This window comes from Macrotis lagotis, chromosome 1 (genome assembly GCF_037893015.1).
Source record: "Macrotis lagotis isolate mMagLag1 chromosome 1, bilby.v1.9.chrom.fasta, whole genome shotgun sequence".
NCBI lineage: Eukaryota > Metazoa > Chordata > Mammalia > Peramelemorphia > Peramelidae > Macrotis > Macrotis lagotis.
The window spans coordinates 336,642,210-336,714,298 of NC_133658.1; positions in this window are offsets into that span (position 1 = coordinate 336,642,210).

Genomic DNA, 72,089 nt, shown 5'->3' on the forward strand with positions numbered 1-72,089 from the left:
AATTTGGTTTTCTTCTTTCTTTTTTTAACCAATTGGTGGTGTGGCACTCACCACACCCCCAATCCCCAAAGACAGACCCTGAGGCAAATATTCTTTTCCTAGCTTCTCTTTCTGGGTTTTGTCTACAGGACCTCCATTAAAAGGTTTGTTTCATATTGTTTATGAGGGAAAATCCAGACACCTTGACATAGAGCCTGGATTCTCTTTGCCATCTTGGACAGATAGATGGAGGTATTTTTCCAGAAAAGAGGACATGAGTATAAATTGTTTAATGCATAAGGGGGCTTATGGCTCTTGGAAATTATACTTCTATCAGGACAATTTTAAGGAATATACTTTGATGTAGGGAGTAGCTACAAGATAGCCTTATAATAATTCAGATCTAGCAAAAGAAAAAGGATTCTGTTGGAACAAAAAGGAGGATTACAGGATGAATAAAACTAAATAAATAACATAAAAACCTAAAAAAAGAAGAGAGAAGTAAGGGAGGGTGTGAACACTGAGTAAAGCTTTTACCTCACAGATTAACCTCAATGAGGTAATAACATACATTCCCAATTGGATTTGAGAATTTATTATTCTAACCTACAGGGAAGTAGGAGGGAAGGGAAAAGAAAAGGGAAGAAAGGGGGTAATAAAAATGGACAGGAAAAGTAAAAGTAATGAAAAAAGGGGAAAGTGTGAAGAAAAGATAGGTGGGTTGATAAAAGGGAGGGCAGAATAAAGGAGGCAGAAGTCAAAGCAAAATACTGGTGAGGAAATAAGGGGAACAACAGTCAAAAGTACAAACTAGGGGAAGATACAATGGGGAAAAATGCAGAGTTAGTAATTAGAGATGAATTTTCCTATAATGTGTAGGCAGATAGCAGAGTGGATTAAAAAGAGTATCCTTCAGCATGTTTACAAAAAACACATTTGAAACAGAAAGTTACACACAGAATAAAGGTAAAAATCTAAAGCCGAATATATTTTGCTGAAGTTGAAGAAAAAGTAAGAGGGGTAGCAATACTAATCTCAGCCAAAACAAAACAAAATAGATCATATTAAAAGGGATAAGGAAGAAAAGTACATCTTATTTAAAGATACCATAGGCAATGAAGTAATAGTAATATTAGACATATGTGTACAAATTGGTATGGCATTGAAATTCTTAGAGGAGAAGCTAAAGGAGTTCGAGGAAGACCTAGACAATATTAGGGGGAAATCTACCCTCATTCTTATAGAAAGAGATAAATACAACCATAAAATAACCAAGAAGGAAGTTAAGAAGGTGAATAAAATTTTAGAAAAGTTAGATATGATAGTTCTTTGGAGAAAACTGAATGTGGATAGAAAAAAAAAACACGTTTCTTCAGTAGATGGTACCTATACAAAAATTGATATAATTTAGGACATAAAATCCTCACAAAAAAAGCAGAAAGGCATAAATATTAAAATGCAACATTTTAGATCATGATGTGATAAAAATTACATATAATAAAGCATCATATGAATACAAGCTAAAAACATAATTGAAAACCTAAATTTAAAGAATGAGTAACCTAAAATTAAAGAATGAGTCTTTCAACCTAAAAATCACATAAATACTCATCAATTTCATTCACAATAATGACAAGAATGAGACAACACATGAAAATTTATAGGATGTGGCCAAAGCAGTTATTAGAACAAGTTTTGCATTTATGAATGCCTTTTTGAATAAATTAGAGGAAGATGAGATTAATGAATTGGACGTGAAAGTAAAAAATCTAGAAAAATAAGAAATTAAGCCCCCAATTAAATATTAAATTTAATTTTTTTGAAAATAAAAGAATAAATCAATAAAACTGAAAAAATATTGAAATAATAAAGCCATGAGTTTGTTTTATAAAAATAACAAAAATGGATAAAACTTTGATTGATCTGATTTCAAAAAAAGATAAGAGAATATAAATTACCAGCATCAAAAATTAAAAGGGTGAACTCACCACAAATAAAAAAGAAATTAAATTCAGAATTATTTTACCAAATTGCATGAAAGAAATTTGATAATTTAAGTGAAAAAGGTAAATATTTTAAAAATATATAAATTTCTCAAATTGACAGAAAAAGAAATAAAGTATTGAATAACCCTATTTCAGACAAATCAATTGAAAAGGCCATTGGTGAACTACCTAAGAAAAAAAAAACTCCAGGACAAAATGGATTTACAAGTGAATTCTACCAAGTGTTTAATAAACATTTAAGACCAATTCTAAACTATTTAAAAAACAAACAGGTGAGGAAGGAATCTTGCCAACTTTCTTTTATGAAACCAACCAACCTAAAACAAGAAGAGGCCAATCTGAAAAAATAAAATTGTACATGAATCTCCCTATAGAATATTTATGCAAAAAATTTGAATAAATTTTTGCAAAGAGATTGTAGCAAGTTATGAGTAAGATAATATATTACAATCAAGTAGGATTTCTACGACTTATATAGCAATGGTTCAATATTAGGAAAAATTAGCATAATTAATTATATAAAGAACAAATTACCTCAATAGTTGCTGAAAAAGTGTGACAAAATATAGCCTGCATTCCCATAAAAATAAAAAAGATTATAGGACTAAATGGAATTTTCATTTAAATAATTTTCAGTATCTATCTAAAAATTATAAGCAAGCAATGGGGACCAACTAAAAGTATTTCCAGAAGGATCAGAGGTGAAATAAGAATGCCCATTATCACCACTATTATTCAATATTATATTATAAATGGAATTTATAGGAATAAGAAAAGAAAAGGAAATTCAAGGAATGAGAATAGGCAATGAGAAAACAAAACACTTATTCTTTGCAGATAATGTGATTGCATACTTAGAAGATCCAACTAAGTGAAATATTTAGCAGCATTAGAAAAGTAAGAGGATATAAAATAAATCTACATAAGCAATCAGCATTTCTAAATATTCTCAAAAAAAGCCAAAAGCAAGAGCCCATTTAAAGTAAATATAGGAAACATAAAATACTTGGGAATCTACCTCCCAAGACAAATCCAAAAACTATATGAACACAATTACCCAAATTTTTTCACACAAATAAATTCAGATATAAATAACTGGGAAATTGTCAATTGCTCATGATTAGGACAAGCTAATATAAAAATGAACATTTTACCACAATTAAATTACTAATTCAGTGTCATACCAAACAACCAAAAAATACCATTTTGCAGACCTAGAAAGAAATAGTACCAATATTCATCTGGAGGAACAAAGGCCAAGAATATCAAGGACGTTGATGAAAAAAAATTGCAAAGGAAAAATGACCTGGCCATGCAGATCTTATACTATATTATAAAGAGGTAGTCATCAAAATTATTTTGTGCCAGCTAAGGAATACAGAAGTGGATCAATGACATAGATTACCTATAAAACACAGATTTGTAAATGATTATGGTATTCTACACTTTGATTAACCCAAATACTCTAACTTCTGGGTTAAAAGCCCACTATCTCACAAAAAAAGTGAGTCAGATACCAACATCTCACTCAGTATAAAGATAAGGTTGAAAGGGGTACAGGATTTTGACATAAAGGGTGATACTGATATATTGGGACTTCAAGGCAATATGGCTGAGAGAAGCCAGGCACTGTCCTAAAGTCTCCTGTCTTTCTCTCAGAAATAATATGAATCAAGCCTCTTAACAGAATTCAGATCCACAAGATCTAGTCAAGAACAAAGGAGAATATCTATCAACAAGATCTGTCTCAGGGCAACATGAGGAATCCAGGAGCAGACAGCCAGTGAAAATATGGTAGGCTGAGACCTGAGACTAGCCTGATAAAAGCTCCAGTAGTTTTGGCTTTGTGAGTGGGCTCAAGAGCTTCAGTGAGATTGGAGGGAGACTTCCAAAAGCAGCACGTGGGGGGGGGGGGGGGCAAAGCCAAGATGGCAGCACAAAAGTAGTATTTCCCAGAGACCCTTTCCTCCCTAAAACTCCAAAAGATGTAAAATTATGACTCTAGCTAAAATTTAGTGGGGCAGTGGGGCAAAATCCACAGAGAGACTGAGTAATACATTTTACCAGACTAAGAAAACAGAAGTTCCAAGGGGAAGGTGTGTTTCTCCAGAATTGAGAGTTGGAAAAAAACTTGGCCACAGCACAGCACATCCCAGTCCAGCCCAGGAACAGCTTGGTGAGAGAAATCTGCTACATCATAATGCGTGTGGAGTGAAGAGCACTGACCACAGAACCTTCAGTAAGTGTTGGGGGGAACCAGCTTGCACCGCCAGAGCACAGCCCACAGTTGGTAAGGGGGTCAGGGGAGACTGTAGAAATTTCTCTACCCTCCCTGGGGCAGAAATCTGCTGTTTGCCCTCACTCACATCCACGTTGCAGTTTGACCTTCCATACAAAGATAGCAGGGAGCCTCTTCACAGCTCCAGGACCAAGGGGGAAACCCTGTGGTCATCTACATATCAAAGCACAGGCAAGACAGCATAGGATCTTGGAGGAATAAAAGTCCCATTGGAGTGACCCCCCCAAAACCCCCAAAGACTTGGAAGTGCTGTAAATTAGTCTTGGACTGAGAAAATGAACAAACAATAGAAAAAGAAGAATCTGACCACAGAAATTTATTTTAGTCCCATGGAAGATCAAAACACATACTCAGATGATGACAAAATCAAAACTTTGTTATCCAAAACCTCCAAGAGAAATAGAAAATAGGCTCAGACTATGGATGAGCTCAAAAAAAAACTTTGAAAAGCAATTAAGGGAGGTGGAGGAAAAATTGAGAGGAGAAATGAGAGTGACAAAGACAAATAATGAAAATCAAATAATCAGTTTGGTGAAACAAATACTAAAAAATACTGAAGAAAATAACATATTAAAAATCAGTTTAAGCCAAATTGAAGGAGAAAAACAAAAGGCAAATGAGAAGAATGCCTTAAATAGCAGAAGTGAACAGTTGGAAATGGAGATAAAAAAGCTCTCTGATGGAAATAACTCCTTCAAATACAGAATGGAACTAAAGGAAGCTGATGACTTTGTGAGAAATTAGGAAGAAATAAAACTCTTCAAAAAAGCCAAAAATTAGAATAAAATATGAAATATCTCATTGAAAAAAACAACCGCCCTTGAAAACAGATCCAGAAGAAAAAGTTTTAAAATTATTGGGCTACCTGAAAGTCATGACCAGGAAAAGAACCCAGACTTCATTTTTCAAGAAATACTACAGCCAAATTGCCCTGTGATCCTAGAAGCAGAGGACAAAATAGAAATCGAAAGAATGCACCAGTCACCTTCTGAGAGAGATCCCAAAAGAAAAACTTCCAGGAATATTATAGCTAAATTCCAAAACTCCCAAGTCAAAGACAAAATACCAAAAGCTTGCAGAAACAAATACTTCAAATACTGAGGCTCCATTGTCAAGATTACCCATGATCTGGCAGGATTCATAGGACTCATAACAATTGGAATATGATGCTCCAGAAGTCAAAGGATTTTGATTTCCAACTGAGAATCAACAACCTAGCAAAACTGAACATTCACTTTCAGGGGAAAATATGGACTTTTGATGAAACAGGGGACTTTCAGTCTTTCCTATTTAAACAACCAGAGCTGAACAAAAAATTTGATATTCAAGTACAGGACTCTGGTGAACCACAGAAGGGAAGGACAAGAAGAACTAACTGAGGAACTTAATTATTTTGAACTGTTTGTATTCCTACATGGGAAGAAGATACTGGTAACTCATATGAAAATTCTCATTTAAAAGAACTGTTAGAAGGAGCATATCTAGACAGGACATAGGAAGGAGCAGAATATAATGGTATAATATAGTAAAAAGACAGAGTCAATGGGTGATAAAGGGAAGTACTGGGAGGAAGAGAAAGGAAAGAAAGAAGAAGCTAAGTTACTTCACATAAGAGTCAAGAAAAAGCTTTTTCAATGAAATGGAATAGGGGAAGGCAAGGGGAAATGAGTGACCCTTCATTCTTATCAGAAATGGCTCAGAGAGGAAATAACATTCACACTTAATAGGATATAGAAATCTATCTTACCCTAGAGAAAAAATGAGTAAAAAGGGATGGGATTAGGGGGAATGAGGGGAGGGAAGTATGGAACAGGTGATAGAAGAGAGGGAAGATTGTGGAAGAGGGTACTCAGATACATTGCACTTTTGGACAAGGACAAGATGGAAGGAGAGAGAGAATTAGAATAAATGAGAGCTGGGAGGAATAGTGGAGGGAAATACAGCTAGTAATAGAAACTGTTGGAAAAATATTGGAGCATTTTCTGTAGTGGACTTATGATAAAGAAAGAAACTCACCCCAGACACAGAGCTATTGGAATCTGAACATCTACTGAAGTACATACTTTTTTTTCTCTCTTACTATTCTTGAGATTTCTCATTTTCTTGGGGGTAGGGTTATGTTTACTCTTATAACAAAATTATTGTAATAATATAAAAAATAAATAAACCAAAACATCTGTCAGGAGAGATCCATCATGGTGGCTAGACATCAATCTGGTATTCATGGAAACTGACTTCATGAGAAAACAAGAATCTGTTAAACAAAAACAAAAAATAAAAAAAAAATGAAGAAAGCATAAAATAACTCATTGGCAAAGCTACTGACCTAGAGAATAGATCCCAGAGAGTAAACATAAGAATCACTGGGCTTGAAAACATTGAGGGGAAAAAACATGGATTCAAAATTTCAGGATGTACTGAAGGAAAATTGTTCTAATATCATGGAACTGGAGGGCAAAATAGTTATTGAAAGAATGCATCGATTCCTTCCTGAAAGGGATCTCAAAATGAAAATACCAAGGAATATTGTGGCTAAATTCCAGAACTCAGATAACAGAGAAAATCCTGCAAACAGCCAGAAAGAAACAATTTAGATACAAACGAGCCACAGTATGGATTACACAGGACTTGGCTACATCGGCATTGAGGGATCTAAGTGCCTGGAATTCAATATTTCAAAAAACAAGGGAATTTGTAACTAAGTGAAGAAATCACCATCCTACAAAACTGAGCCTTCTCTTCAAGGGGAAAGAATGCACATCTAACAAAATAGGAGACTTCCAACTTTTCCTGGCAAAAAGACCAGAGATAAATAGAAAGAGACACATGAAAAGGTAAAAAAGGAAAAGAAAAAATGCTATCCAATAAGATGAAACTGCCTATGTCCCCACCTGGGAGAAAGATTATGATAATTCTTGAAAATTGTAACTCCATTAGAGAAAATATAGTTAGCTAGAAGTAATGGACACTTATGACTTGTCCATGACTTCAATAGAATGATTTAAAAACAATATCTCCTTAAAAAGGGGGGAATAGTAAAGAGTTGTGAGGATGGAGGACATTGAATGGGGTAAATCACATTACATGAATATGTACAAAGTAACTAATATAATAGAGGGGAAGAAGGGAGGCAGTGATACCTGCCTGAATCTTATGCTCATTAGATTTGGCTCAAAGAAGGATTAACACACACACACACACACACACACACACACACACACACAGTTAAGAAACTTATCTTACCTTTCAAATATTACAAGGGGAAAGGAGGAAAGGTGAGGAAAGAGGAACAAACAGAAGGAAGGGGATAAAGATAGGGAAGGGGGTGGAAATAAGAAGGAAAACACAAGGAGGGAGGTATTCAGAAGTAAAACACTGGGAAATATGGATAACATGAAAAAAGGGGAAATACAAACAGAGGGAAAATAACATGGAGGACAATAAAGTTAATAATTCTAATTTTGAATGCAAATGGGATGAACTCTCTCATAAAATATATGCAAATAGAAGACTGGATAAGAAACCAGAATCCTACAATATGCTGCTTAAAAGAAACAAGAAACTCATTTGAAGCATATATACATATATATATATATATATATATATATATATATATATATATATATATGTATATATATATGCACTAGGGCATAAAAAACATAATCAAATGCGGAAAAGAAGAAACAGTGAATACTTCCTTCTCAGAACATAATGAAATAAAAATCACATGCAATAATGGACCATGGAGAGACAGATCTACAACTAACAGAAAACTAAATAACCTCATCTTAAAGAAGAATGTATCAAAAATAAATTATAGATAGAGTTAGTGAATTCATCCTAGATAATGACATTAATGAGAAAATATTTAAATATTTATAGGATACAGAGAATGCAGTTATTAGGGGATAAATTATATCTTTATATTATTACATGAATAAAATACACAGGAAATCAATGAAGTAAGCATGCAAATAAAAAAATTAGAGAAAGAACAAATTAAAAAAGACAGTTAAATACTAAATTAGAAATTCTAAAAATTAAAGGGCAAATAAATAAAATTGAAAGTAAGAAAAATATTGAACTAATACATAAAACCAAGAGCTTGTTTTATGAAAAAAACAATAAAATTGATAAAACTCAGCTTAATTACATTGAAAAAAAGAAAGAATTATAACCAAATAAAAGTATCTTAAATGAAAAACCAACAAGGAAAAAATTAAATAATAATTTGGAATTATTTTTTCCAAATGTGTGCCAATAAATTTGATAATCTAAATAAATGGATGAATATTTACAAACATATTAGTTGACCAGGTTAAACGGAATGGAAATTAAATACCTAAAAAAAACTCTATCTCAGAAAAGAAATTCAACAATCTATCCTAGAACTACCTATGAAACAATCTCCAGGGCCAGATGGATTCACAAGTGAATACTCTCAAGGATTTAAGGAACAATTTATTCTAATTCTATATATATACTTTGGAAAAATAGCTGAAGACAGAACTCTACCTAATTCTTTCTATGACACCAATATGGTACTGATACCTAAACCAGGAAGTGTTAAAACAGAGAAAGAAAATTGTAGACCTATGTTCCTGATGAATATAGATGCAAAAATCTTAACTAAAATGTTAGCAAAAGAATTACAAGTCATCACTAGGATAATACAATATGTCCAAGTAGGATTTATTGGAGGATTTCATGGTTGGTTCAATAATAAGAAAACTGTGAATTAATTATATCAATAACAAACATATCAGAAATCATATGATAATACAAATAGATAATGACAAAGCTTTTGACAAAATACAGGACCAATTCCTAACAAAAAACCAATAGAGAGTGTAGGAATAAATGGATTGTTCCTTAGAATAATAAGTAGTATCTGTCTAAAACTATCAACAAACATTATATGCAATGGGGATAGGCTAGAGGCATTCCCAATAAGATTGGAGTGAAACAACATGCCCATTATGACCACTACTATTCAATATTGTATTAGAAATGTCAGCTTCAGGAAAAAGAGAAGAAAAAGAAATTGGAGGAATTAGAATTGGGAAGGAAGAGATAAAATTCTCTCTCTTTGCAGATGACATAATGGTAAACCTAGAGAATCTCAAAAAATCATCTAAAAATAATTAGCAACTTTAGCAAAGTCACAGGATATAAAATAAACTCTCATTTATTCTCAACATTTCTATGTATGACTAGGAAGATACAGCAGGAAGAGCTTGAAATAGAAATCCCATTGATAGTAACTTTAGACAATATAAAAGACTTGGGAGTCTACCTGCCAAGGCACACTCAGAAACTTTTTCAAAACAAGTTCAAAACTCTTCTTACATAAATTAAATCAGATTTAGTAACTGAACAAATATCAACTGCTCATGGATAGGATGAGCTAATGTAATAAAAATGACAATTCTACTTAAACTATTTATTTAGTGGCCTACCAATCAAAATTCCAAAAAAATACTTTAATGAATTAGAAAAAAACTTTATGCAAATTAATATAGAGAAATAAAATGTCAAGAATTTCAAGTGATTTAATGAAAAAAAATTGCAAAAAGAAGCATCTGTCATGAAAACTATCTGTTATTGGCTAAGAAATAGAGTGGTTGATCAGTGGAATAGACTAGATGAAATAGCAGGAAATGATTATAAAAATCTGCTCTTTGATAAACCCCAAAATTCCAGCTTTCAGGATAAAAACTCTGTCTTTGATAAAAACTGTTCGGAAAATTGGAAGTTGGTATGGCAGAAACTTGAATTAGACCAACACTTCACATGGTTTAGCTCGATCAGAACAAAATAGTTATAGAATTTAGAAATAAAAAGCAATATTATAAGCAAACTAGGCAATCAAGGAATAGTTTACCTGTAAGATCTATGGAAAGGGGGGCAGCTACGTGGCACAGTGGGTAGAGTATCAGCCCTGGAGTCAGGAGTACCTGAGTTCAAATCTGGCCTCAGATACTTAATAATTACCTAGCTGTGTGGCCTTGGACAAGCCACTTAACCCCATTGCTTTGCAAAATCAAAATCAAAAACACAAAAAACCCTAAAAATAATAATTGCCTTGAAAGAAAAAAACTAAAACAAAGATCTATGGAAAGGGAAGCAGTTTATGACCAAGGAAGAGATGGGGAACATCATTAAAAACAAACTGGATAATTTTGATCACATTAAATTAAAAAGCTTTTTCACAGACAAAACCACTGTAACCAAGATAAAAAGAGATGCAGTAAATTGGGAAACAATTTTACAACTAGTTCTGATGAAGGACTCATTTCTAAAATATACAGAGAACTGAGTCAAATTAAAAAAAAACCAAGCTATTCCTCACTTGACAAATGGTCAAGGGACATACAAAGGCAATTGGACATGCAATGGACATGTAAAGGCAATTGAACATGCAAAGGACATGGAAAGATGAGGAAATCAAAGTGTTCCATAGTCATATGGAAAAGTGCTCTAAATCACTCCTTATTAGAGAAAGGCAAATTAAAACATCTCTAAGTTACCATCTCACACCTATCAGATTGGTCATTATGAACAGAAAGGACAATGTTCAAAGTTGGAAGGGATTTGGATATCAGGGGCAATAATAAATTGTTGGTGCAGCTGTTGACTCATCCAACCTTTCTGGAGAGCAATTTGGAATTACACCCAAAGGGTAATAAAAATGTGTATATCCTTTGATCCAGCAATACCACTACTGGGTCCATAACCTGAAGAGATGATGAAGAAGGGTAAAAATATCACTCGTACAAAAATATTCATAGCAGCCCTGTTTGTGGTAGTAAAGAATTGGAAATCGAGTGAATATCCTTCAATTGCAGAATGTATCAAGTGGCATATGTATGTTGCAGAACACTGTTTTTCTATTAGAACCCATGAGGGATGGGATTTCAGAATAGCCTGGAAAGACTTGCATGAACTGATGCTGAGTGAGATGAGCAGAATCAGAGGAATATTGTACACCATAACAGTAACATGAGGGTGTTTATCTACCTTAATGCACTTATTCATTCCATAAATGAAATAATCAGGGACAATTTTGTGGAACCTGAGATGCACAAGACGATCTGTATCCAGAAAAAAATGTGAAGTTTAAATATACACCAAAATATATAATATTAATTTTTAAAGTGTCTTATGTACTACATAATTTTGCCATCTCTAATATTATCTTTTCTTTTAAAGGATATGGTTTCTCTCTGAACACATTCAATTTCAATCCATGTATAGCATGGAAACAATGTAAAGATTATCAGACTGTCTTCTGTGGGGAAGGGAGGGAAGGAGTATATGGGAAAATGTTTAAAATTCAAAACCTTACATGAAAATATAGGCAGAAACTGCTATTGTATATGATTGTAAAGCAAATAAAATATTTAAAAACAGCAATAATGTATGATGATCTACTATGATGAACTTAGCTGCTCTCAGAACTTCAGTGATCAATGACAATTCTGAGACTTGTGAGGGAAAATATCATCTTCATCCAGAGGAAAAACAATGGAGTCTGAATGTAGATGAAAGTATACTATTTTCATTGCTTAAAAAACATTTTATGTTTTTTTTTATTTCTCAAGGCTTTTTCACTTTTAGCTCTGATTCTTCTTTCACAACATATGAAATATGGGAATTGTTAGACCTTACTGTACATGTGTAACATATCAGATTATTCTCTGTTATGGGGAGGAGGAGGGAAGGGAGGGAAGTAGAAAAAATATGGAACTCAAAAGCTTACAAAAAGATCAATGCTGAAACCTATCTTTGCATGTAATTGGAGAAAACAAAATTTTATAAGCTACAAAAGAAAAGGGTAATACCATAAACCAAATTTGAAAACAAGGAATAGTCTGTCAGATTTATAGAAAGTAGAGAAGTTTATGACCAAAAGAGATAGAGAACATGATAAACTGCAAAATGGGTAATTTTTGTTACCTTGTTAGAAATATTTGCACAAATAAAGCCAATGCAAGCAAGATTAGAAGGAATTCAGAAAGATGGAAAATGATTTTCACATATTTTCAGATAAATCTTTCATTTCTAAAATATATAGAGCATTGGCCATGATGTCAGGAGTATTTTTCAGGAGACCTGAGTCAAATCTGGGGTCAGACAATTAATAACTGTCGAACTATGTGACCTTAGGCAAGATACTTAACCCCATTGTTTTACAAAAACTAAAAAAAAACAAATGAATATATAAATAAATGAATAAATAAAATATATAAAGAACCGAGTCTAATTTACAAAAATAGAAATTGTTTTCCAAATGATAAATGGTCTACAGACCATATGAGCAGGCTGTTTTCAGATGAAAAAATTAATGCTCTCCATTGTCAAATTAAAAATGCTTCAAATCAATATTGATTAGAGAAATGCAAATTAAGACAACTCTGATGTACTACTTCACACCTATCAGATTGATTCACATGACAGAAAAAAAATGATCAATGTAAGAGAGTATGTGGGAAAACTGGAATAATGTATTGATGGCATAGTTGTGAATTTATTCATCCTTTCTAGAGACTAATTTGAAAATATGTCCAAAGTGCAAGTAAACTGTGCATACCCTTTGATCTAGCAAAATCAGTCCCAGATCTGGATCTCAAAGAGATCATAAAACCATGAAAAGACCCTTTACAAAAATATACAAAAATATTTATAGGTACTCTTTGTGTAGTGTCAAAGAGCTCTTAATGTTTTTGTTGAATGGCATTTTTTATTTTATTTATTTTTTCAATTACATTTTAATTCATTTTCATCTATATGCACATGCATATTTTGAAGTTACAAAATTTCCTTCCACCCCCCCTTCCCATCCCCTCCCCTCAGCTGTGATCAGTCAGGATAGTATTGTATATAATATAGTTTTGATAAATATGTTTACAAATTAGTTATTTTTTGTATGAGGGAATAGAATTAAGGGAAAGATATACATAGGAAATAATATTTAAAAAGTTTTCATCAGATTCTGAAGGGTTAGTTTCTGTGTGTATGTGTGTGTGTGTGTGTGTGTGTGTGTGTGTGTGTGTGTATTTTTGTTTGTTTTTTGTTTTTCTTTCTCTGGATGGGGATAACATTGTCCATAGCTGGTCTAATACAGTTGTACTAGCTCCCTGAACTGCTGAGAAGAACTGCTTCCATCAAGGTTGTTCATCTCACAATGTTACTGTTAATGTGTACATTGCTCTCTTTTTTCTAGTCCTTTCAATCAGTATCAGATCCCATATTTCATTCCATGCTTTTCTAGAGTCTGACCATTTACGGTTTCTAATAAAACAATGATATTCCATAGTATTCATGTACCAGAACTTGGAAAAGTATAAATTGAAAGGATACCCATCACATGGGGAATGCCAGAAAAATTTAGAGTATTTGCATTTTATGGAGTACTCTTGTTCTATGAGAAATCATGGCATCAGAAAAGCCTGGATAGCCTTTCATGAACTTAGGTTGATTGAAGTGAGCAAAACACTGCACACATTAATAGCACTATTATGAGATGATCAATTATGATGTATGGAATTACTCTCAATAATTCAGTGATCAAGTACAATCTTGAGAGATCAGTTAAGGAAAATGTCATTCATATCTAGAACAAACACTATAAATTCTTAATGCAGAGCAAAGCATACAATGTTCACTTTTTAAAACCTCATTTATACTTTTTCTTTCTTTCTCATTTTTCCCTTACTTCTAATTATTCTTTCACAACATGACTAATAAGGACATATGTTAAATGGAATTTTCCATGTATAATCTATATCACATTATTGGCTGACATGGGGAGGCTCATTAGAAATAAGGGTGGTAGAAAAATGTGGAACTCAAAGCTTGCAAAAGGACAAATGTTGACAACTATATTTGCATGCAATTAGGGGGAAATGTTTGGCATCATTAAAAATTTAATAAAAATAGAAGTCTCAAAATTACTTTTGATTAGAGAAATGTAAACTAAATTAACTCAGAAGGTACCTTCTCACTTCTGAGTTTACACAAACATAAGTGTGAGGTACCCACACACTTTTCAGATTATCTAATATAACAGAAAAAGGAAAACTCGGAAATCAATGCACTGATAGTAGAATTGTGAGTTTATCCATCTATTGCATGTTAGAAAGAACTTAACAATTATCCTCAAAGGGCAACTGAACTCAGCATGTCCCACGATCCTAGCAATACCACTACTAGACCAGTATCAAAAAAATCATAAAAATGAGAAGGAGCCCCACATCTACAGTATATTTATAGCAGACCTTTTCATGGTAGCAAAATATTGGAAATTGATGGGATGCCCATTTATTAGGAAAAGACTGAAAAAACTGTCATATATGAATGTTTTTGAATACCCCTGGGTAATAAGAAATGATGAATAGACAGATTTCAGAAATACCTGGAAAGAGTTGTACAAAATGATGCAAAGTGAAATAAGCAGAACCAGGACAACATTATACATAGTGCATTGTGTGATGATCAACTGCAAATGACCTACCTCATCTCAGCAACAGAATAATCCAAGAAAATTACAAAGGACTCATGAAATAAAATACTAGCCACAGCAAAAGAAAGAACTGATGGGTTCTGAATGTATATTGAAGCATACTTTTTTCACTTATATTTTAATGTTTTATTTTGTTGTTCTCTTTATTCTTTCACAACTGTGATTTAAAAGGAAAAATGCTCTTCATGATAGCATATTATAATCTATCAAATTGTCTATCATTTTAGGAAGAAGGGAGGAGAGGGAGGGAGAAAAATTTGGAACACAAAAGTTAGTAAAAATAAATGCTAAACATTATCTTAACATGTAATTGGGAAAAAAGAAAATATCATATAGAAAACTGTAAGAATTCTTCTTTGAAAATCTCTTACTTTCCCCTCAAACACCTACTACAGACCGTATTACATTTTAAACTAAAGCATAGAAATGATGCTTCCCCTGTGAGTTGTAGTTGATCAGAGAAATTTGCTAAAGAGACAGACCTGTTAGTTTGTGTTTTCATAGGGCAGCAGACCTAGAAACTGGATAGCAGTTAAGTATTTCAGAATCTGAACTGAGCCAATCAGCTTAAAAGGCAATGTCCACTGCTGTTTTTCTCTCAATTAAAAGAACCATGTAGACTTTTCTTCCCTTGTTTGACTCCCATCTCCATGTTTGAATAATGATATTTAGGAAACAAAGAAGTCCCACCATAGCAGTGCCTTGATAGTTGAGTCTGAATGACTTAGCAATCTTAAAATCAGCTTCTCTTTTGTACTGATTTTGCAGTTCAGAGATGTTGTTTGGAAGGTATCATGTGGAGAACATCCCCAAAAGAGAAACTCACTTGATAGACAGGGAGGGACATATGATGTCTTTTAGTTTACTTTTCTAAACCTTCTCTCTACATCATCTTGGCAGCTCCTGGGGGCCTCCCCTGTTTTCTATGGGTACTAACAAGATCACAGCCCTGGGGGTAATTTACACTGCACCATAGAAAAGACCACCTAAGCAAGATGGGATGCCTTTAGGCCGGCAGACACATGCCAAAGCACCAGTGCCTGTTACCTCTCTCCTTACTGGGTGATAGATCAGTATTGTGAAGCCCATTCATTACACCTCAGATCCTCTGATAGAGGAAATAGTTTTTTGAGCACTATCACCCAGAGGAAAACTCTGTCCTTTAACTCCCTGGGCATTTCTCATTACTGGCATCCACTGAACAATATCTCTGCTATCTATATATAGGGAATAAAGGTCCATGAAAATAGTCATGCTAAAAGATTATATGTCATCCAAAAGAGCAGAGGCACTTCTGCAGCATTCATCTCTTCCTATTGTTGATTCCTGATCTGCCTATAGCATCATCTTTCTCAGCAAATAGTCTGTAAGTTAATTCTGGGGACTTTACTCTCTATGCTCAAAGCAGAGCTCTGGATTACTGTAGCTCTCCTAAATAAATATCTTAGAGTCATAGACTGTCACAGTTGGGAGTGACCACAAATCATAAAGTGGTAGAACATGCCAAGCATGAGAACATAGACTAATTAGATTTGGAAAGGGCCATCTGATTCAACTTATTCATTTGAAAAATGAAGAATGTGAGTCTTAGAGAAGAGAACTGACTTGCCCAACATCTTGAAACCACCAGAAACAAATTTGGGACCAGAATTCAGACTTCCTTACTTACCAATGTTCTTCTACGTATTTTCTCTTTGCCCTCTTCTCCAACACTTCCACTGCATTAACACAATGTATTAGCTAAATTAAGGGTTTCTTTCCATCACTATGCCATGTCCATTCACTTGAAACTTTACTATTAGACATGGAGATGACACAGTGTGAAGCCAGAAACCATTCAACAAGGAATGCTCTAAAGAGTAGGCATGGGAGAAATCAATAGCTGGACAAATGCCCTGTATGTCTAAAAGTGTTTGTTTGCTTGAGAATCATTTTCTGGTATTATAGTCATCATGACAGATATATTTATTCCTTTACCACTGATGTGGTAATGTCAGACTATGAGACTATCTAGGAGCCAGCATTTAAGGTCCCTTATAATTATGGGTGGGATTGATCTTCTTTTATACCTTTCCCCATGATCTTTTCCACTTTAGTGTGCATGCCAGCAAGGTATTATCTCAGAAAGAATTAGAGTATGGAGAGAAATTACTTACTATATATAGAGTGTTCAAGTTCGAAAACTAATATTTAAAGCTTAAAATGTAAAAAAAAACCTTAGAACATAAAATTAAAGGGTCCTAGAAGAATTTTTTGTTTCCAAACAGTTGTCAATCTACCTCGCCCTCTTTCCCAATACAGAATGGTATCTTCTCTGAATTGTTCTCAGGGGCACAATACAAACAAACACATTCTCCCTAACTTTTATCAATAATAGCCACGACCAACAAATATGTATCAAGTACCAACTCTGCAACTCTTCAACACACAGGTGTAAAGGATGCACACATACACACATGTACAAAAACCCTACCAGCAGAAAATATATTAAATGTATTCCCACTGAAGTCCTGATTATTGGTGAGTTCTCAGTGCATTTTCTTGCACACACCATTGCAAGTTAGGTTTTATTTAGCCCTAAAAGTTTAGGAGATCATTTGATTTAATCTGCTGTCTTTAGCCAGGGAAGGTATTATTATCCCAATTCTATAGTTATGAAAACTGAGGCCCAGATAAGTAAAAATACTTGTCCTTGATTACATTGCAAATTAACGATACAGCCACAACTAAAACTCAGGTCACCTGCTGTTAGAATTATATTTTCATCCACTATGACACTGTCATCCTATCTCTTTAGCTAACAAAATAGAAATCACATAATGCTATAAAAAGGAGGTCTTTCTCAAGACCCTGAAATCACTTCATGTAGGTAGATACCACTTTAGTCTATGAGTATGGTCAATGCAGAAGATGTTATCTAGGGAGAATATGACTGTCCCATTAAGTCATCAACTCACCTAATTCTTCTAAAATTCCTTAGAGAAATGCTAGCAGAATTGTTTCCAAGGTTTGAAAGGGTTATTTCCTTCATTACCCATGTACATTTTAAATTCCAGCTCACAAGGATGAGTCCACTGACCTGCATTAATCAGGATTTTTATCTCCATATTTGATCTATCTTTTCATAATACTCCAAACTTGCTATTTTTTCCTTGTCCTACATTGTAAACCTGCACTCTCTCCCCATTTAGCTCCCATTCACATATATATACACATTTGCCAACATGTATATATATATATATATATATATATATATATATATGTGTGTGTGTGTATGTACAAACATATATATGTGCATATTATATATAATATATACATGTATCTGTTTGTATATGTGTTTATATTCCCTCAAAAGAGGAAGTATTTGAAATCAATAGTAAATCAACTCTTTGTTAAAGCCCCTTTTCAATTGATATTTACATCAGATTAGGAAGCTCAGGAAAGGATTTTTGTTTTGAGTGGTACTGAAGAGGGATATTCACACAGCAACACAAATAGACAATCTACCAGCACTATCCCTTACAACAAATAGCTGCTAAATTAGAAAGAAAACTAAAGAGAAAGGCAAGGCTCTATTTCAGTAATGTTGAATGAGGGCCCCTTTATTTCTAGTGCAATAGAGTTGCAGAGAAAGAGAGAAAAATCAATGCAGAGCAACTATGTCCTGGACCAGCACATTTTAAAACAAAATGTACCTTTGTATCTAAAAATCTGAGGGCCATTAATATTTAACAGAAAGCAAAAAGAATGATTTTTATCAGTGGGTAAAACAAAGTAGTTTGGAAGCTAAAATTCACCTTCTAATAGCTTCTCAGCTTGCAAAGTAGTAAGGATAGAGGAAGAGAGGAAAGGATGTAAAGGTTGGAATGCAGGGCAAAGTACCTCAATGTTTTGGGGAAATGACCAGATACAATTTTGGGGAAGAGCTGAAAGCAATTTTCTACAACCTAGTGGTTAGGATCCCAAATGAACTTGTGAAAAAATAGCTAAAGACTGAATATGAAATGAATTTTCAAAATCTAGCCCCTATGGTGGTTAGGGAAATGGGGACAGGGTACATATGGCAGAGAGTGGAACTGGAACAATGGAAAGATCTGACAGACTTGTCTGGTCACATTTGTGTTTTTTAATCATTCACTTAAATTTTTCTGACCCTCCATTCTCATAATTAAATAAAGATTTGTCTATTCTAGCTCTCCATTCCATAGGAAAATCATGGAAAATGTGAAATCTACTTTCTGAGATCAATGATGAATATTTGAAAGTTTAAGCCTGAGACTACAGAAGGGAATATTTAAGCAGCTCACCACCCCCAGAGAGAAACATTTCTTAATGTGGCATAATTCAAGACTTTTAGCATAGTTTTTCCTCTATTATTATGACTCAGATGATACTTCCAGGAGCTCCCTTGTACCCAGAAACCAACTTCCTACAGGCTAATGATGTATTGATTCTTTTGTGTATGAAGCCTACACCAGAGAAAAAGGACAGATCCAGCAATTCAGTATATTATAAACAGATATACAGTTGAATTAAGCTACACTAATCAGCAGGATTGTCTGCTCCCCATTCCATTTTTATATCTGACTTCCTTTGGAGCTTTGACTGACATTTTCTCTGGAAATTTATAGTCTATTCTTATAATACAACATGCAGGATATAGGATTATGTGAGTGAAACAAACTTTGGTTTTAGGAGTTAAATGAATTCGGCTCTTTTCTGTTTCTGACCCTATTGGTATATTTCAATGAACCGAATGAATGAGTAAGTGAGGGGAAAATGAATGAATTAAAGAGCATTCATTAAGTAAAGAACTATGCTTAGAATTGGCACTAGGTGGTACAGGGAATAGTTCTGAGTCTGAGTCAGGAAAATTTTTCCTTGTTCAAGTCTCATCCCAGATACTTAGTAGAATTCAGCCTCAGATACTTGACTTTAAATAGCTGGGTGACCTTGGAAAAGTCCCTTAAACAAATTGCCTCACATTCAGAGCCATATTCAGTCATTCTTATTCGTATCTGGCCACTGGAAAAAGATGGTTCTGGAGAAGAAAGTGAGGCTTGTGATTTAGCACAGGGCCTCCCTCCCCCAGTCCCTCACTTAAATCCAGTGTTATGGCATCACCTCCCTAATGTCATGGTCTTCTTTGAGAATGAAGGACAAACTTTGCACGAGTGTGTGTGTGTGTGTGTGTGTGTGTGTGTGTGTGTGTGTGTGTGAAACTGAACAAATCACTTAACTCTGTTTGCCTCAGTTTCCTCATCTATAAAATGAGCTGGAGAAGGTTATGGTAAGCTACTCTAGTATTTTTACCAAGAAAAATGCATTTAGGATCATGAAGGGTCAAACATAACTAAAATCACTGAACAACAACAGCAGCAAAGAACTGAAGACATAAATAGAAAATAAGACAGTCCCAGCTCTTTTGGAGTTTCCCATTCTATAAAGAAGACAACTTTCCAAAACAGAAGGTATCACCAAAAGTCACATGGAAAAATACTCTAGTCCTTAGAGTTTTGTAGCAAAGCAGATGCTTCAGAGCATTAAAACTATTATCAGAAGCTCTGAGTTCAAATTTTTGCTTTTCCACTTTCAAGCTATATGACTTAGGGCAAGTTACTTAACCTCCTTAGATCTCAGTTTCTGAATGTAGAAACTGGGGAAATGACCAGATACAATTTGGGGGGAAAAGGTGAAAGCAGTTCTATACAAGCTAGTGATTGTGATCTCAAATGAACTTATGAAAAAATAACTAGAGACTGAATGTGAAATGTATTTTCAAAATCCAGCCCTCCTCACTCACACACAAAGCCCAAAAATGTTTTACCTAAATTCAAGGTATTCTGTGATTCCAAAACGACTCACTAAAAAAAGAAAAAAAGAGAAAAGGGGCAGAAAGAAAGAAAGAAAGAAAGAAAGAAAGAAAGAAAGAAAGAAAGAAAGGAAGGAAGGAAGGAAGGAAGGAAGGAAGGAAGGAAGGAAGGAAGGAAGGAAGGAAGGAGGGAAGGAAGAAACAAGAAAAGGAAGTAGTAGAGTTAGACAGGAAGGATAGAAGGAAGGAGGAAAGGCAAAAAAGAAGAAAAGAAGGAGAAAAACAGAGCCCACACTGATAGATTTGCTTTTAAAGTGTTTTGGGTCACTCAGAAAATGCAGTTTGTATAAAGCAAAGGTATTTAGTGAAACTGCATAGTTAAGAGAAATAGTAATTGAACATTTCCCTAGGAAACATTCTCTCAGAAATATAGACACTATCAATGTGAAAAGTAGACATAGCCAGAACACAAATGTGGAGAGGTATGAAAGGAACTCATGTGACCAGGGTACATACACATTGATTAATATTTAAATACAGAGTAAAAATTTCCAAGTCAACAATCTATAAACATTTAGTAAGTGATTATTCTTTGCCAGACATTGTACAAGACAAAAGAGGTAAAATATAGTTTCTATGCTCTTCAATGAGATTACAATCTAATGGGGGAGACAACATAAAAACAGATATATGCAAAGTAAGCTAGATATAAAATAAATAGGAAATAATTACCATAATTAAAGTTTAGGTGTGGAGGGATATCTGGTTTATAGAAACTCTGTTGGTTTCTTGCAGAAGCTGTTTGATGGTCCTCACCTAGGCTTCGGACTTTGCTAGCTGCTATTGATTACTGCCAGACATGGATCTGCTGGGCAGGAGGCTGAGGGGCTTTCAGTTTCTGTAATTAATCTGAAATCCTCCTCACAGGTGTTACTCATTACTATAAAAGACATAGTAAACCCTGCAATATTTTTTTAATTCAAAGCACTTTAGTTTATGTATATTCATTGAACTAGAAGAAAATCCTTAGTCACTTTTTTTCCTCCCCCATTAGAAAAATATTTTGATCCCTAGAGATTTGATTGTGATTAACTTTTCTTCTGCAAAAGCAAGATCCTAAACTCAAGGATTAAGTTCATCTAGATTGGGAAGGCAACTATAGACAGAACTAGAAATTCTCTAAATCTGGCAGCTTTTTAGGGGTGAATTAATTAAATGTTTGACCAAATGTAGCCCATGAATGATGTTATAACTATGCAAATGATCTTTGCAAAAAAATGTTCCCCATCCCTGATCTAGAACATAGATCTATAGAGTACCCACAGGCAGTGTTTGTGCTTTAAACACAATTTCCTCTTTACCAAGAGCAGCACCTATGCCCCAATATGAAAAAACTCTGAATGTATTGGTGTGTAAAAGTATGAGAGTGTGCATGTGTCTGTGTGTGTGTGTGTGTGTGTGTGTGTGTGTGTGTTGTCTTTCCATTCAACACCAAGGATTATAACTAAACCTATCTTATTCAAAATACTGAGATAATTTTTGGTCTCCCATGTAATGTAAATGAAGGACTAAAAAACAGTAAAATAACAATATCTAGGTAGAATTACTTCAGAGGATCACAGCCCACCTCATTTGCCAATAATATTTTAATTTTGCCCTTTTTTATTGAGGAGTTGATGCCCTGACAAGCAGATTTGTGTGAGGGGGGGGTGCTGCTCTAAGTCACCAGATTCTTTTTCTCTTCCAGAGTCAACTGGATCCAGTTCCAGATATGAATCAAGATGACTACAGATAGTCCTGGATGTGAGGCAGTAAAGGCTAAGTGACTTGTCCAAGGCCACACAGCTAGTAAGAGTCAAGTGTCTATGAACTCCCATCTTTCTGATCCCAAGACCAGTACTCTATTCATTGCAGTTACCTAACTTTCCCAATGTTGCAGTCTTCTTTTTCCAAAAAATGAAGAATAAACATTTATAAAGGATGAAACATAACATTTGAAAAGTTAAATGACTTACCCAGAGATTTTATATACTTCTAAGGACAAAGGTTTAACTCCAAATTCAATTAACAAGACCATCTTGCTTTTACCTCTTACATGCAATCAGCCACCATGGCATAGAATGTTTAAGTTTATACAAAATACTTTTTTTATAAAACCCAGGAAGTTTACTGGACAGGAATTAGATTGGTTGGATAGAAAGTAGGTGATCTTGACTTCTGGCCAGATGGAAGACAGAAGCCAACCCCTGTGTTAAGGTCTCCTGATCTTCCCTCATTAAACAATATGAAATGAACCTCTTAATGGAAGTCCTTTCAACAAAACCCACAGAGAGAAGCTAGGAAAAGAACACTTACCTCAAGGTCTGTCTTTGGGGATCGGGGGTGTGGCAGAGATAGAGCAAACACAGCCAGTGGGGGAGGGGTGATAGCTGAATTAATCTAAGATGGGGGGGTAACCACTTCCTTTGAGAAACAATCAGAGAGTGGAGGCATAACCATGGGATTGACAGTCTGGGAGTTACAGGAAGGGCTCGAGGGTAGGTCCCAGACTCTAGTACTCTAATATCCTCTATTGCCCCAGAGGAGAAATATTTCCTTTCTTACATTCAGTGAGAAAAGCCTCCAACACCCCCTACTGACCGACTGGAGATATTACACTCAGTGAGTAAAGCCTCTTGGAATCTTTATAACAAACCTCTGTGAACCAGCCCTTCCCGAACACAAAATCTTACAGAATTGAAGAAAGGCCAGCAGAAAGGGGGGGCATAGAAAAATTTCTAGAAAGAAAAGACCCTAATTCAGAGAAACATAGAAAACCTGAGGAGAATATGATTTGATTTCTAGGACAGAAAGATTTTCCTGAAGAAATCAGAAAGGAGTTTAAAATCAAATGGAAAATTTGGGAAGAGAAACCCAAGAGAAGATTAACAACATGCACCAAGAAAACAAATCATTGGAAAATACAATTGGACAAATGCAAAAAATAATAATTCTCTCAAAATCCCAAATGATCAAAGGGAAAACTCTTACAGAACAGAATCAACCAATTGGAAAAGGAGCTGCAAAAGATTAATAAAGGAAACTCTTCCCTAAAAAAAAAGAATGGAGTCTATTGAAACCAAGGACTTCTTGAGACAGCAAGAATTTGTTAAAAAAAACCAAAACATTGAAAAAATAGAAGGAAAACGTGAAATAACTCATCAGAAAAACCACTGACTTTGAGAAGAGATCAAGAAAGATAACCTAAAAATCATTGGTCTTCCTGAAAACATTGAAGAGAAAAAACACCTGGACTCAATGTTACAAGATTTAGTGGTGGAAAACTTCCCCGGTATCATGGAACCAGAGGGCAAAATATGTATTGAAAAAATCCAATGAACCCCTGTGAGAAGGGATAGCAAAATGAAAACACCAAAGAATATTGTAGCCAAGTTCCAGAACTGTCAGATAAAAGAGAAAATCCTGGAAGCAGCCAGAAAGAAAAAATTTAATACCAAGTAGCCACAATAAGGCTTACACAGGACCTGGAAGCATCAATATTAAGGGGTCAAAGAGCCTGGAATGGAATATTCCACAAAGTGAGGGACCTTGAAATGCAGCCAACAATCCATTATCCAGCAAAACTGAGCCTTCTCTTCCAGGGCAGCAGATGGGCATTTATTGAAATAGGAGACTATCAACTTTTCCTGATGAAAAGACCATAGCTTAATAGTTAATTTGGACTTCAAGCAAGAGACTCAAGAGACACAGAAAAAGGTATTTTTATAAAGGGGGGAGGGGAAAAAAGCTGTTATTAAATTAGATGAAACTGATAATAACCCTAATTGGAAGAAAGACTTTAACAGCTCTCAACAATTGTAACACTATTAGAGAGAATTTACTTGACCAGAAGAAATGGATGCAAATGAGAAACTTGAGAAACTTTTATCAAATAAGATGAAACTAGATGTATCCTTACCTGGGATAAGGACTCTAACAACTCTCAACAATTGCAATTCTATTAGAGAGAATGGCCAGAAGTGATGGATACTCATGATCTTTCTGTGACTCAGATAGAATGGTTTTAAACAATGCCTCCTTAAAATGGAGGACAGTAAAGGGATTTATAAAGGACTTTTTTGAAAATAGAGTGGAGCAGGTGAGAACCTCCTGAGTCTTACTCTCATCAGATTGGCTTAAAATTAACATACACAAACTCAGTTTAGTTAAGGAACTTATTACATTTAAAGTGTTAAAAGGGGAAAAGAGGAGGGGGAGAAAAGAGGGAATCAACAGAAGGAAGGAAAGGAAGAATGGACAAAGCAAAAGGGGAAAAAGGGGAGGGGGATTGGATATAGGAGGCCAAACATACTGAAGATGGAGATTTTCAGAAACAAACCACTAGGGAATATAGATAAAGGGAAAACGGGAAAAATACAAACAGAGGGAAGATAACAGGTAGGGAAATAAAAAGTTAGTAATTATAACTTTGAATATGAATTTGATGAACTCTCCCTTAAAATGTGATCAGAAAGCAGATTGGATCCTATAATTGTTCTGATTACAAGAAACTCGTCTGAAGTAGAGAGATACATATAGAGTAAAGCTAAAAGGATGGAGCAAAATATATTTTGCTTCAGCTAAAATGAAAAAAAGCAGGGGTAGCAATCCTTGTCTCAGTCAAAGCAGCTGCAAAAATAGATAATGTTAAAAGAGATGCAGAAGGAAACTATATCCTCCTAAAAGTTATCATAGACAATAAAGGTACCATAGACAATATGAAATATGTATGCACCCAATGGCATAGCCTCCAAATTCTTAGAAAAATTAAAAGAGTTACATGAAAACATAGACAACAAAAATCTACAAATAGGAGACCTCAACCTTCCACTCTCAGATTTAGATAAATCTGACTGTAAAATAAACAAGAAGGAAGTTAAGGAGGTAAATAGATTGTTAGAAAACCTAGACATGATAGACTAATGGAGGAAACTGAATGAGGATAGAAAGGAATATAGTTTTTTTTTTTCTGCAGCACATGGCACATAAGCAAAAATTGACCATATACTAGGGCATAAAAACCTAATCATCAATTGCAAAAAGGCAGAAATAGTGAACACAACTTTCTCAGATAATAATGCAATGAAAATAATAAATAATATTGGGGATATATATATATATATATATATATATATATATATATATATATATATATATATATATATATATTTAACCAAAAGTAATTGGAAATTGAATAACCTCATTTTAAAGCATGAGTGAATCAAATAACAAATTATAGAAAGAATTACTTACTTTATCCTAGATAATGACAATAATGAAATAACATACTAAAACCTATGGGATACACTCCAGGTGGCTGTCAGGGGATATATCAAATCTTTAAACGCTTACATGAATGATTTAGAGAAAGAGGAAATCAATGAAGTAAATAGGCAACTAAAAAGTTAGAGAAAGAACAAATTAACCCCCCCCAGGTAAACACCAAATTAGAACTTCTAAAAATTAAAGGACAAATTAGTAAAATCAAAAGCAAGTAAACTATTGAAATAATAAATTAAAGAGCTGGTTTTATGAAAAATAAACAAAAAAATGATAAAACTCTGATGAATTTAATTAAAAAAGAAACAATATAACAATATAACAATATAACCAAATTGCAAGTATCATAAATGAAAAGGTGAAGTCCTCACCACCATTGAGAAGGAAATTAAAGAAATAAATCAGAAATATTTTATCCAACTCTATGCCAATAAATTCGATAATCTAAATGAAATGGGCGCATATTTACAAATATATAATTTGCCTAGATTAAATGAAGAGGAAATTAAATATCTGAATAACCCTTTCTCAGTAATAGAAATTCAACAAGCCATTATTGAACTCCCTAAGAAACAATTTACATGGCCAGATGAATTCACAAATGAATTCTATAAAGCATTTAAGGAAAAATTCATTCCCATTATACATAAACTCTTTGGAAAATGGGTGAAGACAGAACTCTGCCTAACTCTTTCTAAGATACCAATTGGTGCTGATACCTAAACCAGAAAGAGTTAAAAAAAGAGAAAGAAAGTCATAGACCCCCTGATGGATATAGATGCAAAAAATCTTAAATAAACCCTTAGCCAAATTACTACAAGTTATCACTAGGATAATACATTATGACCAAGTAGGATTTATCCAAGGAATGCAGGGTTGGTTCAATATTAGGAAAAGTTTGAGTATAATCAATTATATCAATGAAAAACTATCAGAAATCATATGATTATATGAATATATGCTGAAAAAGCTTTTGACAAAATACCGAACCCATTCCTACTAAAAACACTAGAGTATAGGCATAAATGAATTGTTTCTTAGAATAATAAATAGCATCTATCTGAAACCATCAACAAGCATCATATGCAATGGGGATAGGCTAGAATCATTCCCAATAAAATCAGGGGTGAAAAAAGGATGCCCACTATCACCAGTACTACTAAATATCATATTAGAAATGTTAGCTTCAGCAGTAAGAGAAGAAAAAGAAAATGAAGGAATTAGAACAGGTAAGGAAGAGGCAAAACCCTTACTCTTTGCAGATGACATGATGGTATACCTAGAGAATCCCCAAAAGTCATCTAAAATACTACTAGAAATAATGAGTATTAGCAAAGTTGCAGGTCATAAAATAAATTATCATAAATCCTCAACATTTCTATATATGACTAGCAAGATGCAGCAGAAAGAGGTAGAAAGAGAAAAATCCCATTCAAAGTAATTTTAGACAATATAAAATATCTGGGAGTCTACCTGTCAAGGCCAACTCAGAAACTTTTTGAAAACAATTACAAACCACTTCTCACACAAATATAATCAAACTTAATTAACTGTGCAAATATCAACTGCTCATGGATAGGACCATCTAATATAATATAAATGCATTTTTTTTCTAAAATTGAACTACTTGTTTAGTGCCCTACTAATTAAATTCCAAAACAGCACTTTAATGAGTTAGAAGAAATTGTATGTAAATTCATATGAAGAAATAAAAAGTCAAGAATCTCCAGGGATTCAATGAAAAAAGTGCAGAAGAAGGTGGCTTAGCCATACCAAATCTAAAATTATATTCTAAATCATCAGTCATCAAAACTGTCTGGTATTTGCAAAGAAATAGATTGGTGGATCAATGGAATAGACTAGGTGCAAAAGGAGGCAATTATTATAGTAATCTCCTGTGTGAGAAACTCAAAAAGTCCAGCTTTGGGGATAAAAACTCTCTCTTTGATAAAAGCTATTGGGAAAATGGAAAGTTAGAATGGAAGACACTTGTATTAAACCAACACCTCACACCCTGTACAAAGATAAGATCAAAATGGAAATTGTACCTAGATATAATAAACAATGTTATAAGCAAACTAGGATAGCAAGCAATAGTTCTCTTCCTCTCTTCCTTGGTCAAAAATTGCTTCCCTTTCCATACATGCATACCTGTCAGATATATGGAAAGGGAAGCAATTTATGACCAAGGAAGAGAGGAAGAGAACTATTTAAAAATTTAGATAATTTTGATTACATCAAATCAAAAATCTTTTTTCACAGATAAAACCACTGTAAGCAAGATCAAAAGAAATGTAGTAAATTAGGAAACAAATTTTTATGACTAGTGTTTCTGACAATGAACTGATCTCTAAAATATACAGAGAACTGAGTCAAATTAAAAAAAAACCAAGTCATTTCCAAATTACAAATGGTCAATGTATATGCAAAGGTAAATTACAGATGAGGAAATCAAAGCAATCCATAGTCATATGAAAAATTTCTCTTAATCACTAATTTTAGAAAAATGTCAATTAAAACATATCTGAGATAGCACTTCACACCTCTCAGACTGGCCGATATTGACCAGAAAGAACAATGATCAATGTTAAAAGGGATGTGTGAAATCTGGGACACTAATACATTGTTGGTGGAGCTGTGAACTCATCCAACATTTCTGGAGAGCAATTTGAAATTATGTCCAAAAGGCAACAAAAATGTGATGATCAAACTTAATGAAATTGCTCATTTGAAGTGGGCAACAATCAGGCACAATTTTGGGATATCTGCGATGGAGAATGCCATATGTTTGCTGAGAAAGAATTGTAGAGTTTGAACAAAGACCAAAGACTATTTCCTTTAATTTTTTTTAAATGTTGTCTTATTATGTAATTCTGCTTTATCTCATAGTATATGTTTCTTCCTTAAGGATATTATTTCTCTCTCATCACCTTCAACTTACATCAATGCATGCTATGGGAATGATGTAAAGACTAACAAATGGCCTGTGGGTAGTGGAGGGGAGGGAAGTAAGATGGGGGGGGTTGTAAAACTCAAAATAAATAGAACCTTTCTAAAATTTAAAAATAAATTAGGTGAGCTCTCTCCCTCCATAAATTTTAAAAAACTTAATTTTTATTTCTCCATTTAAGGTTATTTACTTTTTAGAGACATCTGTGATATGACTGAAAAGGCTTTGGATAAGATTTCATAAAAAGTTGTGTTCAAATTTAGCCTTGTAATGTTGAGTTAATTCATCTCTTTAAGTCTCCATTTCCATACCTGTAAAATTGCATTAATAGTCCTTACATTGTTCAACAACCATTAATCAAACAACTTCTACCTTTGTGAACAGTATATACCTGTCAGCTCTACAACTTGTTTGTTGTGATTTCATGTTTTTTTTTAATCTTAGATAGTAAGGTCATTGAGAGAAGAAAATTACACATCTATTTCCAGCCCCTACATAATGATGAGAACATTTATGTACAATATAAATTCTTTTTTTCTGAATTATTTCTGGTAAGAAAACTTCCAAATTTTAAGAGAAATGATGACTGTTTCTTCTCTGGTCCATTCTCCACTATTCTGTTAAAATGATCTTCCTAAATTACAGGTCTGACCAAATCACCCCTAATTCCTTACTAATAAGTTCTAGTCATTTTCTATCATCTTCAGAATCAAATATAAAATTATTTATTTGGCATTCAAACTCCTTCATAATTTCAACGTTTTCCAAGGCTTCTGATCCAAAATTTAGCCTACAGTCCAGTGTCTCTGGCTTTGCTGTTTCTTGAATGAGAAACTCTATCTGTTGACTCCTATTAATGTTTGTATTGTCTGTTCCACTATGCCTTTATGTTGCAATGCTCTTTTACCTCATTTTTGCTTCCTGGCTTCCTTCAAGGGGCATCTAAAATCCCTCCTTCTACAAGAATTCAATTTTGATGTCCACTTAAATCTAAAGGTTTTCCTCTACTGTCTATTTCCAATATAACCTGTCTATATCTTTTGCATATAATTGTTTGCTCTTTGTCGTATATTTCTACATTTACTACAGTTCCTCACAGAAATAAGAAGTACAAAGGAATGGAGGGAATTTTAGATGCTATTTTAATGCTCAAAATCTGTGATTTTGTTGGTTCTAGTTCTTCTTTTATGAAACATTATTATGTAACTTCAGTATAAACACTATCAATAGTGATTAATAAACAAGCACATTTTAATTCGTTGCTGTCTTCCTGGCAATTGATTAAGATTTAGAGATACAAAGAGAATTAAAAAACTAGGAGATTCTGTCCTCAAAGTGCTTTCATTCTAATGGGGAAAACAGCAGGCATATAAATAGGTCCATAAAAGAAGCAAATTGATGATGGCATGTAGCCTTAGATGGAAGCATCTAATTTCTATGACCTCTGAATCATCATCCTGTAACCAACTCCTATTTAGTTTGCCGCTCTGAATTTAATTAGTCTGATTGAAATATTGCCTTCTTATCCTTTTTACCTGTGAGGACTTGCTTTCAAACTTTCATAATGGCATAGCCATTGAAAAACTATGATCATCTCTAGGTCAAAATGATATGTCGACAACCATGTAAGTCAGATTTAGTAGTAGTAGTCAGATCTAATCTTAGTAGTAGAAGGTGGACAATATGACCTCCAAAAGTCCTTACTAGGCCTGTAATTTTTTATGTCTTTAGCTGAGAGGGTAGATGTTACGAACTATCTTTATTACAGGATAATATCCTGTCCTTTCCTATCTACCTAGCATTTCCTTCCTTCGCTCTCTTAGTATATAGTCTGTATTTAAAGGCTCCCTATGCTACTAGCTTTGCTGGAAGGTAATGCTAACATGAACCAAAGATTAACTAATTAAAAGGTATCAAGGCTATTAAAAAAAGAAAACAAAACCAAACAAAACACTAGTTTGAGAATGTATAAGACCTGTAAATACAAATTCCTCACTCCAAGGCAAGAATCAGATGTGTGCTCAGATGACCCTAGAAAAATATAGAATTTTCATTAAACTTCACTAACCCTGAGGCCATCAGGGCCCTTGACTAACCTGGAGTATAATGCAGGTATTTGGAAAAAGTGAAGAAATATTTGGGCTCTCTCCAAAAGTATTGTATTCTACCCTTAGGAAACAGGAGGAGAATCTAAGGCAGTTTTATAAATGGACACTTGACACCCATCAATTATCCACCTAAGCCAACTAATTCTTCTTTATGGCTTCTAGGAGGTCCAGCTACAGCAAAGGTACTATCAATGTGAAGTTCGGCTTTGTATCAGTTGAAATATGAGAGCAATCCAGGAACCAAAGAATAATGGAGACAGAAGATTTCTCTTTAGTAAAGGTGGTGATACAGAGCCCAGCATCTTTTATTTATTTAGATGGAGTTAGACTCTGTGAGCATCCTAAGGAAATGGTTTGAACGAATGATCACGTTTTACACTTTAAAATACTCATATCAGTCAGGATACAAATCCTAATATAATTTTTCTATTTAAAGGTAGTCAGTGGCTACTGAACAAAGTTTGAATTTCTTTGCTAATCAAGAACATCATAATCTGATGACACCTACCTTTCTAGCCCTAACCCATAGTGCTTCTTTCTCAAGGGTAATGCTCTAGCCTCTTTGGACTACACTCTGTCATCAAATCTGTCTTATATTTTTCACTTTCAATGCCTTTATTCATACTATTTCTTACACCAGGAATGCACTTTTCTCCCCCCATGTAGCCTTTTGGATTACTAACTGTCCTTTAAATTTCCACTCAAATCCTTTGTCTTTTGGAGAGCTTACCTTGATCACTTGAGTGGATAATAACCTTGTCCTTCAGACCTCAGTACTTTGTTTCTCTTTTATATAATTTGCTTATTAGAGAAGTAAAAGCATTGTTTCAGTCATATCAGACTCTTCATACACAATTTGGCATTTTTTTGACAAAGATACCATAGTGGTTTGCCATTTCCTTCTTCAGTTTATTTTACAGATTTGTGACTTTTTCAGGATTACTTACTTTCCCACCAAATAAGTGTATGAGGTAAGATTTGATCAAGGAAGATGAGCTTTCCTGACTCCAGACTCAACATTCTAGCCACTATGTGTCACCCCAAGTCAGAATACTTAAGTTTAAATTCCTGCCGTGTTTTCTTTCCTTATCTCTGCCTCCTATAATTGCTAAAATCTAAGGGAAACCCATTCTTAAATTTAGTACCTTCTCTCATTTGGTTATTCATATATATCCTGCCTAGGGTTTTCTGCATATATTTGTTTGTTTCTTTTCTCTTTAGTTACATAGTGGTTTCTTTGTTTGTAGAACATTTTTTCCATATTTTTTAAATTTTGTATCCTCAGCATATAATCCTTTAATAAGTGTTTATTGAACATTGAAAGTGCTTATAACTTGTTTCGTCCAGATGAGAAATTTAAATGGCACACTGAAGAGAGTAAATAGGCCAATTATCATAATAGAGATTGATCACTCAGGAAGATGAGTTCAAAGCCAGCCTCAGTCACATATTAGTTGTGTGAGACTTAGGAAAGTCAATCAACTTCGGTCTGTTTTAGTTGCCTGAGATATAAATTAGGGATAATAGCACCTAAAGTCCAGGTTTGTTGCAAGGATCAAATGAGATGCTATTTATAAAATATGGGGGTGGGCAGCTAGATGTCCCAGTGGACAGAGCACTGTTCCTGGACTCAGGAGGACCTGATTTCAATTCTGGGCTCAGACACTTAATAATTATCTAGCTATGTGACCTTGGACAAGTCATTTGATCCCATTGCCTTGCAAAAAGCAAAAAAAAAAATGAAAGTATTTGATACAAAGAATGTGGTTAATAATTACTTATTTCCTTCCTATGAGGCTTAGTTTTGTTAAAAAATCTATAAAATGATAATTAGACTAAATGAGCCCTTAGTTCTCTTTTAATTTGAAATATTATTGAGAATATGATATTATGCCTGCTAAACTGTGAACCCTTCTAGGGCAGGGATCATCTTTTGGTTTTCTATATATTTTCAGAGGTAGCAAGATATCTGGATTATATTAGTCATTCAATAAACACTAATTAACTGATTGACTATGATTTTATTATTTCATCTTTGTATTTTAACATCCTGTTAGATAAGTTCAAGAGGGCCAAAAGTATTGTATAATCTAAATCTTATGATTTCCTAGCAAATCAATAGAGAATAGGGTTCTAGAATAAAACGCTAGGTTTGAAGTGGAGAACATTTAAATTAAAATTTGATATCAAATACTTATCAACTTTGCGATCATAGGCAAATCACTTAGTCTTTATCTGCCTCAATTTCTTTTGCTGTAAAATTATAAAAGTAGTATCTACTACTAAGGGCTTTTATGAGAATTAAATGTGAAAATTTTCTTATAAGACATTATCCTAGCTCAGACTCTGGTCATCTTTGGACTATTAAAGTAGCCTCCTAATTGTTATATTTATCTCCAGTCTCCTCTCTTCTGTCTATCCTCTAGTTACCTCCCAAATTGATATTCCTAAAGTGCAGGTCTAACTATATCACAACTTTATTTTAGAAGCTTCAATGGCCCCTATTTGCCACTATAAAAAAAGGAAATTACTTTGACATTTTAACCCTTTCACAATATGGTTCCAACCTATCCAATTACTCTGTTTCCCACCAAAATTGATGTTTTTCATGTAAAACATTCCATTTTCCTTACCTGTTCATACTAAGTCCCTATCTGTAATTCTTTTCCTGTTCTGCTCCATCTCCTAAAATCTACATTTTTTTTTAACAACTCAAATGACACCTTTTACTAAGGTCCTTTTTTAATCCCTTTCCCTTTCACCCAAATATATTAGTACTCTGGTAACTTACTTTTAAGATTATGCTTGCCATTTCTCTCCTTCCCCAGTACACTACAAATTCCTTGAGTACTTAAGCTTGATGAATATTTGTTAAATTGAATTGAATCCTTGGACTGAAGCTTCCAGTTTCAAGTAAAAAGGTACAATCTCTCCTTTATAAATAGGCAACTGAAATCTACTATTGCTCCTTTAACTTCAAGTACATGTTGTTATTTATTGTTGATGTTTTGCCTCCTATAATTCTTTTAGAAAGGCAAAAAACATAATACACTTACCTATTAGATTAGGGGAGAAAAAAATTCTTCACCACTTATTTCTTCATCCTGATCTTTATAATCCTCAGAGATTTGTATGTATGAGATTGTCCTACCCAGCAATCTTTGTCTTAGTAGCCAAGTTTTCTGCAAAACAGGGCAGAGCCTTCCAGTTAGCTGGTGGCTTAATTGTTTCATTTTGCTTTGCTTTTGTTTGTTTGTTTATTTGGTTTCTGGTTTGCTGGTTATTGTTGGGTTTTCTGTTGTTTTTTTTTTGTTTCGTGTTCACTGAGGTCTCTGACCAAGACTGATCTTTAAATTGGGTCAAAAAGTCAATTTATGGCAACTGAATTACATCTGGTCATTATTTATATTTGGGACCCTGGGTTTAGAGATTTATGTTATTAATATCAAAAACCATCTTTTCTTTCAAGGATTGAGAAGGGAAAAGGTACTAGAACAAAAGTCTCAGGCATAGCCTCATCCCTCTTCTTATTATTATCTGTACCTTTTAAGACCTTTCACACTTTGTGATTATGTTCCACTTACTGGGTATCAGGTCTATTGCTAAGTTCTGAGACAGATGCAAAAACCAAAGTAAGAAATATGCATCGTGTGCCTTCAAAGGACTTGCCAAAAAATGATGAGAAAAAAACAAGAATATGCAAAATGTAATTAAATATTCATTTAATATAATTGGATATGACATGTACAGTCTAGTTCTGATATCCACTGACTATGAACAAATAGTTTTTTTCCCTTTTCAGAGCTCAGTTTTCTCATCTGTTGAGTGGGAATAATAACACTTAACAGTTTCTACATCACAAGGTTCTTGAGGCAAGTGCTTTGACAAATGTAAGGCACTGCCTGAATGTGATCAGTTATTCTAAGAACATAAGATAAGTACAAAGTATATAACATGCCAGAGCTAGAAGGGACATTGAACACCATTTAGCTCAACTTTTTCAATTTATACACTTGAAAATTGAGATCTAAAGAAGGAAAATGATTTGCCTAAAGTCAAACAAGTAACAAAACTAGGATTCCATTGCAGATTTTCTGATTACAAATTTAGTTCTCTTTTTACTTCCCCATAGTGTACTTTAAGATTGGGGGGGGGTGGGGGTGGGGTGGGGAAGATACCATCCTTTCCAAATGAAAAAATCTGGGGAGTCTTTATGGAGGAAATATTTGATCTTCCTCACCTTGAATGATAACTCATGAGCATTCAGAACTGGTACTAGACTTAGGAGGGAGTTTATTTCAGATCCAGGGAAGGTTGGGTAAAAACATCATGGAATTGGGGAAGTGTTAAGTAGATATATGTGGTATATATTTCTGAGAATTACCCAAGAAATAGGTTTATTTGAAACTTGCCTGCTCTTAGGACCATATATTGTTGTTGCTGTTCATTAATTTCAGTTGTGTCCAACTTTTTTTTACTCCACTTGGGCTTTTCATCACAAAGATACTAGATAATTTGCCATTTCCTTCTGCTGCTAATTTTACAGATGAAGGAACTGAGGCAAGCAAAGTCACAAAGGGTGCTCAGGGTCACAAAGCTGGTAAGGGATTTAGATCAGATCTGAACTCATGTCCTTCTGACTCCAGGCATGGTGGGTTGAGCCACTTACATGTCCAGGATCATATATTAATTTAAAGCAAATGAATAACTTTTTAAGATATGAAGCTACTGTGATGAGACTGATACCTGCCTACAAGGATAAGACATTTTATTTTATTCCAGAGTCATCTAAGGATAAGAATTGAGGGTATGATTAGCACAGTCAAATGCTTTCACTTAATCAAAACTCACCTTATAAATCAGTTATTGCATCTTTTCCCTGTCCCAATAATGGCTTAATGTAGCTGGAATTATTAACTTCAGTTCTCCCTCAAAGTGCACAATTTGCTCCATTGTAATTAGTCTGGCCCTGGAGCGAGAGGATGATTAAGGGGTGTTTTTGTCAGGATTTTATCTTCTGAGATTTAAAAGATGACTAGGCCTTTATATTTTGTCTGGTAACATGGAAAATTTTCAATGGGCAATTCAACTAGAGAAGACTCTATGGCAGCTATTTTAAATAGGAACAATTTATTCAGGATTCCCAAAGACTTTGTAATAACAATCATCATTTTGAAAAATGCAAAACATTAATAAAATTGAGTCTGTATTTCCTGAGAGCTCAATTCAAAAAAATAAGTGAAGATATGAGAGCTTTCTCCATGAAGCCTTCCTTGAATACAATCTCCCATAGGAATGCCTAGGCTGCCTATTCTATCTTCATTGTATGAATCACTGTCTGGACACTTACCTGCAAGGAATTTGATTAATTCTGCTCTCCTGCAACTAAGTTTCTGCACTCTTTTTAAAGATGAGAAAATTGAGACATATATATATATATATATATATATATATATATATATATATATATATATATATATATAGATATATAGATATATATATGTCTGATGTGAAGAGCACAAATTGGAATATGATTCTTCTGAGAGTATTCAGTGACACCTAAGAATCTCAGAGGATAGATCACTGATCCTGCAAGCAGGAAGACCTTAGTTCAAGTCAAGCCTCAAAGACATGATAGCTGTGTGATCCTGGGTCAGTCACTTAACAGCTATGTGCCTCATATTCTTCCACTACAAAATGGGTATAATAATATTTCCTAGGATTTGAACAGTGCTTAGTATAGAATCTGGTAGATAGTAGATATTATTATATAAATCCTATGTTTTTATTATTAATACCTTACAGAGTTATTTTGAGCATTGAATTCAGTAAATTTTGTAAATCATGTAGTAGAGGGTGATATTTAAATTATTATTTCCTTCCTTTTTATTTGAAATTCAGTGATTTTTCTATTAAGCCATATAATGTTTTATTTTATTAAGAAACAACAAACAAACAAAAAACCTCCTGAGTTGTCATGTCCTTGTAGCATAGAATATTATCCTAAGTTATGAGACACATTGATAATTCTGTGGTATTAGAGAATTTCTTGAATTTATTTTCCCACTCTCATATAGCTAATATGTGTCCAGAAACAGAACATGAATTCAGGTTTTGCCATATCTAAGAATGACACCAGTATACTATCTCAAGCTGCTCCTTCTTCCTCATGTAATAATACCTTATAATATCAACTCCCTTTTTAAGAATATTTAGTGTCTCCACTTGAGCTACGAGCTGTTTTGTGCCTGGGTTATGTCTTTTGTTTCCCTGAATTTCCCAGAACACCAAGAATAAAGTTACATATGCAAAAGGTGATGAATAAATACATGATACATGGAAAAAGGGGGAAATGCTGAATAAAGAGGTTAAATAAAATTTACCTTTCCTTTCAATTCAGGAAAAGATTCAAGGGTATCTAATAAGATGAAGAAATTTCATGGTAAGGGGGAGAGAGAAACAATAGGGAGAGGGGTAAATTTGTGTTGCTAGCAGTTAGTTCTGCATGAATCCTGCTTCCCTAATATAGTGGTCAGAACACTGAGTGATCTGCATTCCATGCCAGCCTTGTTTTTATTCCTTGCATGACCTAAGACAAGTCACTTCCCCTCTGGAGAACTTAGTTTTCTCATTTGTAAAATTAGAGGATTGGAAGCTCCTTCCAGCTCCACAATTCTATGAAATTCACAGACACCGTTGTTTTCCATGTGGCTGCATTTTTCAGATCCTTTTGCCAGAGTTAACATAATCAAAGTCCTTTGATGTAATGCTGCAGAGGTAATCTTGGGCTGCAGGAAAAAAGAAAAGAAAAAGAATGGTAAATGCAGGCAGACGAAAGAATCCATGACACACATAAAAGCAAAAATGATAAGCAGAGTAGGAGTCATGAGAGACAGACAAAAAGAGATGTCATTCCAGACAGATAAGAAAAGCCACATTAAAAAAAATCATACCATTCAGAAAAGATAAACTAAAACCAACAAAGAAATAATAACAAATTTAATGTGAGAAATCATGATATGAAGATGAATAAGTAAGTGAAGATAAGACCAACAGAAAAAAGCAATCAAAGCATTCAGAGAGGGGCAACATTGACAGACTGGCCTATTGGCAAGAGAAGTCATGTCCAATAGGCAAAAGAATCATGACTGTCCTCCAGAGGTATCAATTACATTCATATCATATAAATATACATATAATACATATATGTTACATATGATATAGATAGACACATCATAAATCATATAATGCGTGGTGGCTCAGAGCCTGGAGTACAGGGCCTTGCGTCAGGAAAAATCTGTGTTCAAACTTGACTTCCTACAATTAGAAGCTTATGTATCTTTGGCCAAGACACAAGTTCTGTTTACCTTAGTTTCTTCAACTGTAAAGTGAGATCATAATAAGGATCAAATGAGATAAGAATTGTAATGCCCTTAGTAACTAAGCCTGTGTATATAGTAATAATAGTAATAATAATAATAATAATAATAATAATAATAACTTAATAAAGCTCTTACATTAAGTCAGGGTTTTATATTTTTATTTCACTGATCTCTAAAATAACACCAAAAGGTAGGTGCAAGAGTTACTCCCCCCATTTTTTTAAAGGTTGAGGAAAGTCAGGCAAACAGAGATTAAGAGATTTACTCAGTGTCACGCAGCCAGTTTGAGGCCACATTTGAATTCAATTCTTCCTAATTCCAGTGCCAGCAATCTATCAACTGCTTAGACAAATGCTTGATCCTTGACCCCAATGATGTACAGATTTTCAAGATATTTTTAATAGATAGACAAACAACAGAAAGATAGCTTTTTTTCCCTGCCTTGTCCCTCCTTCCCACCCCTTTTAATGTCTTAGATCTGATTAAAGAACAGGAGTCGTCTTATAGACCTGAAAGAAGGTTTCATATGGGGCCAATCATCATCTCTTCAGTGTTAATTAACCTCTCTCACCCTGACACTGTTACAATCACATGCAGTTCTCATTCCTGTGTCAAGGGCATAATTAGCTCAGGCTGAATAAATCCAGAATTTTCTTTTTAAAAAAGGTAGACATATTAAATGTTGGACATGATCTAGAGCCCAAAGGACAGTGAGTGGGAGGCTTTGCAGAGCAATTGGGGATGATTATTTCATTTCTCCCAAGTGTCTTCAGTCAGCCAGGAAGCAAACCTGCAGGGGAAGAGAGACCTTTGGCACATAATGGATAAAACCCAAGATGATTCTTGCAACAGTAGGGAGTCCAGATGGAAAAAAGAGGTCCTTGGGGTTATATCTATATATCATGATTTTGGAGTTACTTGTCAGGAGCCCAGTTGAGCAAGTAAAATGCACTTCTGGTTTAAAGGCTGGGAAAGTACAGATGGTCCTTAGCCAGACCTGGTATTGTTTGGAGACAACTTAGGGATGACCCAGGGACAGGTGCTGAGAGAGTATTTGGTTTGATTCAGATAGAACATGGACAAGGAATTCAGGCAGGCAGTATCCAGAGTAGCTAAAGAACATAGGTCACAATCAAGGCAGGAAGGGACCAATACTTGCTCCTCTGTCGCAAAGATCTTTAAGATATATGTCTAAACAGCAGAGATAGATGATTCCCTGAAGCAAAATTTCTTTGGGGATATTTGAAATAGAACTTGTATCCTCAGAGCCATAATCTGAGTCAAATGATTAGACCTGGTTTCCTAGATGTTAAAGCTTGTTCGTCTTCAGGTGCTTTTGAACAGAATTTTGAATAGGATGAAAGGACTAGGATTTGGTTGAAGGGAGAAATTGTGCTTTAGTGTGTAGAAAAGCGATCTTGGAACTGAGAAAATATGAATTCAAGCTCTACCTTTGCTAGATGCTAGCTGTAGGACTCTGAACAAATAATTATCTTATCTCTTATCAAGGCACCTTTTGAAGGCTATAAGTTACAAAGAAGGTGACAAATCTGGAAGGTGCCATACAAAAATGGTTGAGGTAGTTTCCTCAAGCAAAAATTCCCTACTTGATTTGCAGAATTATATTTCCTTGATGGGAATAAAAGGCCACAAGCTTGATTTTATCTTATAGACATGTATATTTAGATGTCTGTGTCTCTGTGTATGTGTTTGTGTCTGTCTGTGTGTCTCTGTGTGTGTATGTATGTTAGAGTCAAAGGGTTAAAGGAAGAGGGGAAAATTGCCTTTATAAAGTCAGTTGCCTTTTAAAAAGGGTTGTATTTTTGATAGAGGTAAGTAGTAGTAGCAGCAGTTGTAGCAACATCAGAGAAGTTATAACAGTTTGGAGTACCACCATTATTTTGTTCTCTTCCTAGATGAATAAAATTCAGGAAGGTCATAATATGGGTTATAGACCTGATATTGTTCTTTTATTCATTGTTCTACAGATGATTATCTATTACATAGGTGAAAAAAACACCTTTTTTTAGAAGAACAAAAAATTTGACTCTAAACGCATCCCTAGGTTCCCTGAAAGCACCCTTGTGACAAGTAGTAGCAGATAGAAAGATGGGAATGTTAACTGAATGAGAAAAAAAAATCTTACATACCAGTAACCATGCTAAATCTTAGGAATGGCAATATGAGCAAGAAAGATGGTCCTTAATTACAAGGAGTTAAGAGAAGACAATGCATATAGCAGACAGATCTTGGGAAGAATTGTCTTAAGAGAGAGAAAGAATATAGAGATGATAGTGACTGGAGTAACATGAGAAAGGAAACAAGCATTTGTTAATTGTCTGCTATCTTCCAGTCATTCTAATAAATTCTTTTCAAATATCTCATTTGAACTTGAAATAGCCCTAAGAGGTAGATACTATTAATATACTCATTTTATAAATGATACCCCTTATGTGATAATGATGTTTCTCCATTGTGTTTTTAAATTTTATTTTATATTTTTATTTATTTGCACATTACTCAAATAACCTCGCTGTAAGCATAAACATGATCTTCCCCTCCCCCCCCAAAATAAAAAAAAGTTTACAAGAAATAAAGTGAAAGAAAGAGAAAAATAAGGAGCTTCAGTCTCTGTTCAGATACCATTTGCTCTGTCTCTGGGGTGGATTACATTCTTTATCACAAGTCCATCAGAGAAGTTACTTCTACATTTTTCTACAATTGCTGTTGTTGGTTGTAATTTCTGACAGCCATTCTTCCTCAATACCAGTTATTGTATTTCTCTCTCCTTTCACTCTCTCCCTCTTCAAAATTAGGCTATAGGGCAGCTAAGTGCCACAGCAGACAGAGGACCGACCCTCAGGCCAAGAGGGCCCAAGTCTTCATCTATCCCAGAGACCCAACCCCATGGTCCCAAACAGGCTATCCAATCCCACCACCTTGCAAAAAGTAAAAAAGAAAATGTATTGTATCTGACTATGCTCTCTCATGATTTACCCTCTCCTCTATCACCTACATCCAACCTCCCCTCCCCTGTCTCCTTGCCCCATCACCTTCTCTCCTTTTCCCCTCTAGATTTCTAAATCCTATTTAGTACACATATATCTTTGAGCCATTTCCCATTTCCATCATTACCCCTCACCTTACCCCCTTACACTCCATTGGAAAAGCTTTTTCTGGACACTTTTTCAGGGATTATCTTGACACATTGGCCCATTATACCTCTCCTTTCCCTTTCTCCCAGTACATTACTTTTTGACCCATTGATTTTATTTTTACAATATATTATACCTTCAAATTCAACTACCTCCTGTGCTTTTTCTATATATACTCCTTCTAACTGCTCTAATAAATGAGAAGGTTCATATGAGTATTATCAGTATTATCACCCCATGCAGGAATACATGCAGTTCATGATTATTAAATCCTTAATAATTTATCCTCCCCATCCAACCTCTGTACCTCAGTCCTGTACTTGAAGATTAAACTTTCTGTTCAGCTCTGGCCATTTCAAAAGGAACATTTAAAATACCCCTATTTCATTGAAAATCCATGTTTTTCCTTGGAAGAAGATGTTCACTTTTGCTGGCTACTTGATTCTCAGTTGCATTCCAAGCTCTTTCACCTTCCAGAATATTATATTCAAAGCCCTTAATGTGTATACTGTTAAGTACTGTGTAGTCATGGCTGTAGCCCCATGATATTTGAATTGTTTCATTCTAGCTCCTTGTAATATTTTCTTTTTGACTTGGGAGTTCTGGAATTTAGAAATAATATTCCTTGTTGTTATTCTTTGACTCTCCTGCAGGAGGAAATAGATAGATTATCTCAATTTCTATTTTACCCTCTGATTCTAGGATATTGGCAAAATTTTCCTGTAGAAATTCTTGAAAAATGAAGTCAAGGCTTGTTTCCTAATCATGACTTTCAGGTAACCCAATAATTTTTAAATTGCCTCTTCTGGATCTGTTTTCCAGATTGGTAGTTTTTTCAATGAGATATTTCACATGTTCTTTTAATTTTTCATTCTTTTCTTATTGCTTTATTGTTTCTTGATTCATCTTAATGTCATTAGCTTCCTTTAACTCCATTCTGCATTTGAAGAAATTGTTTTGGCTTTCTTATCTCCTTTTGTCCATCTAGTTAATTCTTCTTTTTATTTTTTATTTAAATTATGTTTATTTGCTTTCACTTTTTAAGCAAACTAGTTTTTATTCTTTATTGTTTTTTGAATTGTACAATTTCCCCCCAATCTTGTTTCTCTCTCGCCACTCCCAACTCCCACAGAAGGCAGTCTAATAGTCTTTACATTACATATCAATGTTCTACATTGATCAGAATTGAAAGTGTTGAGAGAAAAAATCATATCCTTAAGGAAAAGTTTAAAATACAAGAGATAGCTAAATTATATAATAAGATGCCTTTTTAAAAAAATAATGGTCATTGATCTTTGTATAAATTCCACAATTATTTTTGTTGGATATAGATAGTATTCTCCATCACAGGTACCCTAAAATTGTCCCTGGTGTTGGAGTGATGAAATGAGCAAGTACATTAAGATTGATTATCAAGCCAATCTTGCTGTTAGGGTATACAGTTTTATTCTGGTTCTGCTCATCTTGCTCAGCAACAGTTTATGTAAATCCTTCCAGTCTTCCCTGAATTCCCATCCCTCATGGTTTCTAATATACAATAGTGTTTCATAACATACATATTCCACAATTTGTTCAGCCATTCCCCAATTGATGAAAATCCACTCAATTTCTCATTCTTTGCCACCACAAACAGGACTGCTATGAATATTTTTGTACATATGATGTCTTTACACTTTTTCATGATCTCTTCAGGGTATATACCCAGTAGTTCTATTGCTGGATCAAAGGATATGCACATTGTTTTGCCCTTTGGGCATAATTCCAAATCACTTTCAAGAAATGTTGGATGAGTTTACAGCTCCACCAACAATGCATTAGTTTCCCAGATTTCCCACATCCCTTCGAACATTGATCATTACCTTTTCTGGTCATATTGATGATTCTGAGAGGTATAAGGTGGTACTGCAGAGATGCTTGAATATGCATTTCTCTAATCAGTAATGATTTAGAGCAATTTTTCATTTGACTGTGAATCACTTTGATTTCCTCATCTGTAAATTGCTTCTGCATATCCTTTTACCATTTGTCAATTTTGGAATGGCTTGTTTATTTATAACTTTGACTCAATTCTCTACATAATTTAGAAAGAAGTACGTTGTCAGAAATACTAGTTGTAAAATTGTTTCCCAATTTTTACTACATTTCTTTTGCTTACAGTGGTTTTGTTTGTTCAAACGTTTTTTTAACTTATTCAAATCAAAATTATATACTTTGTTTTTAATGATGTTCTCTATTTCTTCCTTGGTCATCAACTGCTTCCCTTTCTGTAGACCTGACGGGTAAATTATTCCTTGATCTCCTAGTTTACCTATGATAATTTTACATGTTTTATGTCAAAATCCTGTACCCTTTTTGAATTTATATTTCATAGGGTGTGAGATGTTCATCTAATCCAAGTTTCTGCCATAATAAATTCCAATTTTCCCAACAGTTTTTATCAGAGCGTGTTTTTATCCAAGAAGATGGACTCTGAATTTATCAAATAGAAAATTACTGTAATTATTTCCTGCTATCTCTTTTGCAACTCGTCTGTTCCACTGATCCACCACTCTATTTCTTACCCATTGCAAGACAGTTTTGATGTCTAATGCTTTATAATAAAATTTTAGATCTGGTAGGGCTAAGAAACCTTCTTTTGTACTTTATTTCATTAAATCCCTGGAAATTCTTGAGTTTTTTTTCTCCATATTAAATTACTTACATTTTTTTCTATCTCATTATGGTAAGTTTTTTGGAATTTTAATTGGTAGTATACTACATATATATGTTAATTTGGTAGAATTGTTATTTTTTATTAAAATTGCTTGGCAATATCCATGAGCAGTTGATACTTGCCCAGTTATTTAGATCTGATTTTATTTGTAAGAATATTCTTCTATAATTTTTTTCATAGAGTTTCTGGGTCTGCTTTGCCATGTATTCTCCCAGGTATTTGATATTATCCAAAGTTACTTTGAATGGGATTTCTCTTTCTAGCTCTTGCTGCGGTTATCTTGCTAGTAATATATAAAAATGCTGAGGATTTATGAGGGTTTATTTTATACACTCTGACTTTGCTAAAGTTCAAACTCCACAATTCTTTCTCTGCATACAGATGGCATTCTCCATAGCAGAGACCCCACAATTGTACCTGACTGTTGTACATATGAAGTGAGCAAGTCCATTAAGATTGATCATCCACCCCATGTCACTGTTATGGTATACAATATTCTTCTTGCTCTGCTCATGTTTCTCTGCATAGGTTCATGCAAATCCCTCCAGGCTTCTCTGAATTCCCATGCCTCCAGTTTCTAGTACAACAATAGTGTTCCATAATGCCCTTATATCACAATTTGTTCAACCTTTCCCCAATTGATGGAAATTTACTCAGTTTCCAATTCTTTGCCAACACAAATAGAGCTTCTATGAATATTTTTGTACAAGTGATATTTTTTCCCATTTTTCATGATCTCTTCAGGGTATAGAACCAGGAGTGGTAGTGCTAGATCAAAGGGTGTGAACATTTTTTGTTGTCCTTTGGATGTAGTCCAAATTTCTCTCCAGAAATGTTGGATGAGCACACAGCTCTACCAATAATGCTTTAGTGTCCCAGATCTCCTGCATCCTTTCCAACATTGATCATTGTCCTTTGTGGTCATATTGGCCAGTTTGAGAGATGTGAGGTGGTAACTCAGAGATGTTTTAATTTGAGTTTCTCTAATCAGTAATGCTTTAGAACAATCTTTCATTTGATTATGGATTGCTTTGATTTCCTCATTTCTAAGCTGCCTCTGTATATCCTTTAACCATTTCTCAATAGGAAAATTGCTTGGTTTTATTTTAATTAATTTTAGTCAGTTTTCTATATATTTTATAAATAAGTCCTTATTCAAGAACACTAGTTTAAATATTGTTTCCCAATTCACTTCATTTCTTTTGATATTGGTTACAATGGTTTTGTCTGTGCAAAAGGTTTTTAATTAGATGTAATCAAAATTACCTAGTTTGTTTTTAATAATGTTTTCCATCTCTTCCTTGGTTATAAAATTCTTCCTTTTCTGTATATTTGATAGGTAAATGATTCCTTGATCTCCTAGTTTGCTTAGGATATTGTCTTTTATATCTAAATCCTGTATCCATTTTGATCTTTTATTGACATAGGTTATGAGATGTTGTTCTAATCCGAGTTTCTGCCATACTAACTTCCAATTGTCCCAACAGTTTTTTATGGAAGAGAGAGGTTTTATCCCAAAAACTGGACTCTTTGGGTTTATCAAACAGCAGATAACTAAAAATCATTTCCTGCTGTTGCACCTGGTTGCTACCATGGATCCACCAATCTATTTCTTATATAATACCAGACAGTTTTGATGACTGATGCTTTTTATAATTCCAAATGGATTTACTTACAATTTTCTAACTCATTAAAGTAATTTTTTGGGAATTTTAACTGGTAGACTATTAAATAAGTAGTTTCACTTTGGTAGGACTATCATTTTTATTATATTAGCTGGCAATATCCATGAGCAGTTGATATTTACCTTGGTTTTTTTAAAAATCTGATGCTATTTGTGAGAGAAGTGTTTTTAGTTCTTTTGCTAGACTTTCTGAGTCTGTGTTGGTAGTTAGACACCCAAGTATTTTATATAGTCTGTAGTTAATTTGCATGGATTTTCTCTTTCTAGCTCTTGCTAGTAACATATAGAAATGCTGAGGAAATATGAGGCTTTATTTTATATCCTGTGACTTTTCTAATGTTGCTAATTGTTTCTATTATTTTTTAGATGATTCTTTGGGATTCTCTTGGTATACCATCATGTCTTCTGCAAACAGTGAGAGTTTTATTTCTTCCTTCCCATTTCTAATTCATTTAATTTCTTTTTCTTCTCTTATTACTAAAGCTAACATTTCTAACACAATATTTAATAGTAGTGATTATAATGCTGCTAATCATTCTAAGGAACAATCCATTTATTCCTACACTCTCTAGTGTTTTGAGTAGGAATGGGTGCTGTTTTTTTGACAGTCTTTTTCAGCATCTAATGAGATAATCATACCATTTCAGAAAGCTTTGTTATTGATATAGTTAATTAAACTAACAGTTTTCCTAATATTGAGTCACCTCCGAATTCCTGGAACAAATCCTGCTTGGTCATAGTGTATTTTCCTAATGATAACTTCTGTTAATCATTTGGCTAAGATTTTATTCAAGATTTTTTGCCTCTATATCCATTAAGGAAATAGGTGTATAATTTCTTTCTCTATCTTACTCTTCTTGCTTTAAGTATCAGCACTGTATTTATTTCAGAGAAAGAGTTGGTAGAATTTCATCTTCACCTATTTTGCCAAAGAATTTGTACAGAATTGGAAGAAATTGTTCCTTAAATGATTGACTTCACTTTTGAATCCATCTAGCCCTGGAGACTTTTTCTTACAGAGTGCAAAGATAGCTGGTTTAATTTCTTTTCTGAGATACCATTATTTATTTATTTAATTTCATCTTCAATTAATCTGGACTAATTATATTTTTGTAAATACTCATCTATTTCACTTAGATTATCAAATGTATTGGTACAGTTGGGCAAAATAATTCTGAATTGTTACTTTAATTCCCTTCTCATTGGTTGTGAGTTCACCTTTTTCATTTATTATAACAGCACTTTGATTTTCTACTTTCTTTTATAATCAAATTAATCAGAGTTTTATCAATTTTATTTTTTCATAAAACCAGCTCTTTGTTTTATTAGTTCAATACTCTTCTTACATTCAATTATATTAATTTCTCTTTTAATATTTAGAATTTCTAATTTGGTATTTAATTGGGGATTTTTAATTTTTTCTTTCTCTAATTTTTTTAGTTGCATGTTTAGTTCATTGATTTCCTCTTTCTCCAATTTATTTATGTAAACATTTAAAGATATATCCCCTGACAGCTGCCTTGGTTTTATCCCATATGCTTTGATATGTTGTACTGGCATTGTCATTATCTAAGATCAAATCATTAATTCTTTCTATAATTTGTTGCTTGATCCAATCATTTTTTAAAAGGAGGCAATTTAGTTTCCAATTAGTGTTAGTGTTAGTTCTATTTCTCCCTGGACCATTATTGCATGTGTTTTTTACTTTATTATGATCTGAGGACATATTCACTATTTCTGCCTTTCTCCATTTAATACCTAGGTTTTTATGCCCTAGTAAATGCTCAAATTTTGTGTGTGTCATGTACTGAAGAAGAAAAATTTTATATATATATATATATATATATATATATATATATATATATATACACACATATATATTTTCCTTTCTATTCCCATTCAAATTTCTCCAAAGGTCTATCATGTCCAAGTTTGCTAACATTCTATATACCTCCTCACCTTTCTTCTAGTTTATTTTATGATTAGATTTATCTAAATTTGATAGTCAGAAGTTGAAGTCTCCCATCAATAGAGTTTTGCTGTCTACAGGTTCCTGTAACTCATTCAATTTCTCCTCTAAGAATGTGGCTGCTATACCACTAAGTGCATATTTAGTATTAAAATTACTTGATTGTCTCTGGTACCTTTTAGGAGGATATAGTTTTCTTCCTTATCTATTTTAATGACATCTATTAATTTTAGGCTTAATCTGATAAGAGTAAGGTTCAGGTAGTTCTCACCTCTTCCTTTCTTCCACTCTATTGCAATAGGTCTTTTGTCCATCTTCATGTAATGTGATTTACTCCATTCAATCTCTTCCATCCTCCTGTCTCTCTTTTTGCCCCCCCCCTCTTTTTAAGGGAATATTATTTTTAAATCATTCTATCAGAGTCATCGATAAGTCATGAGTGTTTATTACTTTTGGCTAACTATATTCTCTTTAATAGTTACAATTCTTGAAAATTATGAGTCTTTCTCCCAAGTGGGGATATAGTCAGTTTCATCTTATTGTATAGGAATTTTTTTCTTTACCTTTTATTTTATCTTTTCATGTGTCTCTTGAGTCCTCTCTTTGAAGTCCAAATTATGTATCTATCTCTCATCTTTATATCAGGAAAAGTCATAAGTCTCCTATTTCATTAAAAGTCCATCATTTTTCCTGGAGGAGAAGGACCAGTTTTTCAAAATAGTGAATTCTTAGCTGCATTCCAAGTTCACTTTCTCTTTCAAATATCACATTCCAGGCACTTTGATCCCTTAATGTTGATGCAGCCAGGTCCTTTGTAATCCTTACTGTGGTTCCTTTACTATCTAAATTGTTTCTTTCTGGCTTCTTGCAGTATTTTTCTCTTTTACCTGGTAGCTCTGGAATTAGGCCACAACATTCCTTGGTATTTTCATTTTAGGATCCCATTCTGGAGGGGATTGATGCATTTTATCAATAAATATTTTGCCGTCTGGTTCCATGAAACCATAGCAATTTTCCATCACTAAGTCTTATAATATTGAGTCCAGGTTGTTTTTTTTCCTCTTCATTGTTTTTAAGAAGCCCAATGATTCTGAAGTAATCTTTCCTAGATCTCTTCTGGGGGGGGGGGGTCATTTGTTTTGCCAATGAGGAATTTAATATTTTCTTCTATTTTTTTTTCAATTTTTTGGTTTTATTTAACAAATTTGTGTTATCTCATGAGTTCATTGGTTTCCCTAGGTTCCATTCCTTTTTTTTTCTAGAGAAGAATTTTCATTTACCTTTTTGCAGTTCCTTTTCCAATTGGTCATTTCTATTTTTGAAGTTTTCCATTTGCCCTATTTAGGTTTTGAGAGAATTATTTTCTTTTTGCCTTGATACACTTGTATTTTCCAAGGATTTGTTTTCTTGTTGTGAGATGCTAATTTTCTCTTGCAAGGCGTTAATTTTCTCTTGAGTTTCTTTATCTAGTTTTTCCAACTGATTTTTAAACTCCTTCCTGATATATTCTAGGAAGTTTTTCTGAGATGGAGAACAATTCTTATTCTACTCAGAAGTTATAGATCTCTCTGGGTTATCATCTTTGTTTTGAAGGCAGTTTTCAATGGGCTACCCTTTTGCTGGCCTTTCTTCATTTTCCTAAGATCTTGTGTTGAGAGTAGGGGTGGGGGACTGACTCACATATCTTTGGTGTTGAAAATCCTAGAGGCTTTGCTCACTGGCTTTAGTAACTCCAAGTGGGCTGGCCAGTAAGGGATGCCGCTTGCTTTCTCTGGAGTGTTTGACTGTGACTTGATGCTCTCTCCATCAGCATGGAGGGGTTGGGAAGCACAGCTAGACACTTTTATCCTTCAACAATGTGGGCTGTGCCCTGGGACAAGGTAGTTAATCTTCCTATTCAGCTGAGGGAGCTCTACTGCCCAAACCTGGGGGGCGGGGGTAGGTACTAACTGTATTTGTTCTGGGAAGAGGGTTCTGCAGATAGCCCTTACCCGAGCTGTGTAGATTGATGTCCAGCTGCACTTTGCAACTCTATGTCCTGGAACTCGTCCTCCAGTCCCACTGGGACTCCCCAGACATCCTTTCCCACAGCCAAAGCCTCTGTGACTAAGACCAGTCCTCTGGCTTTACCCCACCATCCCTGGGCTGGCTCTCTGTTCTCTGACCCTGGCTCACTCATACTCCCCTGAGACAGACATTGTTGGTAGAAGTTCTTCTCCTAGATTCTTTTTCTGGGTTTTGTAAATTGAATTTCTGTTAAGAGGTTTCTTTCATTTTATTTCTGAGGGAAAGCCAGAAGAACTTAGCACAACCCCTGACTTTTCTCCATCATCTTGGCCAAATTCCCGAATTCTGCTTGTTTTATTTTTTGCAAGGCAAATGGGCAAATGGGGCTAAGTGGCTTGCCCAAGGCCACACAGCAGGTAATTATTAACTGTCTGAGGCTGGATTTGAACTAAGGTACTCCTGACCCCAGGGCCGGGGCTCTATCTACTACGCCATATGGCCACCCCCAATTCTGGTTTTTAAGGCATTTCTGTCCTCATTAATTTTTTGTACAGATTTTCCCATTTGATCTAAACTAGTTTTAAACATGCTGTTTTCTTCAGCATTTTTTTGAATCTCCTTAACTAAGTTGCTGACTTGATTTCCATGTTTTCCTGCATCTCTCTCATTTCTCTGCACAATTTTTGTCTATCCCCCTTACCAGATTTTCAAAATCTTTTTGAGTTCTGCTTCCTGTGCCCACTCCCTATTTTTCTTGGTGGTTTTTATATAGAGAGGCTTTTTTTCTTTGTCAAATTCTTAGAGAACAAAGTAATTATCTGTTTACTCATTTCTCCATTCTGTGCCCTGGTTTTTCAGTGCTTTCTGAGCTTTTGAGCATTATTGGAATACCCCTTCAAGAACCTCAATTGCATCAAGGTTTTATGAGAGACACTGACTCCTCTGACTGTTCTTTGGTCTTTGGATGATCACTAGCACACGCCTCTGCCCTGGAGCTGTGAGGGGGGTCCTTGCTCTATTACAGTTTGGGGGCCCAGACCATGACCAGAGTCTGAATATGGAAAAAGCAGGAACAGAGGAGAGACCTTGACAATCTCCCCCACTCCCTTACCTTTTTGTGGAATGAGTGCACTAGGAGCTGTTGCTGGTTGGCTCTATCCTTGGTGGCTCTGAGTGTCTGCTTCCATTTCCTCACATTGGGGCTGCTCTCAGGGCCACACTGGCTTCCAACTCACTCGGACAGTGTTTTATCTGCTGATATTCCAAGTTGTGGTTGTTTACTCTGGGTTGGCAGGTCAGGAAATTGCTTCTGCTGACAGGAGACAGTGCTCCCAGGGTCCCAGGAGCCCTACCAGTTGTTTCTGGATGGCTGGAGCTACTTTGCTCTTGTCCTTCCTTCTTAAAATAGACCATGACATAAGGGAGATGATGTCATGACAAGTATATGAATTGGATTTGAGTGAAATGGGTACTGTGCTATGTCACCAGCTTCACTTTCTCCTTTGGATCCATCCAGGCACAGTGGTCAGATATAAATATGGACAACTGGAAATGGCACTGGATGTGAAGCAATGTGCCCAGGGTCACACAGTTACTAAGTGGCAAGTGTCTGAGGCTGGATTCCAATGCTTGTCTTCCTGACTCAAAGGCCAATGATCTATCCACTGTGCCATCTAGCTGCCCTATTTTATATGATGGTGAATGAAGCAATGAATGCCTTCATTGGTATAGGGAACATAAAGATAAATGCATTTTTACCACTGCAAGTAGGCACTGCTACTTGCAGTCTTCAAGTGATATATAGGACAAGGAGAGGTTAAGTGATATGCCAGGGTTTTATAACCAGCATATGCCCATGTCTTTCTGCTTTCAAGGACATCTCTATTGCTCTTCTGCCATGCTTATCTGAACTGATCCATACCTAATAGATGTATGAACTAAAAGACCCAGTCTTATCTTGTATTTCTATCTCTATTCATCTATAATTGTTACAACTTGTTTGATGATTGTACCCTTCCCTCCAGAATATCATAACTCTTTTTTCCAGTTTTATTTTTAATTTAAGGCAGTGGGGTTAATTGACTTGCCCATGGTCACCCAGCTAAGCAATTATTAAGTGTCTGAGGCCAGATTTGAACTCAAGTACTCCTGACTCTAGGGTCACTGCTCTATCCACTGTGCCACCTAGCTGCTCCCAGATTATCATAACTCTTTATCTTTCTCAGGGTTTGAAAATCATAGAGAACAAGAAGTTCCTTTAATTTGGCATATATGAAAGATAATAAAACAAATTGACTTACCAGTGAGAGAAGGTGAGGATGATCATATTCAGCTTTCTCCTCATTGTTATCTCACTTTTAGATAATACTTTAAGATTTGCAAAATAATTTCATCAACACTGCCCTGTGAGATGGGCATTGAAAGTATGATAATACCCATTTTATAAATGAGGAAATTAAGAATCAGAGAGTTTATATGACTTGTCCATAGTCAAAGAACTAGTAAGGTAAACCCAATATTCTAACTCCTATGTCGCCTGACTCCCTGTTCAGAGATCTTTTCCCCAAAACAATAATAGCTATGATACAAAGATCATTTGTTAGCTCTTGATGGATGGAAAGCAATGTGATAACTTTAATACTCTCTAAGAGAGAGCGGTTCAGGGGAAGAATACTAGATTCACTATTAAAGGGCCTCAGTTCAAATCCTAACTTTGCTCTCAATATCCTTTGATTTCTCATTTTTTTTTGTTCTGAAGAACTCTTTGTAGTATCATGATATGTACAGATCCCTTCTCAGAATAATGTTTCTTCCTTTTTAATGCATAAAATATATGAGAACTGAGAAGGAAGTTTCTTATATTGAAAGATACATTTACATATATGTATATACATATGAACATGCATATATGTATATGTAAACAATTATATATAGATACATTTATGTAATATAAATGTGAAATTATAAATATAATATAAATTTAATAACAATTACATATACATATATTTATAGAATTCACAGACCTCAGCCCAACAAATTTTACAAAGAATAGATAAATATGCTTAAGGAAGGTTATACAACTAATGCATTTATTAGGATGTATTAATTGGTTTTGGAAACATATTGTTTATAAAGCCTGAGCATATTTTCCTTATATTTGTTATTTAGCAAATGCCTAGATAACAACTCACAAGAGAAATATGTCTATATTATTTTTATAAAGGAATGAAGTAATACATAAAATATTGCATGTCTGCATGACTGTGAAATAAAGAAATCAGTATTTGAAGGGTGGTGGGGTGGCTTTAGAATAGAGATACATAGAATCATAAAATATTAGAGCTAAAAGGAATTGTAGAACATTCATAGTATGCTTTAGTACAAAATGCCTTGAATTTGAAGTATCCTTGAACGAGTATTAGCTCATCGTTATTCATATAATTTGGACAACTCACTTTACCTTTCCGAATTTTATTTTTTTCATTTGTAAAATTAGACCCTTGCCCTGAGGACCTTAGTGGTATAGGATAAAAGCTATTGAAGTGATCCCTGTCACACTCCAGCATCTTGAACAATACAAGAAGCAGTACAGCCATTCTAGATAGCAATTTATCTCCAAATTATCTTGTTCATAGTGATTTTTCCTATATATAGTTGTTTATACAGTGTCTCCCTAATTTAAAAAAGTAAGTTCCTTAAGAGCAGAGACTACCTTATGTTTTTCTTTGTATCATTGGTGCTTAGCATAGCATCTGCCAAATGCTAAATATTTGATAAATTTTTATTGACTTGCATGAAATATACTAGAAAAATAATTAAATCAGTAAGGTCTTCACTATTGGTCAAATAACTCAAGATAGAAAGATCAGACACACACACAGAGATACACACACATATACACATATGAAATATTAATTGCAACACTGTGCTCTTGGGAAAAAAGGGAGGATTCATTGGGTGACCCTGTAATTGGGTAATCACTGAATAAATTTTAGTAAAGTAATATCATAGAAAATAATAACATACTTACACCATAAAAATATCAATACTAGGAATTCAGAGAACATTGGGAAAACTCATTTAAGTTAATATAAAGTCAAAAAATTTACCAAGAGAAAAATATATCTGATTACTTTAGAATTTGTTTTTCAAAGAATACTCAAACATTTCTAATTTCATCAATGTGAATGCTACTTCAGAGATAGAGATTTCATCTTATTTATATCTACCTATCATCTGTAATTCTTGTCTGTGCTCTCTAAAGGTTAGTACAATGTATCTACCCAACATGTTAAGAGACTTTTTTGAGTTATCTTGACATTATAATAAGACTTATGGAAAAATCAAGCTGTCCAGTTTTGACTCTTCACTATGGCTATATAACCATATCATATTGAGGCTTCGATTTTTATAGCATTCTTTATTTTATGTATCCTGCATTGTACTTTGTAATGTTTTGTTGTCTTCTCATGCCAACCATACTCTTCAAAATTGTCTATTGGATATGTCAACACTATATAAGATGATGGGATTTTTTTTTTTTTTGGTTCTTCATTCTCTAAGACGACCATGAAATCGAGATAGGTGATGCTAGGACATGGTCATGAATTAGATTTTAGTGAAGGGGTGCTGTGCTAAGTCACCAGTCTCACTTTCTCCTCCAGAAGAATCTTGATCCAATAGACTAGATATGAATCAGAACAACTGGAGATCGCCCTGGATGTGAGGCAAAGATAAGTGACTTGCCCAAAGTCACACTAGAAAGAGTGACTAGCAAGTGGCAAATGTCAGAGTTTAGATTTGAACTCCTTTCCTTCTGACTACAAGGTTAATGATTGATCCACTGCACCACCTAGCTGTTCCTATACCAAATAAAATGAAAATGGGTACATGATTTAGACATAAAAGTCCATAGCATAAGCCAATTAGGAGAACAAATAATAGTTTATCTATCAGATCTATGGAAAAGGGAGCAGTTTATGACCAAAAAATAGAGAACATTGTAGAGACAGAATGGATAATTTTGATTACAATAAATTGAATTTTTTTTTTTTGCGAAAACAAAACCAAAGAAACCAAGATTAAATGAAAAAAAAAACATTTTACAATTAATGTTTTTGACAATGGATTCATTTCTAAAATATATAGAGTACTGAATCAAATTTATAAGAAAACAAATAATTCCTCAATTGACAAATTGTCAAAGGATATTAAAAAGCCATTCTCAGATGAGGAAATTAAAGTTATATACTATCATCTGAAATTTTTTATATCTATATTGATATGAAAAAATTTTCAAAATCTAATTTGATTAGGAATATATCAGACTGACCAATAAGAACAAAAAGCAAAATGATCAATTTTGGAGATGTTGGAAAACAGATATTTTTGCATTGTTGGTAAAATTATGAACTTATACAAGCTTTCTGGAGAGCAATGGGGAATTTTTCCTAAAATGAAATAAAACTGTGTATAACCTTTGACCTAGTAATATCACTAAGAGATCTATAACCCAAAGAGATCACAACAAAGAGTACAAAACTCCACATGTACAAAAATATTCAAAGCAGCTAAACAAATTATGGTATATGAATGTGATGGCACATTTTTGTTCTATGAGAAATCATAAGGGAAAGAATTTCAGAAAAACCTGGAAGCACTTACATGAGCTGATGCTGAGTGAAATGAATAGAACCAAAACAATATTATGCATATTAACAACTACATTGGGTAATGTTCAGCTGTGATTGACTTGTTTACTTCAGCAGCAAAATAATCAAATTTCTAAAAGATTTGTGATGGAAAATACCAGTCATATCCAGAGAGGGAACTATGGAGTTTAAAGTAGATCAAAGGTTATTATCTTCAATTTTTAAAGGTTGTCTTATGTATTATGTCATATTTTTCTCTGTAATGTGTTTTCCCTTCCATTTGTCTTTGATTCTTCTTTCACAACAAGATTAGTGTGAAACTATATTTAGCATAATTGTACACTTAAGGTCTATATGAGATTATCTTCTATAAGGGGAGGGGGAGGGAAAGGAGAGAGGGAGAAAAAATGCAAAATTCAAAGCCTTGCCAAAAAAAATGACTGGTGAAAATAATTGTTGCATGTTATTGGAAAAAATAATTAAATGATAGAGCCATAAAATTGGCTATTGGGGAAACTTTTTTTTTTCTTTTTGCTGTAGTGTTTCATGTTTTCTTCAATCAGCTATCATATAAAATTTGGTTATATTGGTGAAGGAGGAGGTTAAGTAGCCCAGTGAAGAATGTGGATCTGAAGTCAAGAAGATTCATCTTCCTGAATTCAAATCAAATCAGAAACTTACTGCTAGTGTGACCCTGGGGAGATCACTTAACCCTGTTTGCCTCAATTCTCCAGCTATAAAATGAGCTAGAGAAAGAAATGACTAACCATAATGGTACCTTTACCAAGAAAAGCCCAAATGGGGTAATGAAGAATTGAACATTACTTTCCTGAATGGAATGAGCAGCAATTAAAAACAAATGCTATATTGAGGTAGGGAAAAAGAGGCATTTTGTTTTATGGAGAAGCTTGGGAGTCATTAAAAGAACCACAATTTCTCAAAGGTAATATAACCTTTCCTCCTTTTTTGGTTCTGGGGCTTAGCTTGTTGCCAATGTACAATGTCTGTCCAAAGGTTGACAAGCTCTCTAGGTTATTCATTCAATTTCATGAGATGGTCTGGAAAATAGAAGTTCTTTATACACTAAATTATTTCTGTATGGACAATTAGATTTAGTTATTTTAAGAAATTATGTATTGTAAATAGAAGTCTCTGAAATATTGTTTATTGCAATCAGTCTAATGTCTTATTCAAAGGAGAATTGGGACCCTTATGCTCTATAGGAAATCTCTTTTAATCTTGAACTCTGTCAATTTCCCTCCGCTACCACAGTGAATACATTTGAAAGATAAGTATATGGTTGTTTTATGGGTTGCAGATCCAATTGTAAGGAAAAGGTCCTGCCCAAAAGGAATTGATATTCAAATGGAGAAATAGAATCCTCTAAAGTAAAATTAAATAAGAGGAGAGGAAATAAAAGTACCTGGTTCTGGAGGGCAAGAGGAATTGTGTTGAAATTCAAAAAAGTCACCACCAAAAAGAGATCAAAAGTTACCATATTTCCCTATGTATAAGACACTTCCATGTATAAGACACACCTCAATTTGGGGGTTCAAAATTTGAAAAAAAATGTATTACATAAAGTTATTCTGAGGTGATTAAGTTTTATTCATCATGAAATCCAAAGACTTTTTGCTCATAGCTTTCAGGAATCTTTCGGGCAAGTCTGGTGTGTGGACGCATGTTCATTCCATTTCATGAACCGAAAGCACCAATTGTGTTCTTTGAAATCAGCCACTGATTTTTCATTGGCAATTCTTCTTGCTTCATGGTGAACCATCTTGTGGACACAGGAATTGCAATTGTCCTTTGCTCTTCACTCCATCTCTTCAATTCCCTTTCTAAAACTGGCCATTTGACTGACTTGCCTCTTATGGCCTTCTTCTGCCATGGCATTTTCAGTAAAGGTTCTTCTTATATAGATTGTTTTTTCAGTTGGAGGAGGACCAAACTTATGTTCAGCAGCACAATTTCTATTCACTTTTGCAAATTGTTGAATTTGAATTCAGGAGTCTACGAAAATCTTTTCTAAGGCGTTTCTGGCCAAAATGTAGCAAAACATAACCTAATATACCACAGACAAATATAATACAATGAACAATAGATAACAAGCACAAAAAAAGCAGGAAATGTAAGTCAAAAACATCTACAACCACTGTATAAGATGTTGCTATATTTTTCAAAAAAGGTGCATGTTATACATGGGTAAATAAAGTAGCTCACCTGAACCCTTTCCCCAAATGGAGTGAAGAACTCAACTATATGTGAAAAAGAATGGCATGTCAGAGGATGTTACAGAATGAAAATTACATGAGAACCAATGTATGCCTCAAGGTGAGGAGACTAGTACTAAAGGAAGTTCCAGTGATACAACATTTGAACTATGGTGTTAATATCTGAAAAAATTAGAAAAACAGCAAGGATAGTGATGAAGGTTGGCTAACTTGGGTTTCTTGTTTAATTGGAGACACTCCTAGGAACACATCAATTAGAAATGTAGCCTTTTCAGAAACTTTGTGGAATTTTGGCATATACTTGTCAAACATTGTTTGCATGATACTTTGTTGAAGAGAAACTTTAAGGTAGTGTTTGTCCTAGATAAGACTCTCTAGATGTTCCTATTTGAAGATGATTTAAGTGTACTTTTAAACAAAATAATAAGCATGAAAATGTTTTATAATACCTACATATTTTAGTCTTCTAGGCAAAGTAAAGACATTGCTTACTAAGCTATATTGATTTATCTTATTATATAATTTTGCTATCTCTTACACTTTATTTTTTCCCAATGAGGATATAATTTCTCTTTCATCACATTCAGCTTAGATCATTGTACAGTAGGGAAACACAGAATGCCTTCTGTGGGGTTGGGGGGAGGGAAGAGAGATTAGGGAAAAAACTGTAAAATTCAAAATCAAAAATAAAATTAAAAAATAAAAATAAAAATAAATAAATCATCAGTGGACAGACTTCAGAAAAGCATGGAAATACCTGGTGTTTAGTGAAGTGAACAGAACCAGGATAACATAATATACATTAACAATAACATTGTGTGATGATCAACTATGATAAACTTAGTTCTCATCAGCAGTGCAATGCAAAGACAGTTTTAAAAGACGTGTAAAGGAAAATACCATCCATATCCAGATAAACAGCAATGGAGTAAATTGAATGCAGACCAAAGCATATTATTTTCAATTTTTGAACATTGTTATGTTTTATATTTTTCCCTTTCTCATGATTTTCCCTTTTGTTTTGATTCTTCTTTCCCAGCATGACTAATATAAAAGTATGTTTTTAAAAAACAAAGAATGACTAGACATATATATCAAGAGTCCATGATAAAAATACAAGTAAGAAATGCAAATGTTGGCAAAATATTTTCTAGAGTAGACTCTATTTTTTTATTTATACAATAACTTGACATAATAGTCTAGAAAATGCAAGGCTCAATTGTGTTGTTGCTAACTGATTATATAAAACCTTTTGACTCAGTGGCACAATATGTATATTAATAACACTTCTCCATAGATCCTTTCATACAAATATTAAAATTATTTAAGATTCCTTAATTAATGTTATAGCTTAGATAACTTCTCAAAAACCCTGTTATAATGAATATAGAATCAAATTTAAATCAAGAAGTAAAAGTCTGAGAAAAAAGATGACTACATGTACAAGTCTCATAATTTTGAAAGTTCTTTACCAGGTACACATGGAAATAGTTCTCTGTAGCCAGGAAGAGTGTTTTCATCTATATATGCTCCTTTGTTCAGATGAAATAGTGCTATTGCACCAATATACTTATTTTTACAGCAATTCTCCAATATAAAATCTAGGATTTCACTAAGGGGATCAGGTCAGCACAGACTATAATATGTCCCACAGTTGGATAGAAAGTCACACATAACTGAAAAGAAATAAGAAAAAGAATAGATTATATTTGAGAAATATCATATTGTTTTTAATCTTTACAAGTTGCAATTTGGTTTAAAATGACTGATCTTTTTAATGTTCTACTGGAAAAAAATCTTAATTTAATACTCTTTGAATATTATACTCTTTAAAGACTCAAAGTTGTTTATAACCCAGTGAATTGTAAAGGTATTGAGCAATAGACTTCAATAGCATTTTCAATGATGTGACTAAGATGTGCCATAAGGGATATCATCAAGGTAAAATATTTATGATCAGCAAAACAGTTGCTTCACTAGTGACTAAAATATGACCTACTAAATCTATAACTACCCAGAAGAAAGTGGTCAGATTTGGGTAGATCCCATCAAATATCTCTTGGAAAGCATGAACAAGAATCACACAATATCAGAAGGTATGGGTGTTTTGTGATCATCACACATCACTTTAGAATATAAATTTAATATCCACACAGGACCAATCAGAGGGACATAAATGAATAAAACAGTGTTAATTTAATGTTTCCTATATGTCAAGTACTGTTTTCTTAGCAAAGTATTATACAGATACAGAAACTGGGGCTGTATGGTTCTTGTCGTTCATTATCAAAGAAGACCAAAATGGCAACACTCTGAGACAAATTATAGGGTGACCTACTGTGCTTGATAAGAATAATATCACCTCAGAATGGTCTACCACAGGTTGGGCACAAATAGTCCATGTCAAAAGCCGAGGTTTACCTTTGAGCTGCTTCAATGCTGTATTCCTCATGGAATGCAGCAGCACCTTCACTGATGAGAACACGCTATGCTGGGCGATCCCATGCCATTGTCTCCCATGCTGTACAATCAATTCCAAAGTTCTTCAGTGAGATTTTCAGAGTGTCTTGGTATCACTTCTTCTGACCCACTTGTGATTGCTTGCCTTGTGTGTGTTCTCCATAAAATTGTTTTATTTGGCAAGCATACATCTGGCATTATAACAACATGTCCAGTCTATCGTAGTTGTACTCTCTGTAGTAATGTTGGAATGCTAGGCTGTTTAGCTCGAGAAAGGACCTCAGTGTCTGGTATCTTCTACTGCCAAGTGATCTCCAGAATCTTCCTAAGACAATTTAAAAGGAAGCAATTCAATTTCCTGACATGATGTTGGTAGATTGTTCAAGTTTTACGGGCAACTAGCAATGAGTTCAGCACAACCGCCCTATAGACCTTCGGTCTTGTAGTCAATCTAATACCTAATCCCTCCCAGACTTTCTTTTGAGCCTCCTAAATCCTGAGCTAACTCGGGCAGTGTGTGTGTGTGTGTGTGTGTGTGTGTGTGTGTGCGCGTGTTTGTGTGTGTGTGTGTGTGTATGTGAACCTCATTGTCAATGTGTACCTCCTTGGAAAGGGAACTGCCAAGGTAAGTGAACTTGTCCACAGTACTCAAAATTTCTCCATTTTCTGTAATCAATGATGCCACATATAGATGATGGAGATATTGGCTGATGGAGAAGTTGTGTGTTTCCTTGGCGTTAATTGTCAACTAAAATTAGCACAAGCAGTAGAGAATTGATCCATACTTTGTTGCATCACAGCTTCAGAGCCTGCATTGATTTCACAAACATTTGTAAACAGAAGATCATTCACCAACATTCCCTCCACTTTGCTCTCAACTTGTAGCCTTTTCAAGTTAAAGAATTTGCCATCAATGTGGTAGCTGACCTTGCTATGTTCATCCTCAGTTGAAAACATAATGTTAGAAAGGATGGGAGTTAGGACACATCCTTTTTTCACACCATTGCTGACTGGGAAATCTTGAGAACATCGTCCACTATCCATGACCTGGGCATGCATACCATTATGGAACTAACATACAATATTGATGACCTTCTCTGAGCAACCAAATTTTGACATAATTTTCCATAAACCCTCACAACTGACAGTATCAAAGGCTTTCGTCAAATCTACAAATGCATACAGAGCACTGTTCTGTTCATATTATTTTTCCTTGAGTTGTTCTACCCTCTCTAAAGCCACAGTTTCTATTAGCACAAGCTAATTCATTGTCAATATTGTAATACTGACTTTAATATTTATAATAACTTTCATCTTTTGTTGTGCCTTGACTCTTAAATGTAATAGATTAAAAACCTCATAGCTACCTAAAGATCTATGAGACAGTCTTTCCTACTTAAAAACAACTGTTTAAGCAAACAACATTTAAAATCTCAATGGACCTGTGATTTCAGTAATGTGGGCTCTATATCTGAAGAGATAAACTATGAATCTACTCTTTCTTGATTTATTCTTATCATTATCCTTTTAAAAGTCCTCTATTAAGGAGCTACCCTATATTGCATCATTCTCTATCTTTTTCCTTTTAATGTTCATTCCTTGAATGTATATCATTTGAAAAATTCATCTGCCATCTCCTCTGCTTGGTACAGGACCAGCGTGTCTTGACATTTTTGCCACTTCCTTTGAGCAAATCATGATAAATGATATGCTAGAGCTTCCTTTTTGCATAGGAATTCTTTTTAATTCAATATTTTATTTTTCCCAGTTACATGTAAAAACAATTTTTAAATTTATGAATTCTAAATTCTCTCCCTTCCTCCCTCCCCACCTTTGAGAAAGCAAGCGATTTGATATGGACTACATTTCCATAATAGTCATGTTGTGAAAGAAAATATAAACCCTTCCCCCTCCCCCCCCAAAAAAAGAAACATCAAGAAGAATAAGGTAAAAACAGATATGCTCTTTCTCTGGGGATGGATGGGTAGTATTCTTCATCATAAGTCCTTCAGAGTTGTCTTGAGTTACTATGGTCAGGATAGTTCAGTGATGCACAGTTGATCATCCTCCAGTATTGCTATTATTTTGTACACAGTACAGAGAATATAAGATTTGCATCAACTTATGTATTTTTTTTTAGGTTTTTATAAGAGCATTGTGTTCATCATTTCTTATCAAAGAAGAATATTCCATCAGTACCTCATACTACATTTCTTCAGCTATTCCCGAAATGATGAGCATTCTCTCAATTTTCAATTCCTTGACATCAGAAAATAATTGGTATAATTATTCTTGAACGTTTAGGATTTTTTTTTCTTTTTTTTATCTCTGGAGATAAAGACCTAGTAGTGACTCTGCTAGATTAAAGGATATGGATGGTTTCATATCCCTTTGGGCAAGTTCCAAATTGCTGAACAGAATGGTTAATTCAATTTGCAACTCCACCAACAATTCATTATTGTCTCATTTTCCCTAAACTATCTCAGTCATTTGTCATTTCCTTTATCTGTTCTATTATAATAATGACTGTCCTTCATTTTTGAAGAAGACCACAACATCATGGAGGTGATGCCATGAGAAGCACATGGAATAGCTATAAGATATCTCTCCACTTAAAAGATAGGAAAAAAGCTTTTTACCCTGTCTCTCTTCAAAAGTGTTTTACTTCTTCCTTTACCCTCTCCCAATCTGCCCTCTTTTCCATACCCCTGCTCCTTCCCTTTTTTTTCTTATCCCCTTCCCCACTTCATTCTTATAGAAGAAGATACTATGTTGTGTGCATTTTTTCCCTATTTGAGTCAATTCTGATAACAGTAAGATACATTATTCACTCACTCCTCTTCAACTTTCCCCTCTTCCACTCCAAAGTAAAAACTTTTTTTCTGACTTATGAGAGATAATTAACTCCATTCTACTTCCCCCTCATCTTTCATTCAATATATTCCTTTCTCACTTCTTAATTTTACTTTTTAATATCCTTCCTTCATATTCAACTCATATCTCTGCCCAATGTTGAAATGTACTCCTTTTAACTACCCTAAATTTAAGTTTTATGAGTTATCATTATCTTCTTGCCATATAGTGATATAAACAGTTCAACCTCATTTAAATTCCATATGAATTCCCTTTCTTTTTACCTTTTAATGCTTCTCTTCAGGCTTTTTTGAAGATCAAATTTCCTGTTCAGGTTTGGACTTTTCATTAGGAAAGTTTGAAATCCCCTATTACACTGAACATCCACCTTTTCCCCTGAAAGAGTATATTTAATTTTACTAGGCCATTGATTTTGGGTTATAATCCCAACATTATTATCCTTTAATTTAAAAAATTGCTAAATCTTTTTTTATCCTGTTTGTGGCTCCATGATACTTAAATTATTTCTCTCTACCTGAAATATTTTCCTGTGACCTGGGAGCTCTGGAATCTAGCTACAATATTAATAGGAGTTTTTACTTTGAGATCTCCTTCAGCAGATGATTGGTGGATTCTTTCAATTTCTAGTTTACTCTCTGATTCTAGAATATAAAGGTAATTTTCCTTGAAAATTTCTTGAAAGATGATTTTGAGACACTTTTTTATTATAGTTTCAGGTAGTTTAATGTTTTTAAACTTTCTCTTCTGCAATTATTTTATAGTTCATTTGTTTTTCTAATGAGATATTTCCCATTGGCTTCTGGTCTTTCATTCTTTTTGGTTTGTTTAATTGTTTCTTGACTTCTCACAAAGTCATTAGCTTCCATTTGTTCAGTTCTAATTTTTTTAGGAATTATTTTCTTCAGTGAACTTTTGTACCTCCTTTTCCATTTGGTAAATTCTGCTTTTTAAAGTTTTATTTTTTTTTTCTTAAGGGAATTTTTGTGCTTCTTTTTCCAGTTGACCAATCCTGCTTTTTAAGGTATTCTTCCCATTGGTATTTTTTACCTATTTTTCCATTTGGTCTAGCCTGATACTTAAGGCTTTTATTTTTTTCAGCATTTTTTCATCCCCTTTACCAAGCTATTAAACATCAGTTTCTTTTTTTCTTCTTCCTCCTACCTCTCTTATTTGATATTCAAAACCTTTTTTGACTTCTTCCATGACCTGAGAGCAATTCATATTTTTTGGAAGATTTGGATGTGACTTTGTTATCTTCTTATAGGTGTCTATTTTGATTTTTTTGTCATCATGATAAATTTCATTGGTTAAATTTTTATTTTGATTGCTCATTTTCCCAGCCTATGATTTCATTTTAACTCTTCATTAAAATAGGGTTCTGCTCGATAACCTGGGTACCTGTAAGTTTTCAGTTCTTCTAATGCAGTATGATCTAAGGAAAGGAATTTAATACTCTTCTGGCCTGTGCTCTGGTCTTTGAGTCTGAACAAGCATTCTTTTCCAATCCTAGAACTGTGAGGAGGGTCACTATTTTTCTGGGACCTCAAGCTCTAGCATGCTACTATACCTTTCCTCCCTGGGACTTTAACCCAGAATATCCACCCAAATTCAAAGACAGGAAAAGTAACAAAATCCTGCCTCAGTGCTAACAAAATGGCTCTTGCAATCTTCTTCTGACCAGTTTTTCAACTCTCTTATGTGAGATGAGATGAGAGAGACAATGAACTTGGAAACAAATGCTGCTGCTGTTGATTCAGCGGCTCGCAAAGCCTGCTCCTGAGAGGGACAGATAGACAGAGAGACAGAGAGTCAGAGAGATACAGAGAGAGAGAGAGAGAGAGAGAGAGAGACAGACAGACAGACAGACAGACAGACAGACAGACAGACAGACAGACAGAGACAGAGAGAGATAGAGAGAGATAGACAGAGAGTCAGAGAGACAGACAGAGAGACAAAGACAGATGCAGAGAGGCATACAGAGACAGAGAAAAAGAGAGACAGGCAGACTGACAGACAGGAATAGAGAGAGACAGAAACAAAGACAGAATTAGAAAAAGGAGGAAATCTTTGAAAATTACATGTTGGAATTATACTTTAAAAGGATATCAAATGCTACATAATGGAATTAGTTTCATTTTATCCTGTCCTGTTCTATATTCTCTATCAAATGTCTTAATCATTTTGCATAATGCTTCACTTTGGCAGTCTATTGAATTCTGTGAACCCCTTCTCCAAATAAAGTTCATCTCTTATAATCAGAATTGAAGGAAGTAAATTTTATTTAGAAGTGATTTTTCTCCCATTCAAGTTCATTAGCTTTCTAAAATCAGTGAATTACTAGGGAGATAATAAAGTTTAAGAAACCCTGATGTATAGTAATGTTAATTTTACTTGTTATTTCTTAAATTTAGAATAAAAAAAATAAAATGACAAGTAAATTTAAGGAGAAAAATAGTTACATTTTCTTTATTAGAATATGCCCAAGCATTCCCCAGAGTTACAAATAAATTGTAAATGCCACTATCCAGAAGCATTACAATCATGGCATCAGATCACAGGTTTTAGAGCTTTAAAAGACCTTACAGATCATCTAATACAAACCATTGATTTACTCAAAAATGAAAATAACGTCCAGAAAGTCCCTTGTCCAAGCCAGGCAGTGAGTAGCAGAGCCAGGATTTGAAGTTAGCCTTTTGATTCCAGATTCAGGGCAGTTTTGATTGTAGCTCATACCAATAGGTTGAAAAATTCTAACAACAGGATGGTACATTGAAAGAGCTCACTTAAGCTATCATCTCTTTCATCAATTCCTTCTTACTTTCCTGAAACTTGTTTTCCCAACTCCTTTCCAACCCTAACCTTCTCATTTTTTTAAACACTACTGTTTTAGAGAAACATAGTATAGTTCCAGCTGCAGGCACTAAATCATCCCTTGGCTCTGGACATGTGCTGGGGAAGTGAGGGCTGTGATGAATGGGGCTGTCCATATTTACATTGGGTGCAGAACAGCTGTGTGAATCGTACTGTGCAATGAGGATTCTGGGCAAACTTGGCATGTCCCCACCCCGCAACCCTCCCTTCCACCTCCTCCCCCAAGAGTGACATTGACTGATCATCCACTTCTGTGGAAAACTGCCCTTTAGAACAAAGAACTCCCAACACTGCCTTGAAGTCGCACAAACACACACACACACACACACACACACACACACACACACGCGCGCGCGCGCGCGCGCGCGCGCACACACAGTCAAGGAAAACACCTCACTTTGAATCTGTCAACAACGTACTCTTTTTGGCAGTATTATATTTCTTGAATGACCTTGCAAACAACCAGAGTGTTTAGTCAGAGTAGAAGATATAGAGATTACATGGGTGTATATCTGCACTTATATGTATTTATTTTATGAGGTAACCCACCTCCTTCTCTGCTCCATGGGTCAAAAAGAGATGCAGACCTGGTCATCCCTGAAACCACTGCCCAAGTGGATATAATGTCAACTACACGTCACCCTGAAGCACAGAAGCAATTCACTATTTTGGCAACTTTGCAGGGAGGGCAGACATTTGAAATATAATGGCTGACCCTAGGGACAGGTGAGTGAATGTATTCTGAGCTAATCTCCTTTTCATTCCTCTTCTTCAGCCAGTCTAATATTCTCACCAGTTCTCTGTAAAAAGGCTGAACCAAAGAAAATAAGAGAATATTCTAATTTTCTTAGCATCAGAGGGTAATGTAAAGTCCCACCCCTTCACTAAGAGATGAGGACATAGACACAGAGAAGTAATTTCCCTATAGTCAAATGAATAGCTAGTAAATATATCAGGTAGGATTTGAACTTAGTTCTCCCTGACTCTAAGCTCAATGCTTTCTACTGTGACACAATACAGAAATATAGGGTCCTAAATGAGGTTAGTTGGAGTCCCAACCACTTTTGCTTGGTCTTCTTCTAGCATAATGTCTTTACAACTGGACCCTTCAATTTAAGAAAGGACATTAATAGCCTAGTCAGGGTGGTAGGATGGTACAGGGGCTTAAAGTTATCTTACCTGATGAACAGTTTCAAAATGAAAGGAAAATCAAATCCTGGAGACATTTGGGGATGTCACCCCAAAAGAAAGAACAGTCTTTCAATGTAATGTCAAACAACAGAAGTAAGTCTAACGTATAGAAATGACAAGGAAGCAGATTCCTTCCACTAAGCTAAATTAAAGAAAAAATTTTTTATTCATTAAAAATGATATAAAGTGGTAGGCTAGGTGGTGCAGTGGATAAAGCACCAGCCCTGGAGTCAGAAGTACCTGGGTTCAAATCTGGTCTCAGACACTTAATAATTACCTAGCTGTGTGGCCTTGGGCAAGCCACTTAACCCCATTTTCCTTGCAAAAAAAATGATATAAAGATTGGAAGCGTCTGGTTTATGAAGAAAAAGGTATCCAGAAACAAATGAAGGACCTGAAGAGAAAATATTTACTGTCCAAATTTTCAACTGTCTTTTCCTACTTCTCTTCCTACTGTGAGTCAGTCATGAGCTTGGCCTGAAGGTCTACTGATGAGAATGACTGTCCACAGCTAGCTGGCTACATGGTGAATGTGGAGGTGCAAGTATGCCTCCATTGTTGGCAGAGGCATTTTCTTGCTAATTAACAGCTCCCCACTCCATCTGGTTTGCTTATTTGACTTGCCATTCTTAGCCCTCCTTCCAATTCTGTTATTTAAAGCAGTTGAATATAGTCAGAAGGAGATTACTTGTAGTGGGTCTGTGTGGGTCATCTCTAAGCCAGTCATTATCAGGATAGACTATTTGTAGATCATATACTATGCCAGTGGGTTTCCCTCTTGACATTGCTTTCTGAGTACTTTCTTTCAACCAATCTCTCTTCAGTATAATGCCAGACTCTTCTTGAGCTGAGTTTTGAAACACTTCCCCCAAAGCTGTACAATTTTTTAAAAGCAAATACAAAAATCATTCAATTTAATACTTTAGATAGAAAGATTTGGTTAAGTGGTAACATCAGAATATTATCCAAAAAAAAGTACTGGAGAGGTAAAGAGGATTGGAAGGTGGAAACCTAAAGGTAGAGGAAGGAGGTTGAAAGAAAAAACAAATTAGAAACAGAAAAGGGATAGAAACTTAGGTGCTGACAGATGAGAGAGAGAGGGAGAGAGAGAGAGACAAGAAGAGAAAAGATAGGAAAAAATACTGAAAGCCACGATTATTGAACAAGTAAATAAAATGATCTTTTTCTATTATTATTTTATAGTTAAAGAAACCAAAATCATAAGTGGCTAAATATCATATAGTTCATTTTAATTCCTGGTAATGCTAATGCAAAAGAGAAATTGTGAGGGAAAAAAGGATATAGAGGAGAGACAGAGAGGCAGACAGAATAAGTGAGGTGGGTGGAAATAATAAAGTGGTAAAAACTAGGAAATTTAAAATAAAGCAAAAAAAAGTATTGAAAGATGTTTAGAGGTAGAAGATGAAGATACTTCGTTCAAAAGGGGGGAGGGAGAGAAAAGGAAATTCTGTTCTCTAACACAGATATATTGTCAAGGGAAGTCTACAATGGAGAAATTCTCATATTTTTGACTTTCTCTGTAGAAAAAGAAAGATTGTTTAAAGTTGTTTGATAAATGAAGCCTCTGAGGCATTTATAGAAGAACCCAAACCTGCCCCAGAAGGGCCCTCTCAGACCTACCAACTCTTCCTCTAAGCAATCACCCAACCTTGAAATATTTTCAGATTTTAAAATAATGAATGTACATAGTAAGCATGAATTCCTAGACAAACATAGTCAAGTTGTGGAAAATTTTCACTGAGAGACTCTTTTTTAGAAAACACAACTTTTTTATTGTGTTGTTTCATTTCTGATAATAGCGACTGGCTTTCCCCAGAAGGGATCTTTCCTAGAGCCAAAACCATACAAGTTATCATGCTGACACTTGAATGTGTTTGTGTGTGTGTATGGGTTTGTGTGTTTGTGTTTTTAATTTCAGTCAGAACAGGACATATTTCTGAGCAGATAGCTTTGTCTATATGTGTGTATTTTTAAATTAGTGGGTATCTTTGATGTATTGAACATTTTCTAAGTATATTGACAGTCAAAGATAAATGGGATTTTTTATTTCAATATTAAAAGTAAACAAGATGTGAATGCCTTTGTAAGATAAGAGGAAGAGAAAAGAGAGAAAAATGTTATATGTAAAAGAGCAAAGAAATCAAGGAGGAATATTAATGTATGTAGAAGTGGTAAAGTAACAATATTGGTGGTGGTTATTAATATTGGACATTTATCTGAAATCCCCAGTTTTCAAAGTGAATACCAGTATTTCCAAAACTTCAAGGAGCATGTCTTGTTTGTAGTATGGGTGAGTATCGCCATCACTTCCTCATTTTAGTGTATTATGTGAATATGTTTTTTGTTTTATTTTCTCATTGAATTAGGATCTTAAAGGTAATTTTGAACAGACTACATATATTCAAAAGCTATAGGGACTTGAACAATTGTGTAATTTAACCACTTCATTTTTGGATGAGGAAATAGAAATTCATTTGGAAATATTTTACCCAGGTGCACCATTTGAAGGTTCAAAATATTATAATCCAAGTTTTTTTTTTTTTAACATGGACTATATTCTTTTTGGCAAACTGTAGCATTATTTAATTGATACTCATCAGAAAAAGTTATCCAGATGCCTTCCTCTCCCTCCCACCCCCTGGATGGTAACTATTCTGTATGTGAGCATTAACACACACACACACACACACACACACACACACACACACACACACACAAACACACAGACAACCATGCAGACATACAGAGATAAACGAGTCTTTCCTTCATTCTCTTCTCCTTTTGTTTCTTTTCTAGTCACACACTGTATTCAGTAGGTTAATTCTGTCTTCAAAAAGATCAGAGATTAGATACTACCAGAATTTATGGTTAGTGAACATGAAAAGTCTATTCCTATCAAGAATTCAAATGATTAAATATCCTTCCATAGAAGTACTTTTAACTTCTCATAGATTACAATTCTACTCCCCCTCTATAATCAGAGAACTCTGAGTCATGGAGATCTGAAGACAGGAAAGAAAAAGAATCAACATAAAGGTGAGATAGAAAATGGGAGCATGAGAAAAAGCTATTTTTAAAAATCCAAGAGAAGGTTAGATAATAAGACAGAAAGGACAAACAGAAAGAAAACAATAAACTAAGAAAAATATCAGTTGGTATGTAGAAAAATAATGGATTTTTGAAATGATTTCAGAGAGGTGTCATTTTAGATCAGAGCTGAATGAACAGAAATTCAAATGGGAAGAAAAAAAAAAACATGTTTCAGATTTAAAGAATAAGTGAGGTGGGTAGGGGTTAACCAGCATCCCTAAATCATTATCTCTGTTGCTTTCCACTAAACTTTTCATTTTCTCCCCCAAGAATTCTCCAAGGAAATCCATAAGAAAAACAATTGCTTAGGTTTCTTTAATACAAAATTATTTCATATGCCTTCTCTGTTTTTCACACACATGCACACATACATACAGATTCATATAATTTATTTTGTTAAATGTTTTTAATTACTTGTAAAAATTATTGTAATTATTGTTAAATTTTGAGTTTCAAAGTCCATCCCTCTCTCCCACCCCTTCTATATCACTTGAGAAGTCAGGCAATAAGCTATTGATTACACCTGTAAAATTATGTAAAATATTTCCATATTAGGCAACACATTCATTATTTCATTTGATCCTTATAACCTCTCTGGGAAATAGGCATAGCATGAGACCCAGAGAGAAAATATAACTTGCTCAATATTTTATAACTATTTTATAACTAAATAGAGTGTGGTAGAGGTGGACTAGAATCCAGTTCAGCTGATGCAAAAGTTTTCCTATCTTAGGAATTATCTAACTCAATCTCCCTCATTTATAAATGAAATATATATGTATAAATATATGTATATACACATATATGTGTGTATATATGTATGTATGTCTGAAACCCAGAAAGAAGAAATTACTTAGCTAAGATCATATTCAGAATTAGTGGTAGAGCCAAAACTAGAGCCATCCTCCTCTCAATGTTGTGTCTACTTTCCAGGTTACCTAGAATGAATCCCTTTCTTCCTTTTGTTTTTTTGCTGTTCCTTCTTCCTCTTTCCATTTTCAAATTTCTTCTTTCCTTCTTGACTTCCGTGCAACTATGCCTAATTCAGTACATTATTTCTGTTTTCCCTCTCCTCCCTGCTCCTCTCAATTCCATTAGGTTTAATTTCATGATAATTTTCTTCCAAATTCTCTAATCTGATGTCAGTTTTGACATAAATTTATTTTCCTTGACTCTTCAACACATGGTGACTATCTGTCCAGAGAATTTTAACTAGTTTCTCTCTGTCCTTTAACTCTTTTTCATACCTTTTCCTCCCTTTCTGGTTTTGTTTGTATTCATCCTTTTCTCCAATCTGTTTCTGTTTATCTGTATCTCTTTCCCTTTTCCTAAACTACACAATGAGAGACTTGGCCTAAATCATTGGTATCAAACACAAATAAAAATGGGGGTGACAAAAATATATATAAAGATCCCAGTGGGTTGCATGACAGATTAGATAACTACACATTAACATCATCTATATTTTATTGTATTTTATTTTGTTAATCATTTCTTAGTTGCATTTTAATCTGACTGGAGAATACTAGGTCTAGTATTTGATATTTCTATTATAGAAGGTGACTTCTAAAGGATTTACAACTCTAAAAATAGCTGAATATTGATTTACCATGGATTAGAAATATATTGAGAAGCTGCTATCTCCAAAAGGGGAGGGACTCAGCTTTCACCAATGAGAAGCATTCCAAGGTTCATTCATGATGCCAGACTAACATGTTAAAGCTCAAGAATCCTCAGTACCTCACCCCATCATGTTTCTTCTAACTGAAAATCATTTCCTCTTAACCTG